The sequence below is a fragment of the Dromiciops gliroides genome, chromosome 1 (genome assembly GCF_019393635.1).
Source record: "Dromiciops gliroides isolate mDroGli1 chromosome 1, mDroGli1.pri, whole genome shotgun sequence".
Classification (NCBI taxonomy): Eukaryota; Metazoa; Chordata; class Mammalia; order Microbiotheria; family Microbiotheriidae; genus Dromiciops; species Dromiciops gliroides.
Window position 1 is genome coordinate 61,282,530 of NC_057861.1, and position 72,089 is coordinate 61,354,618.

Consider the following 72,089-nt stretch of genomic DNA (forward strand, 5'->3'; position numbering starts at 1 on the left):
ACCCCAAATGGGGTCACAAAGAGGTCAGAAACAACTCAAAGACTGTACAACAGCCTGATATCTATTACTTGTACCTTGAGTAACTTTCAGAAAGGACACTATTAATGCCTTTTAGAGAGACTTTCATCTTCTTACTCTTTCCCTCCCTCCTTCCCCTGTGGTTGTTGTTGTACTACTCTTGTGTGCAGTGACACTGGCCTCCCTGTTGCTCCCCAAACATTACTTTCTATCTCCAGACTCTTGCATGTTCGCTGACTGTCCTCATTTCTGGAAGGCTGTCCCTCCTTATCACTATCTCCTGCTCTCCCTGCCTTCCTTCCTCTCACTGATTGTCCCAGCCCAAGCCTCACTTGGTTATTGTTTGGATTTTGATGATGCAGAGTGAGTATAAATAGCTGTTCTAGCCAGAAACCCTTAGGGTCTTCCCCACCCACAATGATTTTTTTAACTAGGTAAAAAAGCCTTTTTTTGCCTCATTTCTTACCCACCATTAATTACTGGGTGTTGACAAACTGATACCTAGGAAAGATCTTAGCTTAATATTTTTTTTGCGGGCAATAAGGGTTAAGTGACTTGCCCAGGGTCACACAGCTAGTAAGTGTCAAGTATCTGAGACTGGATTTGAACTCAAGTCCTCCTGAATCCAGGGGCCAGTGCTTTATCCACTGCGGCCACCTAGCTGCCCCAAGATCTTAGCTTAAAAAAGACCAATGTCTCCCACCGCATCCTGGGCCATCTCTATTCAGTCTACTGCCTTTCCACTGGACTCAGATGGTCCTGGAGGAGAGAGTGTAGCTGGTGACTGCACAGCTCAGTCTCACTTAAATTCAATTCACTTCAAGTCATGATATCACCTTTGTGATATCATTGATCCTCTTGGAGAAGGAAGGATGAACAATAATATGGGCTTCCTTCAAGTCCAGCTAAAATCTCATTTTTCTACAGAAAGCCTTTTTCATTTGCCTTAATTCTGTTGCCTTCCCCTTTAGTGATTATTTGTCATTATCATGTGTATATCTTGTTTGTACATAATTGTATGTATGTTGTCTCTCCCTTACCCAAATTAGGCTGTGGGCTTCTTGAGCAAGGGGCTATCTTTTTACCTTCTTTGTATTCCCAGTAGTTAGCACAGTGCCAAGCCCATAGTAAGCTAAATAAATATTTATTAATGATTACTTTAAAGGCTTTCCCTGGCACTAAGGGCATAATGAGCCAGAGAGAGTGAGGGGGAGGGGGGGAAGCTTGACCCTCTCTTTTAGAGGTCAAGTTCTTTAAGATGTTATCCCAGAGCTCAGAGTACCACTGTCCTACCCATGAACTGAGTTGTGTCTTAGAGGGTACAATTAAGGCAAGATGGCAATGGGAACAGCCATGCCAGTGATGGCAGGGAAATACCTTCAGGGATGATTGATCAAAAGCGTTGTACAAATTGCTATGCAAGATTTAAGCAAAAAGCTTTCCACATTCATGAAAACCCCAGGAAAGTGATGAATCTCAATGTGATATGACTGCCATGGCCCAACAAACAAAGGACCATATGAATTAGGTAGAAAGACTCAAACTAATGAACCCATTGTGATTGAAAGCAAAAGCAGGGAGGGAACATGGAAGCTTAATACATGGGTGACCAGCCTAATTAAAATAGTGAGGCTAAAGGTCCCTATATTAAGGATTTACTATGAAGGTGGGGTTCCAGTGGATCCCAAACACTGACCAAACCTTTCATGGATCCTTATCATTATCGATATTCCCCTTATCTCTGTTGTGAAAATTTCTAAGTCCAACAAAGGAAAAGAAAAAGCGAAGTCTCCAAGCCATAGAAAATAGGATTATTGAGAGAGGGATCCATGTCTAACAATAGAGCCAGTCATCAGCCGTAGGACCTGAAAGACCCCAAGTAGTGTCACTCAGCTGCTCTTATACCCTTAGCAGGGCTGTAAAGTATTTACACCCTACTAATTTTAGACCAACTCCTCCCATTGTTCCCCATAGCATAATGCAAATGGTATAGAAATGAAATATTCTAACATGGTCACCATGACCAAGTCATGGACATGGGCTTTAATGATGGCAACAGGGTCAAACAAGTATGTGGCAGCCAGCCAATTTGGAATTCTTCTCAGAGCTTTTCGCAAAAGTCTACTGCCTGACATATTGAATGCTGACTGATTAATTCAGCTGAGGAGATACTATTTCTAGTACCCTGGTTCCACAATGGAAAGGTGATGGTCAAGGAACATCTTTTGTCTTTAATTAGTAACCTTATAAAGCATTTGTATGGTGAAAGGACTGACAGGCAATATAGAGGGGTTAAAGAAGAAAAAGTTAAACTGAATAAGAATGACAATCATCAACATAGTTCAAGACTCCACTTCTTTTGCCATGGAAGGGTACATATTTTACAGAAATGTAGAAGTAAGCAACAAGGTATTGATATGAGTATTGGGGATTTTAGATATCAGAATCAAAAGTGTTCTAAATTCACTCAGAGTAATAGTATCAGTTCAGAGGCAACATAGGAATTTCTATGCTATTATATATACATTTTGAAATTAGTGACATGGGTTTATTTTCATAGAGATTTTCATGCTTTTGAGATGTGTTTTATACTTAAGTTTTTAAAACAAGGATGAATAATTTAAAAAGCTTTTATAGTAATGTGATCAAGTTTATATCTTATAATACTCTTATTAATATTAAGTTCATATTCATTTAGATTTCCCTAGTTTGAATTTCATTGTCTTTCACTGTCCATGTGTATTTTCTTCTATTCATTCATCTATCTCTATTTGAAACAATGTCAAAATGGTTTTGATTTCATAATACAATGTTAATATCTGGGAGTATTATACTCCCATATTCTGAGTTGTTTGTTTTTGTTATTTTTTTTCTCTCAACTGATTATTTGATCAAGCTCTTATAAAGCAGTTTCCTGGCAAATTGGTTGCCATGGCAAGTGTAAATTGATTCTAGAAGTATTATTTGCTAAGCATATCCAAAAAAAAGAGAGAGAAGGGAAAATTGTAAAAGTGTTTTTTTGAGATTGTGTTGTGCTTTAACTAGTATTAAAATGTTCTGGTTTTTTCACAAAAGTAATTGTATACTAAGTAAAAAAAAAGGGGTATTATTTGAAATTGTTACATAATTATATATTATATTCAGAGTCAAGATGTATTCACATTTTTTTGCAATCATTTATTTCCTCAGTTTTTAAATCCATATGAGACTTGGATTATGGGAACTTATCATTTAAGACATTTTGGTAAACGAGTGGGAAATGATGCCACCTGCTGAGACTTACTGTAGAAAAGCTCTGCCATGAAAGGAAGGCCTTTGAGGGCAAGGCCATGCGGCTTTTCTTGGCATCAGGGAAGTGACGTTTGCTGGTGGGGAGGAGAAGAGGGAGCCAGGTGCTCTGTCTCGCTCTCTTTTCCTGAGGACTCCGTGGAGAAGGGAGCTACAAATGTGCTCTCCCTTTAAATAGATAGATGAATGTAGGCCTTTCTCTCTCTCTTTACCAAATTCTTATTCTCCTTAATAAATGCTTAAAAGCCTAACTCTCGCTAAAACTTATAATTTATTGGTGACCACTCATTAGATATTTTAGACAGACTAGCTAGTAATTTTAGGCCCTTAACAACATTAATTGCCTTATTCTGAGTTATCAGATGCCAGTTTGGCCAAGATGCCATCCAATCACAAGAGGAACACATGCAAGAGCAGACATTGAACTGTCACATGAGGGGAGACATGCATGAAGTCAAGGTATGGCCGAGGGAACGGCTTTTGAGAATGTTGAGGTTGGTTTCTCTTGTTTAATTTTTTTCCCACAGTAATATACAGATGGCTGGAAGTTTTCATCCCACCCAACCTCATTCTACACCTGGCTTCTATGCCCCCGCCTATATGCCTGAATGCCATGGCATCTCAATCCCATGCATCTGATTAAAGTCTGACTCAGTTTTCCTCCAATATGTTCGATGGCATGGGACATATATTCCCTCCACCTATTTAAGCCTGGCATACTGCATGGACAGTATATATTGTTCAAGTGTGGGAATGCTCATATCCCATCATTTTCTCTGTTCTTTTATGTTAACCCCCATAATTATCTCAGGTGTCATGAAAAATACAGTGTTGAATTGGCCTTGACATCTGTTACCAATTATATTAAATTTTTTAATTTACTCATAATGGCATGAGGATAATTAGGCAGATGATGCAAAAAGTGATGAAACAAAGATAAAAATTATTTTAAAATTATATTATCGCAGCAGTTGTCTTCGCAATTTACCCTCCATAAGGGGGACTAGAGTAATATTAATTTTAAAGAATGTTCAATTTTTGTTTTATTATATGTTTCATGTGTAACACTAAGATTCTGAATTCCCTTAGACATGTTTTTGAGAACTTTTCATTGTTTGATTTGGATATTGACAAAGTAATTTTAAAGTTTCCATTCCATGACTATACTAGAGGACATCTGAGAAAAGACTTTCAGAGACTTTAAATGAACAGTTTTGTTTTGTTGTTGTTGTTGTTGTTTTCTTTTACTCTGTTATATATATACCATCTGTTACATGTACTCTCTGCGAGAGGCCCTCCCATTTGCAAGACCAATGTCAAAGCGTCAGTGCATGAGGACAACAAAAAGAAACCCCCCCCTCTTGGACAAAACTTTCCTCTCTCCCTTTTCTATATTGTTGCTAACATATTGTTATTAGCATAGGTTATTATATTCTGTTATTTTTGACTGTTTCATCAAGGAAATGCCCCATTTCTTGAAGAAACAAAGCGGGGACTGTAACGATTAGAAATGACGCCACCTGCTGGAGATTACTGTAGAAAAACCCGCCATGAAGTGAAGGTCCTTTGAGGGCAAGACCAGGAGTCTTTTCTTTGGCTTCAGGAAGTGACATCTGCTTGTGGGAGAAGAAGGGGGGAGCCTGGTGCTCTGACTGGGGCTCTTTCCTGAGGATGCTGGTGGAGAAGGGAGTGAGAATGTGGCTCTCCCTTTACTAGATAGATGAATGTAGCTTTTCTCTCTCTCTCTTTACCAAATTCTTATTCTCCTTAATAAATTCTTAAAAGTCTAACTCTTGCTAAAGCTTATAATTTATTGGTGACTACTCATTAGATTTCAGACAGTCTAGCTAGAATTTTAGCTTTATCATACATGTAACTGGAAAATAATAAAAAACTTTTATTTAAATTTTTTAAAAATCCAATGGGGTCATGAAAAGTCAGACACAATTGAAAAACAACTGAACAACAACAAATATCAGATTAAAAAGTTATTAAAACAATCATAACAGGCCAGAGCTCCCAGTTAGGGAAATTCTTAACATTTAGACAGAGGTTTAACTGCTAGGTTTAAATTTTTCTGTATTCCTACCTCATTCTTGGCTTCTTTTTATTTGAGGTAAAATAAAAATACAGGAAATATTTAGATTTTTTAAAACATGACAGATTATATGACAATGTTTATAACTAGACAATCATGGGAAGGGGAACTTCCTTCAGCCCTGAAAGAGGTGACTCAAACTGGAAGCTTCAGTTCAGGACCTCTGTTTCAAGATGATGATAGGGGGTGCAGCTAGGTGGTACAGTGGATAAAGTACTGGCCCTGGATTTAGGAGGAGCTGAGTTCAAATCCAGCCTCAGACAATTGGCACACTTACTAGCTGTGTGACCCTAGGCATGTCATTTAACCCTCATTGCCCCACAAAAACAAAACAAAAACAAAAAACAAGATGATGATAGGGACTTGACAACCCACCTCAGTCCTCCCTTCTTTGTCACAGCTCAGCTCTCCTTTCAATTTCTCTTTTCTGGGTCATTATTTCTTTCCATTTCTTCTCTTTAATTCCCAGTGATGGGTGTGTGTGGGGGGGTCTATCTCCACCAAATGGTTATTGCTGGCTAATATAGTTCCCACCCCATCCTCTCAGTCTGCTCTCACCCAAGCAGGGGCAGCTAGGTGGCACAGTGGATAGAGCACTGGCCCTGGAGTCAGGAGTACCTGAGTTCAAATCCAGCCTCAGATATTTAACACTTACTAGCTGTGTGACCCTGGGCAAGTCATTTAACCCCAATCGCCTCACTAAAAAACAAACAACAAAAAAAACACCCAAGCATGATTCAAGTCTGTCTTCCAGCTCAGAGATAGCAATAGTCCAAATCATTCTCAGTGCTAAGAGGAAATACTTGTCCTTACAAACTGCAAAACCCAGGGTTCCAGAATGTTCTCAAACCTCTTTACAAAAAGCTAAAGTGAGTTAGTTGTCCCTTGAATGAGCTTTTTTTAAGTATGGTGTGGAATGAGGAAAAAAAAATCTTCTATAGCTCTTTTCTGAGAAAGTCTTCTGGAGTGGAAGAAACTGATCCAAGAAGGAGAATAGAGTAAGGGAAAATGAAGTCAAAGAAGTCTTATGAAGGAAAGGATAGAATAGATGGATAAGGGAAAAAGAAGTAATTATTCCTTCCTTTCACCTTTGGTTCTTAAAGAGACCAAATGGGGGAGAGGGAGAGGAAAAAGATAGAATACTAAGGAAAACAAAATTTTATTGATATAGATTTGAAAAGAAAATAATCTCAGCTTTCAAGTAAATTAAGACTTTAAAACTATGCTTTTTCTCTTTTTTATTTGAGTCTCTTTATGAAAAATGACTAATATAACAATGTTTTACATAACTGAACAGTATAACCTATACTGATTGCTTGCAACCTTGGGGAGGGGAGAGGGTAGGGAGGAAGGAATGAGAGAGGGATAGAAATTGGAACTCAAAACTTTAAACAAATAAATAATAGAAAAACTAGTGCTTATAGTTCAGGATTAAATTGTAGTGCATGTGTTCATGATATAACTATATGTGGGTCTTGCTATTTAAATATATGTGTATGTGTGTTTAAATATCATATTATAATATTATATACAGTATATAGATATTTTTATATATAACCTGTCTTGGAGAGGGCAGCTAGGTGACACAATTGACAGAACTCTAGGCTTGGAGTAGTCAGTAAGACTCATCTTCTTGAGTTCAAATCCCACCTCAGACACTAGCTATTGACCCTGGTCAAGTCACTTAACCCTGTTTGCCTCAGTTTCCTCATCTGTAAAAGGAACTGAAGAAGGAAATGGCAAACAACTCCAATATCTTTGCCAAAAAAAAAAAATTATGGGGTCACAAAAAGTCAGACATGACTGAAAAATTACTGAACAAAACAAAAAGCCATCTTGGAAAGACTTGATGGGGAGGGACTAATCTATGGATAGGCAATAAACTTGATTCTCAAAGTTCACACAACACACACACACACACAACACACAACACTTTGGAAAAGGGTCTTGTGGGTACAAGATATAGAAACCAAGCGAGAAAAAGTGAAGAAAGGGCATCAGAAGTCATTCCAATCAAGAGCTGAGAGTATAGAAGCATAGAGGGCAACTACTATAGTTAATCAAACAAACAACACTTTATAAACCTTAAAGCACCAGTCAAATGCTAGTTAATATTATTAAGTCCCATCAGAAAATAAAGGCTATTTTCTTTTCTTTTTTGGTGAGGCAATTGGGGTTAAGTGACTTGCCCAGGGTCACACAGCTAGTAAGTGTCCAGTGTCTGAGGCTAGATTTGAACTCAGGTCCTCCTGAATCCATTGCACCACCTAGCTGCCCCTTAAAGGCAATTTTCAATACTACTAAGCAGTCATTTCTATTTTTCCTGGTTCAAGACTCTCTAACCAAATGCCACTCTTAGATCAGTCTTCTTTTCTGTAGCTGCCCTCTAATGCAAAAGCTTCATTTTCTACTAGTCCAGTCTCACCACACTCATAAATGCAAATAAATGCTCCAGTGTGTCACAGATGGTTCTTGGATATTCTCATTTAAAGAATTAAACTTGCACACCAAATAATTTTGATAGAAGTAGGATTCGGCTTATTGCCATAGAGCAACTGGTCAGGAGGAGAGATCTTATATCTCAATCTCCCCTAAATGAAGAAACTGCTAACTCTTTATAGGACAGAATAAACAAAAGGGTCTTCCCTACTTTGGGGGCTCCCCCTCTTGTATAGCGAAATGTCACAGTGACTTAGAGGCTCTGTCCTTGGGCTGGGCCTTATCCTGGAGCAGATATCAAGATGCTCTGGGGGTTCTAACTGCATCCTTATCCCTCCAGAGGCTTATATAATTCAACTCTTCTTTATTAGGGAAGAGGGCCCTTTCATGCTACAGAACTGAAAACAAAAACATGCAGGTCAGCCAGGCCAGCACAGTTCTTTCTCAATGCCATTTTGTTATTTCTAATCCTGTCCCCCACTGCTGAATTTGTAGACCACTGAACCTTTCAAACTCACAAAGCCACCTACTCAAGGAAAAACTAAACAAAAGCAGCCCAATCCAAGGTTCAGGCTTGCTCAAGGCTGCACAAGGCCAGGTGTGAGATAGAGGCAATCACTCCTTCCTACAACTGACTCTTAGGAGGCAGCTCAAAACAGTCCACACTCTTTGTAGCCAGAGAGAAAGAGAGAGAGGCAGAGAGTCAAGGCAGTCCCTTTAGTACATTCACTGAGTTATCAGATTCTGTGGCTCAGCAGCCAATTAAGGAACTCTTCATTATATCTCTGAGTGATGATTCAGAAACAGTCACAAACACACACACACACACACACACACACACACACACACACACACACACACACACACTTCCTGGAACCAGGAATGGTGCCAAAGCATGTTTCAGGAGAGTGTGGAAGAAGATCCTCAACTACTTTTACTTAACGTAAAAACCTGTTGGCCAGCAGAAATGTTAAGCTGTGTATATTTTTTATCTACTGCTTACAAATAAAGGAAAGATAAGAGAGACTGTGTTTTTTTTTTATCCTAAGATGAAATGTGTAGTTCAGATAGAACATGTGGGCTTGGAGCTAACCTTGACAAAGTGTAGAGAATAGTCTGGGTCTGTATAAACCTGGCGATGCATTCAGAATTCATGTAGCTCTACAAATAAAATTGTAATCTGGCAAGAACTGCAGATTTTAATGGAGCAATGGAAGGCATTTTACTTTAGGAAATAAATTATCAAGCTTTTGGCTCTGCATATGTATGAGGTGGAAAGAAGCATGTTGGGTTAACAACTTCAGCAAAAGAAAATGTCTAGAAAGTTTGGATTGCCAAATTTCTTTGAATTTGTCACTAAAGTAGCAAGAAATTTTGATTGAGAATCATAATGCAATACATCTGGCTATCATGTGAGATACATCATAATATAAAGATTATCTCTTGGGGGGAAGCTAGGTGGCGCAGTGGATAAAGCACCAGCCCTGGGTTCAGGAGGACCTGAGTTCAAAATCCAGTCTCAGACACTTGACACTTACTAGCTGTTTGACCCTGGCCAAGTCACTTATCCCTCATTGCCCCACCCCACCCCCCAAAAGATTATGTGTCAAAATTTCCATAGATTTTTATGAAATTGGTCATTAGGATGGATGGATGTGTGTATGTGTGGGTGGAAAATGTGAAACCTTCTTCAGGTCAAAAGATAATTGGGCCAAAAAAAAAAGATAATTGGGCAAAAGTAATTACAGTTTTTAGACCATAGATCTAGAAGGAATCAGAGAAGCATCTAGAATAAGCACTTCATTTTCTAGATGAGGAAAAGTAATCTCAGAGAGGTTAAGTGACTTTGCCCAAGATTATACAGGAATTAAGTGGCAAAGATAGGATTCCCTGAGGCCAGAATTTGCGTTCTTGCCATTGAGCCATTCTGTAAGAATTCAGTTCTTACTTATAGATTTGGTACAAGTCAAATGGGAGAGAAATTAGCGTTTGATCTGACTCCAATTGAAGATATTTCATCAATGCTTGGAACTTAAATATGTGTGTGTGTATGTGTGTGTGTGTGTATCTATGTCATGTGGCATATACACAGAATTTCATACCTTTTTCTCTATGGTGGGCTTCTAGATTCATCCACATGTACTGTTATTGGGGTCTCAAACATCAAATAATTTTTGATTCTTGATCTGAGATTGCATTACAGATCTACCCCCCACCCCTCCCTTCCCAAGAACCTGGAATAGAGAAGTGGAATGGAGAGGATAGGCTAGTCTATCTCTTAGTTATTTCTTTTTTTCTTGGAAGGAATGATTTTGTTATTTATTTAGACTGTTTTGTTCTTTCTTTTTCTGGCTTGGGTACAACCTCTCTGTCTCTCTGTCTCTGTCTGTCCATCTCTCTCTCTCTCTCTCTCTCTCTCTCTCTCTCTCTCTCTCTCTCTCTCTCTCTCTGCCTCTGTCTCTCCCTCTCCTCTCTCTTCTCTTTTCTCCCTCTCTCCTCTCTTCTCCCCTCCCCTTCTCTCACCTCTCCTCACCTCCCTCCTTTCTTCTTTCTTCTTCCTCTCTTTTCCTCTTTATCTTCTCCTCTCCTCTTGTCTCCTCTCCTCTTCTTTTTGATACCTCAGTGACACCTGGTCAAGTTGCATCTTCTTTCAGGTTCTGTTTCCTCATCTGTAAAATGGTGATGATAATAGCACCCATCTTCTCAAATTGTCATGAGGCTAAAAACAGGGCACTTTGCAAATCTTAAAATGCCATGTAAGTGATGATGATGATGCTGAATCTCTTTTTTTTCTACCCATTTTTTCTACTCATTTTTTCCAACCAAGAACTTCAATACATTCTAGCAAGAACAGCCCAATAGCTATATTCTTCTCACCAATGTACAGAAGAGTTCCAGGGAACTCATGATAGAAGAGGATCTCCAAATCCAGGAAAAAAAAAGAACTGTGGTGTATAGATGCTAAATTAACCATACTGTTTCTTTTGTCTTTGGTGCTGTTGTTTTTCTATTTTGAGGTTTGTCGTCATTGCTCTGATTTTTCTTTTATAACATGACTAATGCAGAAATATGCTTAATGTTTTTATATATATATATATATATATATATATATATATAAAACCTATATCAGATTACCTGCTGTCTAGGGGAGGGGGAAGGGAGGGAGAAAAATCTGAAATTGGAAAGCTTGTATAAACAAAAGTTGAGAACTATCTTTACATGTAACAGGAAAAAAAATAAAATACTTTATTACAAATTAAAAATAAAAATAAAATAAAATAAGAACAGTCCAATAGGACCTTGGGGGAAGTATTTTAATGTTCAGAACCATTGTTACAAATTGCATCCTTTTCTTCTGTGTCCAACAGTGCATTGATGTATACATGTCTTTTCTCTTCCATAAACATTGTTCATGTTCATTGTCTTTATATATTTTTCTTATTGGTGGGGGGGGTGATTTACTTCTAGAAGCTATTGAAGTTGTTTCTCATGTAAAATGACCAACTGTTTATGATGGGCATGTGGTTAATTGATCAGACTGGTCCTGAGGCATCCCAAAGAATTACAAGACTCAGTGACTCAGTTTCCCAAGTTTTATTGCAATACTGTGAGTGACTACAGAGAGATCACCATGGAGATAAGTGTCTCGAATAGGAGGATGAAAATGGTTATATTTATAGTGAGAAATGGTAGATTATCTCTTCATTATCTTAATCTCCTCCTTGTGAGAGGTTCCTATGAGGCCTTATTTTAACTTGGACTTCCTGGGGTCCTAAGCCAACCCATGAGGCAGGTACCTCTTTCCTTGGAGGTGTGTTTTTGGGGTTTACACATCGTAAGGTGAACCTAAGGATACATTTGGTCCTTTCTGCACATGTTCCTAAAGAGGTACCTCAACTTGCCAAGGTCGGAGTGTCTCTGTGGTTTTTATCTCTCTTTATTTAGGCCTGGCTTCCAGGTGTCCTGTCATCTAATTTAAACATTTCAATTGTTAATGACTAGTTAGGGTCTCTGTGACCTGTCTCTGTTGATGGTGAGGGTTGATAGGGACAAACCCTCTTGGTTACTCTAAGATCACAAAACTTAGTTTCTCTGTTAACCCTTTTAGGTACTATTAATAAGGACTCAAGCCTCAGTTTATCTGTGAACCCCTTTTTGCCTCTCCATCATTTAGACTAATGTTCATTTTGAACCTACCTTCACAACATCTCTCACATCTCACCATTCTCTCTGCCCACACAGCCACCACCCTAGTTCAGACACCTATCAGCTTCTCCCTAAACAATTGTAACAGACTCCTAATTGACCTCCCTTGCCCTCAAGCCTCTCCTGACTCTAGTCCATCCTACACTGCTGGACAAGGTAATTTTCCTTAAACACAAATCCAACCATGTAATTCTTCTACTTAATCAACTCTAGTGGTTTCCTATTACCCCTAGAATAAAAATACAAACTCCTCCTTTTAGCTTTTAAAGATATAAGTAATCTGGTTCCAATCTATCCTTCCAACCTCGTTGGACAATACTTTCCCTCTAGTACTTTCTGATCCAGCCAAATTGGCCTTCATGCTGTTCCTCATTCCATCTCCCAACTCTATGCCTTTGCATTAGCCATTTCACATGCCTAGAATTTTCCCTCCTTATCTTTGCCTCACAAAATCCTTTTTGTTGTTGTTGTTGTTGTTGTTGCTGTTGTTGTTGTTGTTGTTGAGGCAATTGGGGTTAAGTGACTTGCCCAGGGTCACACAGCTAGTAAGTGTCTGAGGCTAGATTTGAACTCAGGTACTCCTGAATCCAGGGCCGGTGCTTAACAAAGTCCTTTTTTTCCTTTAAGATACATCTTCTGAGTGAAGCCTTTCTTGATTCCCCCCCCCCCATTAATGCACTCTCCCCTAAATTACCTTATCTTTAACCATTTTATACATTTGTACTTATTAACTTTATATTTATGCTTTATATATTTTTATGTATATTTATTGTCTCCCACATTTGAATGTAAGCTCTTGGTAAACAGAGATTATTTCATTCTTTGCATTTCTATCCCTGGCACCTAGCAGTGTCTACTACAAATTAAGTGCTTAACAAAGACTTGTTGATTGGTTTATTTGATAAACAGTTGTTTTCATATGTTTCAATTGAAATTAAAATTTCCCCGTATGATCAATGAATATGAAAATTCTATATATGTCACAGAAATCTACATTCCTAGTTTCAAAGAAAAAAATAGGTAGTGAAATGCTAGATAGCATACACCTAGACAAACTATTGTCAAAACTAAAAGATGTTAAGTGGTAATGTTTTGCATAAGGGAACATGTATAACCCATATCTGATTGTTTAGTGCCTCAGGGAAGGGAGAGGGTAGGGAGGAAAGGAGGAATAAAATTTGGAACTCAAAACTGTAAGTAAAAATGTTTTTGTGTTGTTGGATTTTTTTTTTAACAAAAAGGTCTTACTTTTTCAGGATGATGACAGTTTTACCTTTCAATTTCCCTCAATTATCTATTCTTCCTCTTATGAATAGATTAGTTGTCTTTAATATTATTCTTCCTGCATTGGAAGTGTCTCTATGACATCTGAGATACTGAATATAGTTAGGCAGCTTTTTCCCTCCTCTTTCCTATTCAACTTAATATTCTTTTGATTAAATTTGCAAGAATTTAAGCAAATCCATTATTCCCAGCTCTCTCATGAGGTACACTCTATGCCTGGCCAAGGACCCATAATGCCTCTAATTTTAAGCCTGACGTGGAAATCTAAAAATATCTTGCAGACACTGTCGTCTTATTACTACAATTATATGTTGATGGAAATTATTTCTAGTATGGGACAATTACCTCAATTTATCCAATAATTCTAGAAGACCACCAAGTCAAGCATAGACAGAATTTATTTCATTCTCATGAGAATGGGCAACCTCAAGCAAGGAATGAGGAACGTGCTAGATGAGCTCATGAGTTGGGTTTTTATGGAAGTTTGAGGGGGCAGTCCCCCTCGTGCACAGGGTGACTCACAGTCTAACATCCAATCCTGTCTCAATCAGTATGCATATTCAGTGCATGATCATGGATGGAGCATGCTCAGCTGGGTTTGAGAGCTGGGGGGAAGGGGAGGGGGAAAGGGTGAAACCACTCTACTTGCATAAGGAGAGGGCAAGGGGGAAGAAGGGAGAGATGGTACCAGGAGCTAGGGTTTAGGAATGCAAGAAGGGAGAGGGGGGGAAATGTGTGTTTTAGCAACAGGATGGAATATGGACAGAATGGTCTAACAATAACAGGGACTGAAGGCTGGGTACTTTCCAGACTCCAGCCTCACAGTCTGAACTGATCAAGTCCAACTATATCCTATCTCACACATTTCTCATGTAATTATTTGATTGAGCTAATGTCCATTTTAAGCATCATTTCTGCCTTTACATGTCCTATAGCTGACTGTCAATTCACACAGCTACCACCTGAGTAAAAGCCCCTCATCACCTCTAACCTAACCTGAAAGTTTTGAGGATGGGTTTAGGGACAGTCTATAGTTTTAATGACCAGTTTAATTAAGTAGAAAGAGATTCATCCCCAGCAGGACAACTAATAGGTGACAAATATTTTTAATCTCCTGCCCCTCATGAAGACCATGTAGTAAAACATGGAAAGGAGTAAAGATGGTAGAGGGATCCTCCCCAGTCACAAAAGCTAAGATCAATTTTCTCGTCGTGTCCTTCCTAAACAGATGTAATCAATCAATCAGCACAAAAGAATTAAGCACTTACTTGTGCCATGCCTGTGCTGAGCAGTGAGGATACCAAAGAAGGTAAAAAGAACCTCTGCCCTCAAGAATCTCATAATCTAATGGCAGAGACAATATATAAATAGCTAAGTCCATACAAATACATACAGGGAAGATAGGAAATAATCTCAGAAGGAAGGCATTATCAGCTAGAGGAACCAATAAAAGTCTTCTGCAAAAGATGGAGTTTTAGCTGATTCTATAAGCCATCTAGGGAAACTAAGAGGCAGAGGAAAAAAGAGGGGGCATTCCAGGCATAGAGACAGCTGGTGCAAAGTACAGAAACAGTAGATGATGGAGCATCATGTCCAAGAAATACCTCGGTCAGAGTAGCTGGGTTGTAGAATATGTACAGGGGAATAAACTTAAGAAGACTGAAAAGGTTGGAATGACCAAATTGTGAAAAACTTTACATGCCAAACAGAGAGAAGACTTTGTATTTTAATTGGGAGATCATATGGGGGCTACCAGAGTTTATTGAGCAGGAAGATTTCACAGGCAAATCTACACTTAGGAAACTCACTTTGGCGGATGAGTGGGGGATGAATTGGAGTGTGGAGAGGCCTGATTCTAGGAGACCTGTTGTCATTGTCCAGGTGAGAGATGATAAGGTTCTGAACTAGGGTTGTGGCTGTGTGAGTAAAAAGAAAGTATTACAAAGATAGAGATGACAAGTGTAAGTAAAGAGAAGATATTACAAAGATAGAGATGACAAGTGTAAGTGAAGAGAAGATATTACAAAGATAGAGATGACAAGTGTAAGTAAAGAGAAGATATTACAAAGATAGAAATTACAAGATTTAGCAATGAACTATCTATATGAGGTGAATGTAAGTGAGGGTAGAGATGTCTGTGATAGTAGTAGGGAAGTTCAGAAGAGGAGAATTTGGGGGGAAGATAATGGGTTCTGTTGAGTTTGAGATGCCTCTGGGATATCCAATTTGAGATGTCCAAAAGATAATTGACAATGTGGGACTGGAACTCAGTTGAGAGATCAGAGCTGGATATACGTCTGGGAGAAATCTTAATAGAGAAGATAACTGAATCCGTAGTTGCTGATGAGATCATCAAGTGAGAATGTTTAGAGGGAGAAACAAAGAGAACCCAGAAGAGAGCCTCGAGGAATACCTACACTTAGTGGGCATGATATGGATGAAGATCCAGCAAAGGCAATTGAGAAGGACAGCCAAGGGATAGTAGTGTCCCAAAAACTACAAGAGAAAGGACTATCCAGCAGGAGATGGTGAAGAACAGTGTCAAATCCTGCAGAAATGTCAAAAAGTATGAGGACTGAAAAAAGATAAATATATTTGTCAACTAAGAAATCACTGGTAACTTTGGAGGGAGAAATTTCAATTGAATTATGAGGTCAGAGCCACACTGAAGAAGCTTTAGAAACAAGTGAAAAGGAGGTACAATGGGAGGTACCCAGTGTAGATGACTTTAGCTAAAAGGGAGAGATATAGAAAGATAATTAGCAGGGATGGAAGTAGGATCATGTTTTTAAGGACTGAAGAAACATGAGTGAGTTTGCAGGCAGCAAGAAAGGATCCAGTAAATAAGAAGGTAACAAGCATTTATTTGTCACCTAATCTGTTCCATGCACTATAACTCAGTGCTTTACAAATATATCATCATTTCATCCTCATAACAATCCAATGAAGTAAGTACTATTATTCCCATTTCACTTTTTAGGAAACTGAGGAAGACAAAGTTTATGTAACTTGCCCAGGGTCAAACAGCTAGTTGAGTGTCTATGGCTGAATTTGAACTCAGATCTTCCTGACTCCAGGCCCAAGTACTTTAACCACTGAACCACCCAGCTACCTTTTAGTGGCTAGAAAGAGATTAAGGATTAGAAGGGAAAGAAAAGTGGAAATGACAGTGAAACAATCTGTTGGAGAAGAGGATGGGATCAAGGGTACATTTGGTGAAGTTGGCCTTGGCACTTTCTTCAAAATGGGTGAGAAAGAAGAGATAGTGAAAGAATATGTCTAATTGATAAGAGATAAGGAGAAGTCAAAAGGGACTTTAACCCAGTCTCACAACTGCAAAACCAGTTTTGTATCCATTATACATGCTGCCTCTTATAACATTTGAAATATAGAGGAAAGATACTATGAAGAAGATAGGAAAGATGTTACAACCTCATTTCACAAAGAAAGTAAAGTTCAAAAGCTCAACTGACATCTTTTTTTTTTTTGGTGGGGCAATGAGGGTTAAGTGACTTACCCAGGGTCACACAGCTAGTGTCAAGTGTCTAAGGCCGGATTTGAACTCAGGTCCTCCTGAAACCAGGGCCAGTGCTTTATCTACTGTGTCACCTAGCTTCCCCACTCAACCAATTTCTTAAGGCAGAGCACTAGAGCACTAGAAGTCTTATCTTAGGGACTCACACCCAAATCTCTTCTATAAGATAGCATCATTCTGATGAAGTAGATTTGGAGAACAAGAAGTCAGTGTCAAAAGTTTCTAGATTGAGGTCATGTATTGGATGAGAGAGAGAAAACATAGACAGATAGACAGAGACAGAGAAACAGAGACAGAGTCAGAGAGACAGAGACAGAGAGGAACACAGAGAGAGAGACAGAGACAGAGACAGAGAGAGCATAATCCTGGAGAGCCCTGGGCATCATGTTTGGAATCCAAGATTTCTGGCAGCCAGATATTTGGTCCCAACTAATAATAACCCATTCCCAGGTCCAGGGCTACTCCCCTTCACTGAGAGGAGGTTGGTCTGCTAAGGAGTCTCTTTAGGGCATCCTTTATGTCCTTGTTTCTCAAGCTATAGATGAAGGGGTTCAGCGTGGGAGTGATCACAGCATACATGACTGAGGTGATTGAATTCCTTCCAGGAAGAGTGGGCAGTGGAGGAACTCAAGTACACTCCAAAAACTGTGCCATAGAATAATGAAACAACACATAGGTGAGACCCACAGGTGGAAAAGGCTTTATATTTTCCCCAGGTGTTGGGACTCTCAGTATAGAAGAACAAATCTTGGTATAAGAGAAAAGTATCCCAGCAAGAGGGACAATACCTAGTAAACTGGTTGCAAAATACATCAAGATGTTATTGATGAAGGTGTCAGAACAGGACAGTTTCAGAACCTGAGAAAGATCACAGAAGAAGTGTGGGATGCCATGGTCTTTGCAGAAGGAGAGTTGCATTGCCATTATGCTGTGGAGGAGGGAGATTAGAAGACTTACAGTCCAAGACAACAGAATCAAGAAGCCACAGAGCTGTGGGCTCATGATGGACACATAGTGCAGAGGGTGACAGATGGCCACAAAGCGGTCATAGGCCATCATGGTGAGGAGCAAATTGTCCATACAAGTAAAAACCATGAAGAAGTACATCTGGGCAAGGCAGCCAGCATAGGGGATGTCCTTCCTGTGCATCAGGATGTTTTCCAGCATCTTAGGGACAGTAGTTGATACCAAACACAAATCCACAAAGGACAGGTTGGAAAGGAAGAAGTACATGGGGGTGTGGAGGTGGGAGTCAGTGCCAATGGCCAGCATGATGAGGACGTTTCCAATTATAGTGACCATGTAAATGCCCAAGAACAACCCAAAGAGGGGCATTTCTTGCTCTGGCTTCTCAGAAAATCCAAGAAGAAGGAATTCTGAGTCATGTGTTTGGTTTATTGGTTCCATGTGGATGATAGGTCTGCAGGAAAGAAATGAAAGAACAGGAAATGGAAATACAGACATACCTTGTTCGCATAATGAAGACAATCTGGAACAGGGACTTCAAGACTTAGATTACAAATCTACCACTCACTACCTTGGGATCTCAAGCAAGTTACTTCTCTTGGTCTCCATTTCTTCACCTAAAAATGAAGGTACTGGATTAGGTGATGCTAAGGTCCCTTCTACTTCTCACATCCAATGAATTGCACTAACCACATTTATAGCATGGTATTATATAATGTAAACAAAATATAAGTGAAATCACAAAACCTGCTTTTAGGATCAGCACCCTTTGAGCTGGGACCAGAGCTTAGTGTATTCAGTTTCAAGAGTCCTCCATGGGGAGAGCAGTAATATGACAGAACAATGGGATGAGTTCATCTTACAGTGGAAAAAACATCCAGGGCTGAGAGGCAAGAAACAAATAGAGCAGAGGTTCTTAACCTTGCTGAGTAATGGACCTACTTGGCAGTCTGGTGAAGCCTATGGACCTCTTCTTAGAATAATTTTTAAAACTGATAGAAAAAAAATGCTAGGTTCAATTAGAAATTGGGGAAATGAAGATGTAGTTTTTTCTCACCCAAATTCACATACCCAGTGAAATCTACCCAAAGACACCTTCCATTCCCCACAAGAAAAACAATGGATCCCAGGTTAATAACGCCTGAAATAGAGGGTCATTTAAAGTATAACTCTTTATCACAATGGAAGCATGATAATGATTCATTATCAAAATGGGCAAAGCAGGCAGAGACCAGAAGTTGGAAAAATGAACAAAATCATGACATCAAAATCAATTCTGCTTCAGATCTAGAGAGTAAAGCAAGACTACCAGAGGTCCAACAATGCAGGCATACAACAGTTTGGCTCAAATATGCACTCATTATGCAAGCATTTTCAGAGGGACAATTCGAGTCAATAAGAATTTATTAGGTACCTACCACATCTCAGGAGCAGAGCTAACCTCTGGGTAGAATATGAATCAAAGCATGAAAATTATAGAGGCAAATTTTGACTCCATGTCAGGAAAAAAAATCCTAACAAGTGTATCTGTCCATCACCTGAATAGGCTTCCTGAGGAAAGTCATGAGTTCTTCATCACTAGGGGTCTTCAAGCAGAGATTAAATGAACATCTATCTGGTCTGGTATCTGTCTGACAGGTTTGAAACACCAATGTTATCTTTGGCTCCTCCTTCCCCCTTCATACCACTACTAATAATAGCTGGAATTTATATGGTGATTTAAAATTTGCAAAATACTTTTAAATATTATCTCATTTGTTGATCCTCACAACAAACTCTGGAAGATAGATACTATTATTATCTCCACTTTACAGATGAGGAAATGGAGGCAGAGAGAGAAGTTAAGTGATTTGTCCAAGGTCACAAAGCTAGCAAGTATCTGAGGTCACATTGGAACTCAGCCCTTCCTGACTCCAAGCCCAACATTTTATCCACTGAACTACCTACCCATTGTGGGGAGATCTACATGAACTGATACACAGTAAAATGTAAAGAAGCAAGAGGCAATATTTATACAAGGCATAAAACAATGTATCTGAACAGATCCCTCAGGGAAGTTAAAAGCTGACTTATGGAAAAACTAGTGAGGCGGGGCAGCTAGGTGGTGCAGTGGATAAAGCACCAGCCCTGGATTCAGGAAGACCTGAGTTCAAATCCAGCCTCAGACACTTGCACGTACTAGCTGTGTGACCCTGAGCAAGTCACTTAACCCCCATTGCCCCGCCAAAAAACAAAAAACTAGTGAGGAAGAGATAATGAAGCATTCCTCTTCCCTCACAGCAGAGGTGGGGGGTCACAATATTGTCAAATAACAGCCTCAGTATTCAATATTTTTGTTTAATTGTTTTTCCTTTGTCAGATGGAAAGGTTCCTTCTGGATCTAGGGTGGGAAGAAACTTTTCCCAGTCCTTAATCTCTCTAAGTCCTTTCTCTCTAAGACGACTCCTCCTAAATTATACTGTGTGTGAAGTTGTTCACATACAGTTGTCCCTCTTCCCCCTACCCCACCTTACCCCGACCATTACTCTGTGATCTACTTGATAGCAGGGACTACTTTTTTCCCTTTCTTTGTCTTTCTTTGGCCACTTAGTACAGTGTCCAGCACATTTGTTATTGTCGTTCGGTCATTTTCAGATGTGTCCGACTCTTTGTGAAACTAATTGGGGTTTTCTTGGCAAAGATACTGGAGTGGCTCACCATTTCCTTCCCCAGCTCATTTTACAGATGAGGAAACTGAGGCAAACAGGGTTAAGTGATTTGCCCAGCGTCACACAACAAGTAGGTGTCTGGGGCCAGATTTGAACTCAGGAAGATGATTATTCCAAACTCCAGGCCCAGTACTCTATCCACTGAAGCACCTAGCCGTCCTACCCAGCATATGGTCGGCACTGAATAAATACCAATTGATTGACTAAAAAGATTGCCATGTAAAGATAAAATGTATTATTAAATGTCTAAGAGTTGAAAGGTATGTTAGAGTTAAATTCTCAGAACCAGAAGAGATCTTCCAGCAAAAAATGTCAGAGCTAGACAGAGCTTTAAAGATTGTCTTCTCTCCAATTCCCTCTTTTATGCCTATAGAAAATGATCCCAAAGAAGAGCAGCAGTTTGCCCATCATCTCCAATAATGAGTCAATGACAAAGCCAAGATCAGAACCCAGGTCTCAGGATCATACATTTAGAGCAGCAAGCAAGGATCTGTTGGAACCAGCTTAAACCAGCTTGCAATAACCAAATGTTCAATTTGCAGTGTGAGCATTTAGATCCTAGAAATCACCATATAGGCAGTTTGACTTATCATTTCTTGATTATCTAGACTATAAGAAGTGATGGAGAAAACAGTAATAATGCAGATGGAACTTAAAGTTTTTAGGTACATGCATTTTTTTTTATAAATCCAATTGTTAAACACTGACCAACACACCCCTAGGCTATAAGAGACCTTAGTGGTTATGTATGTATTCAAACTCCCTGACTTTGTACATCTTATACATGAAGAAATTGAGGCTCATAGAGGTTTGATGACTTCCCCCAAGTTCACAAAGGTAATAACTGTCATAGCTATCTTATTCTCAGTACTCTCTAAAGCACTGAGTCTGAAGTCAGAAAACTTGGATTTAAATCCCACCCCAAAACACCAATTATTTGACCTTGGATAAATTACTTAATATCCCTGAGCATGTTTCATGTTTAATAATAATGACCATAAATAACTAGTAATGAGATATCACTTTAATGTTTGCAAAGCACTGAATGTATCATGTCATTTAATCCTCACAATGACCTTAGGAAATAGGTGCTTTTACTATTCCCATTTTGCAGATGAGAAAACTGAGGCAGGAAGAGGTTAAGTAACATGCCCAGGGTCACACAGCTGGTGTCTGAGGGCAAGATTTGAACTCAGGCCTTCTTCACTGTAAATCTTGCATTCTTACCCACTTACCCACTGCACCACCTTCCAGCTCTGAATGTATGAACCTGTGATTTTAATACTATCTAATACTGTTCATTTCCCATAACCCCATTCTATGCCTAGAACTAAGATGGATAAGCTGAGGTAAACACACTGAAAGTCTAGCCACAATCTGTTGGCCCATAGTGTTCAGTTCATCAGGGTCTTCTCTTGAACCTCTCCAACTAATACTCTTGTTTTCTTCCATTAGAATTCCCAGTCTAGTATATCACACTGGGGCCTCCACACCCAAAAGAGACACTTGTAGAAAATGACAGCCACAAGTGCTGGTGGACACAGCAATCCTCTCCCTCCTTAAGGGTTTTGCCCTCCCTTCCCTAGAGCGCCTGGACATCCCCACCACACGATTCCTGCCCTTCCTCTCATTCTGAGGCATCCTCATTCCTGCTGTTTACCACAATGCCTAAGAAATCTATCTCCTAGCTTCTAGATTCCTATCTACTCACTCTTGCTTGACTCATAGGAAATGCTCTGCTTCCCAATCAGCCGCTCTTAGGGGAGAGAATCCTTCCTTCCACTTCCCGCACTCATCTCCCCAGATTGTGAAAGTCTGTACCTGTGGGCAGCTTGCCTGTATGGGTTCTCACAGTTGTCTCGTATAATCAGGGATTCTCAGGGGACACCCATGGTTGGTGTGGAAGGGCCCCAGAACTCTGCCTCTGGGGATAGAGCCAATGACCCCTCTGTCATAATTGGGCTCCACGGTGGGGCAGCTGAGATTTGATTGCCCTGACATCTGACCTGGGCACTGGGCTAGCCTTGGATGAAATGGACTATGGTCCATTGGGCTGTGATCTCCGTTGTTATGATGACAAGGACAACCTAAATTTCTTTAGTGATTTACAGTCGTAGAATATTTCCACAAACATTATCTCATCAGGTACTGACATAAAAGAAAAACTTTAAAACAGAAAAGGACCTGTGACTATCAGTATTATGTGGCACATCTGATCATCTGTGAAGCCCCTGGAAAGCCTACACAGACCTCAGTTATCAGGCAGGTATACACCCACTTTCAGTCGAAGATCCAGTGAGAACAAGTAGTTCATCTGAGGTCCCAGAGCTACTCAGTGGCAGGCCGAGACCTGAATCTCAGCCTCATGAATAAGAGTCTAGGGCTCTTTCTACTGTTATTCACCAGCCCCCAGGGCTGTCATCTAGGCTCAGGGTTAAGCTACATGCTGGGGTGGCCTGCATCATGATCTAGGTTGTGCTAAGCTTGGCACCACATTCCCAGGTTTCTGAGGAAGAACAGATTGGTATGCTTCCTTTGTATTCCCTCCTCTCATTTTCTGTCCCCTCCACCCAAACACTTACTGGGCATCAAAACAGGGCCAGGTTTGATTGACTCAGCTTCTGGCCTGGCTTGTTAGCAAGAAGGACAAGGAAAACAGCAACCCTAACCCCAGGGGAGCATAAGACAGGGGCCTCAGGCATGGTGACTGGTATCTCTGGGAGGCATAAGTGGGCTCTCTCTTCACCTGAGACAGATGATCTGTGAGCCTGAGCCGTGGGGGGCAACAGAAGGACTATTTACAGTTCCTGGGGCCTAAGAGGCTGAATACCCTTAGCTCCTCATTAGGACAAAAAAAAAAAGCCTTCTAAAATTGTCTTTCCTTTCCCCCAGTAACTCAATTCCCTGTGGGGCAGAAAACCCTGGCAGAAAACTTCCTAATGATGAGACCTGTCCAACAATGAAAGACTGTCTCATAGGGGACTAAGTTACCCATCCAGCAGAGGCTGGATGACTACTTCTCTGGCTTGGTGTAGATTGTATTTATAATCTCTAGAGGGATTGTTCTAGATCACCTCCAAAGTGTCCCTTAGCTAACATTCTCTAAATCTCTGAGTCCTCTATCTTGGAAAGCACTAAATTTCCCCATCACAGGGAGAATATGAATGACTATTTTTCTTTTATATTGAAGAGAGGATTCTTCCCTAAGGAGAAAGATTCAACTGGATGATCTCCTAAATCCATTCCAACTCAAACAATCTATGAACAATCTATGGTCTGCCTCACAACATATTGAGTTCCACATCACTCAAGTTTTTAAGCTAGGACTGGGTAAGCAAATTCTATAGTGGAAAGGGTAATGGATTTTGAGTCAAAAGAATCAAAACCCACTTTTGCTACTTAATTTCTCTAGTGCTTAGTTTCTTCACGTGTTAAATCAGAACATTGGTCCACTGTTCTATGGTCTAACATCTCATATTTTAAAGACCCTTTATAGTATTAACATTCTATACTCTAAAGCACATTCCAACTCTAAAATCTAATGTTCTATGTAGTAAGGTAACTCTCAGCTCTAATATTGTATTTATATATTATATTCTAAAATATTCCAGCTTGAACATTGTGTGCCTTAAGGTTCATTCCGTTGCCCCCCCCCAGTTTAAGATCAGGAAGTCTAAAGTGGAGAGGGAGAAATTTAAGAATTATACCCTCCCTTCTATCCCCATACTCCCTCTTTTTCCCCAGGCTCAATTAATACGCCTCTTTTGGGGAAGATCTGGAAAGGATTTCATTAACTAAAAAAATTGTAAAATATGGAAGTGGCCTCAGTTTCCTTCCTTCAGAGGCAGCTTGGTACAGTGGAAACAGTTCTGGATTTGGACTCAAAGGATCTAGGTTTAATTCGTAGCTCTGCAATATGTTTTGCTTTGAGCAAAACGTGCTACTTAAGCTTTTTGGGTCTCAGTTTTCTCATCTGTAAAGTGAGGGGTTTGGACTAGAAGTTACTTCTAAGGTCCACAAACATCCCAGCCCAGATCTCAGAGCCAACACCCCCAACAGCAGAGGAATTCACACTCAGTCTACTCCTCCAAGTCTCTAGCAGACAATGATATGTAGTGTAAGGAAAGGTCCTGTCTTCCCCAAAGTTCTCAGCTTGATTCTTCATTGCCCAACATAAAGGTCAGAAGGAGGGAGCTGCTGTGCTGAGACAGGAGTGGAGCCCAACCCCACAGTCACCCTGACACAGATCCAGTCCCAGGAAGACCTCACCAGAGAAAGAGACCCCCCCCCCCAGAGCCTCTGAATCAGCTGCAGTTCCAGTGTCATCGGGAACTAAGCTCACAGTCTGGTGAGAGGGCTAGGCCCTTGGCAGAATGGAGATTACAGGGGTCTATGCTGGTGCTGAGGCAGAACTTGGGTTTTTCACCCTTGATGGGAACCAGGAGGTAGGCTTGAGTAGCAGTGGCCCGGGTGGGGGAGGGGCACAGGCTCCTCAGAGCTGATAACCACAATACACAAAGCTGGTTGATTAGCAAGTTGGTCTGGGGTCATCTACAGACCAGTGAACAGGCCAGTGAGTGAAGAACCTCATCCTCCTTAAATCATACCACCTGGGACTTCTGAATCTTGGGATACTGCAGCCTAGAAACAATACCCCACTTTAAGGAGCTAAAAGTCAGGTAAAGAAAGGCAAGATGAGCAGACAGAGAAAGGTGAGAACCATAGAAAGTTTCTTTAGTGACAAGGAATATGGAGGTGCACCCTCAGAGGAAGATGTCAACATCAGGACCCCTATATCTAAAGCTTCCAAGAAAAATATGAATTGGTCTCAGGCCATAGAGGTGCTCAAAAAGGACTTTGAAGATAAAGTTAGAGAGGTAGAGGAAAAAATGGAAAGAGAAATGAGGGGGATACAGGAAAGACATGAGAAAAAGCTGCCCAAAAGCATTGCAGTCTCATTGGAGGAACTTCATGCATGAGCTGGACTGGTCCCACTCTAAATCAATCACCATCTCTCCTTCCTCTCTGTCCCTGAAAACAAAACAAAACAAACACCATAGTATCTGCCTCCTTGGCAGTCGTATCTGCTAGCTCTGCCCCGATTCACTCTCTGGGAATATGGGAGTATAGATTGAGTACTAGAATAGTAATGATTCTAGAGGTCATCTAACCCAGCCCTCCCATTTTACAGATGTGGAAACTTTACCTAAAGCGGTAAAGTAATTTGCCCAGGGTCATATTTGAATCTGGTTCTGCTCTATTCCCGTTGCTTTCCACTGTACCACATTGCCTCTTCAGTTCTTTTCACAGAGAATTGGATTCATGAGCACAACCACATTCAAAGGATTCATGAATCAAAGTCAACCCAAGGAAGGGAGCTTGACACCCTCTTCTCCTTCTTCAGCCACACAGTGACAACAGGAAGAGCCAGACTAAAGTCCAATAGGGAATTAGCAACAGAGCTGAGAGTAAAATGTCTATGTCTTGGCTCTCAGCCTTAGCCCTCTCCATTATACTCACTCTTACCTGGGTCTTCTTTTTTTTTTTTTTTTTTTTGCAGGGCAATGGGGGTTAAGTGACTTGCCCAGGGTCACACAGGTAGTGTCAAGTGTCTGAGGCCGGATTTGAACTCAGGTACTCCTGAATCCAGGGCCGGTGCTTTATCAACTGTGCCACCTAGCTGCCCCTTCCCTGGGTCTTCTTGAATCTTCTTCTAATAATATTGTAGAGGAAACATGAGTAAGAAGAGATAAGCAGATAGGTTCCCCTAAAGAAGATGAAGAACTTTGTGGGGACATAGGATGAGTTCATTCTTTTCTTTCTGGACCTTGATACCTTCCAGCAAAATATCCCCTATTTAAGTATTACTGAAATAGAAATGTTGTAAGGATCAAATGGGAAACTAGAAGGGGATGCTGCCAGTTCTTGGAAGGAGCTATTGCTCCTTCTTTCCCCAACTTCAGAGACAGGATCTTGCCTTTCTCTTACCTCCTCACTGATAGAAATCTGCTAGAGCCCCTTTTCAAACTTGGTGAGTCTCTCTCTCAATCTCTCCGTCTGTGTCTCTGTCTCTGTCTCTGTCTCTGTCTCTCTCTCTCTCTCTCTCTCACACACACACACACACACACACACACACATACACATACACAAACATAAAGACATACATATACACATATATACATGCATTCATTCATTCAGAAACACTCAAAAAAACACACAAATGCACACATACAGACACTCAGACATATATACAAACACACAAATCTACATGGAAACAGTCATAGTGTATGAATGAATTTCTCTCACTCACAAACACACACAAACATACACATACATACACAGGAGAATTTGACACAGTTCTTCCCTGCCTCCCCTCAGGGCAACAAGGAAAGACTGGGGCACATCTCCGGATGGGGCCATTCATTATCCTTCCTGAGATCCCCCAGCACCTCTTCCTCATACACTTAACCCACATCCACATTTCAGGATGCAGCTCCAACCCCAACATTTTTGACATTGGGAAAACAGAGGCAATAGGTAACTCTTATGTTATTCCAGGGGAACCCTTCCATTTTATGTGAAGCTCTTAGAATACCTATCCCAAATACAAAGTATTCTCTGGGTACACCTCTACCCAAAAACCATAGTTTGTGAGCTCAATATGTTTACTTTTTCTTCTGTCAGCTTGAACAAAGGCATTTAAAGAAATAACATAATAAGCAAAGTAGTCATAGAACAATCTCATTCAGCAACACAAAGATGAGTTAGGATGATTCATTGTCAAGTGTAGCATTGGAAGGTGTAAACAGGTACAGTCATGATTAAAAACCCATTTAGACTTTTTTGACCCCATTGTCCTATGGAGCAGCATGCTGTGGGTGGTGGTCCAAACCAACAATGGCCCTCTGGTTGAACGCCCAGAGCCAATTGAGGCTCAGGTTTACATATGGTCTTCAGACAAAGGGCCCGTTGTGGCAGCTGACATGTCACCAATGGGGAAATGGGATCAGGAAACATGAACCAATAGAAAAAGGAGGGTTTCTAGAAATTAAGCAGATTGGCATATTCAGGATAAGATAGATAGAATTATAACTCTACTTAACAGCAGTCTTCCTAGAGAGTTTCAGCAGCCACCTTTAACTAGAACTTTAGCAATTTAAACATTAAGCATACCAAAGCTGTGTAACAGGAGGTAGTTCTAAGAGAGTAGAGCCATAGACTCGTCTGATTATTCAGTGGCATATCAGAGCAGCTCATATCACCAATGCTGCAAGATCATCGATTTCAATGTACGACTCTCAAAGGGCCTGCTACCTTCTAAGTGTGGAGTTGTCTCTGAGAGCAGTTTCACTACTCCCCATTAATCTCATAGTAACTGCTGGTCATCTAGTCACTAAGAAGCACAACTACAGTGATTTTACATATTCTCCTGGTGTCTGTATACTGCTTTCTTCTACCAGGTTGTGGCCTTTATCTCTTCAGGGACACCCAACAACCATTTCATAGGGCAAAGGGGTCAGATACTCAGCCCACAGGCTACATTGCAGCCCAAATCAGATTAAAACGTACTTGGGAAATACTTAACAAATAAAAGTACAATATAATATAGATAACAGTAATATTTAGTTTTCTAACTCAATATGCAGCCCTTATACACAAATCCTCATATATAGTTTAGTGCCCCCTTTCTATTTGAATTTGATACTACCAATCTAAGGTATAATGGCTAGAAAACCACTTAATTGTGACTCTCCTAGCAGTCATGAGTAGAATTGAATGGGGGAACCATATTTTATTGTTTGGATTTTCTTTCTTACTCTGTAGGGGAGGGCAATGAAGCAAATGAGGCTAAATAATTGAACTCTGTCTTTCCCAAGGTATCTTGGTCCAGAACATAAACACAGATAGGCTGTCTATATTTTTCCTCTCCAATAAAGGCAGTTATATTGACAGCTTTATAGCTACAGTCACCCTATCCTGCTAAGGAAAGCAGATACAATTCCCCTAAGCTAATATTACACCTTTTTGTGACTCCTATGTCTGAGTCAGAGTTCATAGTCCTCTGTTCCAGACATCTATCTGACTAAGGATCAGAAATTTTCAAGCTTTAATCTGGTTTAGCATAGAAATGGATTTTATTCAGAACAAATATTAGCTAATGGGAGAAGGTGATTGTTCTCCATTTATCTACCCTGGATCCCCACTTTTATTAAATCTGTTAGCAAAAGTTATATATTTTAAACATCAGAAAAAAAACTATAAATTTAGGACACAGGAAATTGTCCTTCTCAGCCAAGAAAGGTAGAAGAAAAGTGCATCTGTTCCATTTGGTTCCAAAGGTTGTCATGCTGGGGAGGGAGTGGGGATAAGCTCCCACTTTCTATAAAATGCTCCAATGGCGTGCATCTCAAACAGCCTCTGACAACCGAAGCCCAACTCCTGGCCTTCTCGTGGCAGAACTGTCTCCACTAACAGGAGAAGGGGCGAAGGTGAGTCACTGGCACCTTAAAACCAGTTGTTTTGGGCAGGTGGGGCTCTCAGCCTTGGTAGGCAACTCACCTAGGGAAGGAAAACCCTGATTTTAAACCTCCACTGCCTTGCAGCTATACCCATATATGGGAAAAGCTTCAGGAGTTAACCCTGAGGAAAAATCAGGAGTTGAAGTCCCTTGGGCAGTTGGATGTTGGACATCACATCCCTCTGGCAACTCCTGCAGCAACACTGGCGCCAAACTGTACTGGCTCTACCTTTCCTTTGGATCCACCAATGTTGCAGAGAGGGAAAACCCGCTGCATGGGCAACAGCTTGTTTTCCATATTGATCTGCCCAGGCCAGCATCCTGGAGAAGACACTCCAGCTACTCCTCATGGGGTAGATACAACACACAGCCACACTGTGGTCTGTGGCTCTTCAAGGCGCTGATCCATGGTTGTCAGCGACTGGTGGAGGCCTATTACTACTACTACTACTACTACTACTACTACTACTACTACTACCTCTAACTATACTTAATTGAGTGATCCAGAGCAAGCCTAACTAGGCCTGTCCTGTCATGCCTGGATGAGTCAACTTGAATGAAACTAAGAAAGCCTGCTTGATCAGGACTATGTGTTCATGACTAAATGAGAAAGAACAAGTATGCCCAGGTGAGCTTCAGAAAGGCTAAGTGAGTCTGCCCAAGCAAGCCTGCCTAAGCATGTAAGAGTATCTATGTCCAGGCATATCTACCTACAGGGACACATAAAGAATGCTTTAGGCTCCAAAATGGTTGGCAGAGACTGTATCTTGAGCTGTTGAGTATGGGCCTACTTAGTGGGCTTCCATGTAGGAGTAAGAAGTCATGGAACTCAACTCTGCCCAAAAGGATTCATTAATTGAATATACCAAAACCCTTCTGTATCCCACCAAAATAAGAGCAAAAGGAGGAGGAAAAAAATAAACAGTAAAAGGAAAACAATTGAAAACATTACCAAGAAAAGTAGAAAAATTATAATTATAGTTGCTACATCCAAAGCAACACACTTAGCACCTGCTTTCTGGCCTTCCACCACCAATTTGACAACAAGTAATATGATCTCAAATTCATTATAGAAGCTGACCAAGATCTCAAACTTAGCAGTCACATATCACTGTAGCTACAACATATCACATTTGAAAGCCCTGATGTTTTTCCCATTCCTCTACACAAAAAATAGTAAAATTTAAGTTACAAATGAATAATTTCTGCAACATAAAAGACCCAAAAGATAAATTTCCATCATTCCATCAATGGATAGGATGGAAGAAATGCCAAAGAAAAGTTAAATTGGATAATAAATTTATCAAATAAATGTAAAATGTGTTCTAAAGTAGTTTTAGAAAATGCTCAGTAAGAGATATGCAAACATTGGAACAATAATGTGTTATTGGTGGAGGTGTGAACTGATCCAACCATTCTGGAGAGCAATTTGGAACTATGCCCAAAAGGCTATAAAACTGTGCATACCCTTTGACCCAGCAATACCACTATCAGGTCTATGTCCCAAGGAGATCACAAAAAAAAAGAGAAGAGGAAGGGGCAGCTAGGTGGCGCAGTAGATAAAGCACCGGCCATGGATTCAGGAGGACCTGAGTTCAAATCTGGCCTCAGACACTTGACACTTACTAGCTGTGTGACTCAGGGCAAGTCACTTAACCCCTATTGCCCTGCAAAAAAAAAAAAAAAAAAAGGAAAAGGACCCACATGTACAAAAATATTTATAGCTGCTTTTTTGTGGTGGCAAATAATTGGAAATTGAGGTTATGCCCACCAATTGGGGAATGGCTGAACAAGTTGTGGTATATGAATGTAATAGAATACTATTGTTCTGTAAGAAATGATGAGCAGGCAGATTTCAGAAAAAACTGGAAAGACTTAAGTGGACTCATGCTGAATGAAGTGAGCAGAACCAAGAGAACATTGTACATAGTAACAGAAACATTGTGTGATAATCAACCACGATAGACTTACCTCTTCTCAGAAATACAATGATCTAAGCAATTCCAAAAGACTCATAATGGAAAATGCTCTCCACATCCAGAAAAAGGACTATGGAGTCTGAATGAAGATTGAAGCATACTATTTTCACTTTTGTTATGGTGGGAGGTGGGGGTATTTCTTCTTTCTTGTGGCTTTACCCTTTTATTCTGGGTCTTCTCTCACAACATGACTAATGTGGAAATATGTTTAACATGATTGTAATGTATACCCTATATCAGATTGCTTGCTGGCTTTAGGAGGGGCAAGGGAAGGGAGAGAAGGAAAAAAATGGAACTCAAAATTTCACAAAAATGAATGTAAAAAAACCTATCTTTACATGTAAATGGGGAAAAAATAAAATAAAACACTATTTTTAAATAAAAAAAGAAATAAGAAAAAAGAAATAAGAAAAAAGAAAATTCTCAGTAAAAGATAAAGGGGTGATTAGAAAAACTGCAAAATTATATCCCAGGAAAAAGTACATGTATGAAACCAAAATAAACTAGAATAAATAAAGTCAAGCAAATAGCAACCACTAACAAAAATAAAACTGAAGAACAACCCCAGGAAATAACAGAACTGACAAACCACCTGATAGATATGCAGGACAAAGAAGATTTAGAAGACAACGCAAGAAGCACAAACATTATATTAACTGAGGTTCCAAAAATACAACAATTCTAAAAATCTAAATAATTTATTCGGATTTAATTGGGGAAATTTTTCCAGAATGTATGATATCAGGAAACATTCTGTAAAACAACAGAATAAAGAGGACACCAAAAAGAAGAAACCCTAACTATCATTCGCCAAATCATAAAATTATAAAACCAAAGAATTATGAAGACAAAGAAAAAATATCCAGGCATTAATAACATTTAAAGAAATACAAAATATAACAACATCAAAATTTTCAAAAAAAACAAATAGTGGGCATGGGTATCTGACTAGGTCATTGGATATTGCAGAAGAGCCCTTTGGACAAATGCTTAAGTCACACTATGTTTCAGGATTTATGTGACCACCATTTACCACAGCTACACTCAGTGATCACATAGGAGACACTTGGTAGCTGTGATAAATGACAAGATCTGGTGATTAATTGGATATATGGAGTGAGGGAGATTGAGGAGCTAAAAATGGCACCAAGGTTAGAAGCCTTAATGCCTGAAAGAGAAAGGGAAGTTCAGAAAAGAGTGGGTTTGGGGAGAGAAAGAATGTTTTGATTTAGATAAATTGAGTTTGAAATGCCTGTGTCTCAATTTGAATATTCAATCTGAGACAGTTGATAACGTGGGAGAGAGGGGAAGCTAGGTATCACAGCGTATAGAGTTCCAGGCTCATCTTTCTGAGTTCAAATCTGGCCTCAGACACTTACTAGCTGTGTGACCCTGGGCAAGTCACTTAACCCTGTTTGCTTCAGTTTCTTCATCTATAAAATTAGCTGGAGAAGGAAATGGCATACCACTCCGATATCTCTGCCAAGAACCAAATGGGGTCACAAAGATTCAGACATGAATAAGAATAACTGAACAACAACATCAAGAGAGAAACCAGGGCTATATATATATATATATATATATATATATATATATATATATATATATATATATATATATATATATATATATATGTATATGTATATGTATATATATGTATATATATATAGAGAGAGAGAGAGAGAGAGAGAGAGAGAGAGAGATTTAAGAATCATTTACATTGAGATGACCACTAAATCCATGTAAGTTGATAAATTCTTGGGATTCTGACCCAGGTATTACTGCTGTCTTCTCTGCTTCTGGACCTATGACTTAGGGACCAGTGTTATATGCACTGGGGAGCATCCCCAGTAAGGGAATCTCATGATTAGTTTTCTCTCCTTTCTTTCTAAAATGAAACTAATATCACTCACATCCCCTTCTCCAAAACTTGACTTTTCTCCAAAATTCCCTTTTTACCACCATTCTTCTAGTTACAGAAGTTCACATTCTCAGAATCATCCTCTACTCTTCCCAATCCTTCAACTCCCACATTCAATCAATTGCAGTTCTAATCTATTCTACCTCCCCAATATATCTCATACACTGCTGAGTAATATAATGGGTAGATTACAGAAAGAACTGAGCCCAAATCTTGCCTCAGACACTTGCTGGCTGTGTGACCCTGGGCAAGTCACTTCACTCCGTTGGTACCTCAGTTTCCTCATCTGCAAAATGAGGATAATAATAGCACTTACCTCCCAGGGTTGCTGTGAGGGTCAAATGAGCTAACATGTATAAAGCACTTTGCAACCCCTAAAATACTATGTAAACATTAGCTATTAGTATTATTACATCTATCCCCTTCTATCAAGTCATATAACTTCCATTCAGTCCTATATCCCCACTATCCTGTAGTATTATAAAATAAAAAACTCTTCACTTTGGTATTAAATCCCCCTCATAGTCTGCCTCCAACTTACCTTTCCACACATTTCACTTTACACCCCTTCAAAGACTCCATGTTCCAGGCAAACAGGTCTACTCACTGCTCCCTGAACTCAGCATTACATCTCCCATTTCTATGCCTGTCCCCCATCTTTAGAATGCATTCCTTCTCATCAGGAGCTTTTATCAAACTTTCCTTCCTTGAAGGCTCAGCTCTCACATTACCTCACAGTAAAAGTTTTTCTTTATCTCCCTGTTTCTTAGTGTTCTCCAACTCTCAAAATATTCATTTATCTTAGTAAATATTATATCCTGCCCCCATAGAATATAAACTCTTTGAGAAAAAAAGGACAATTTTTAATTGTTTTCTTTGTATCCCCAGAAATTAAGAGGGCCTTGAAAATAATTGCCTCTATTCCTACATGTAACCCTTCATAAAGCATTTTCATATGCACTATATCATTTTATGCATACATATGCAATATATAATGTTATGTATTTTATGAAGGAAAATAGAGGGCAGCTAGGTGTTGCAGTGGATAAAACACTGGCCCTGGATTCAGGAGGACCTGAGTTCAAATCTGACTCAGACACTTGACACTTACTAGCTGTGTGACCCTGGGCAAGTCACTTAACCCTCATTGCCCCACCAAAAATAAAACAAAACAAAAACAGGAAAATAAAAAAAGCTTTGATGGGGGTGCTATAATTCTCATTTCAATGAATAAAGAAACTGAGTCCCCCAAAAACTTGTGATTTGCCAAAGGAACAGGACTTAAATTGGTGAATCAATAACAAAAACCCAGATCATGAGACTTCACATCCAGAGCTCTTCTGTAAAAACAGACTAGGTTTTTTGTTTGTTTGTTTGTTTGTTTCATTTTATTTTATTTTATTATTTTCCAGTTACATATTACATATAAGGATAGTTTTCAACGTTTATTTTCACTGGATTTTTAGTTCCATATTTTTCTTTTCTCCCTCCCTCCCTTCCCTCCCTCCTCCCCAAGACAGAAAGCAGTCTGATATAGGTTGTATATGTACAATCACATCAAACATTTCTACAATAGTCATCTTGTGAAAGAAGAATCAGAGCACAAAGGAAAAACCTCAAATAAGAAGGAAAGGGGGCAGCTAGGTGGCACAGTAGATAAAGCACAGGCCCTGGATTCAGGAGGACCTGAGTTTAAATCCGGCCTCAGACACTTGACACTTACTAACTGTGTGACCCTGGGCAAGTAACTTAACCCTCATTGTCCTTGGGGGAAAAAACAAAAAGGAAAAAAAAACAGTCCAAAAGTAGAAACAGTATGACTCAATCTGCATTCATAATTCACAGTTCTTTTTTCTGGATGTGGAGAACATTTTCTATCAAGAGTTCTTTGAAATTGTTTTGGATTACTGCACTGCTGAGAAGAGCCAAGTCTATTCCCATTGTTGATCACACAGTGTTGCAAAACAGACTAGGTTCTGATGAAGCAAGTTGAATAAAGCCAAAAGTCAGTGTCATTGAAGTAACAGGAAACAGAGGCCAGAAAGGAAAAGATTAGTTATTTACAATAACAAAGATAAAAGCCAACCAGAAAACTACAACCTTAGGGAGTCCTGAATGTCACATTTGGAATCCAAGATTTTGCTTGAGTATTTGATCTCAGCTACCTAAGCCATATTGCTGGGCCCAGGACTATAGTCCATCATTGAGAAGAGGTTGATCTGTTAATGAATTTCCTCAAGGCATCCTTTATGTCCTTATTCCTCAGGCTATAGATGAAGGGGTTCAGCATGGGGGTTACCACAGCATACATCACTGAGGCAACTGTACTCTTCCAAGTGGAGTGGGTAGCTGAGGAGGTCATGTATACTCCAAAAACTGTGCCATAGAATAATGAAACAACACAGAGGTGAGACCCACAGGTAATAAAGGCTTTATACTTCCCCCCAGCAGATGGGACTTTCAAAATTGAAGAACAGATCTGTGTATAAGAAGTAAGAATCCCTGTGAGGGGGACAATACCCAGAAGGCCAGTTGTAAAATAAATCAAAATGTTGTTGATGAGGGTGTCAGTACAAGAGAGCTTCAGAACCTGAGTAAGATCACAGAAGAAGTATGGGATTTCATGGTCTTTACAGAAAGAGAGATGCATCACCATGAGACTGTGAAGGAGAGAGACTAAAAGACTAAGAACACAGGAGATCAGAACCAACAGGCCACAGAGCTGTGGGTTCATGATGGTTACATAGCGCAGAGGGTGACAAATGGCCACAAATCGATCATAAGCCATCACAGCAAGAAGGAAATTGTCCAGACAAGCAAAGACTGAGAAGAAATACATCTGAGTGAGGCAGCCCGCATAGGAGATGGCCTTACTGTGTGTCATGATGTTAGCCAACATCTTGGGTACTGTGGTGGATGCCAGACAAAGATCCACCAAGGACAGATTAGAAAGGAAGAAGTACATGGGGGTGTGGAGGTGAGAGTCAGAGCCAATAGCCAACATCATAAGCAGATTCCCAGACAAAGTGACCATGTACATGCCCAGGAACAGCCCAAAGAGGGGCAGCTGCTGCTCTGGCTTCTCAGAAAGGCCCAGGAGGAGAAATTCAGAGGCACATGTTTGGTTTCCTGGTCCCATGTAGGTAATGTGTCTGCCAAGAAACAGATGAGAAAAGGACATGAAATAGGAAATAGCAACATTGTTCATATAGGGGAAAGAATGTGTAACATTAATTAGGAAGCCTCTGAATTGGGGTTTCAACTCTGCCATTTACTGTGCAACCTTGGCCACATCATGTCCCCTCTCTGAGCTTCAGTTTGCTCATTTGCTAAAGGGGTAGGACTAGGTGGTCCCTTCTAATCAGATGTTACAGGCAGGTACAATAAACAGAGCACTGGGTTTGGAATCAAAAGAATACCAATTCTGTATTTACTGCCTTTGTGACCTAGGATAAGTCACTTGATCTATCTAGAATGCAGTTTCTTCATTTGAAAAATGAGGAGTTTGGATTAGATGGTGTCATAGGTCCTTTCCAGCTCTAAGACTATGAGCTACATATTCTATCTCTCTCCTTATATGGAACATTCTTTTTATTATTCTTAGTAACTGCTTATTAACCAGTTTACCTGCCTTTGGCTTTACATCTTAATTTTTTTAATGTGCTTCTGACACTAGCTCTGAGACCCTGGGAAAATCAATCAACTTTTAAGTGATCCAAGAAACTTTCTAAGATGATGAATTGCATCCCTATCCCTATTTTTAATGGACAAATAAATGGTAGATGGATGGATGGATGGAACTGCTTATATAACCTCAGTTCCAAAGCCCATTGTTATGGGACTGTCTTTTTATTGATAGAAATGAATGCCCTACCCTATGAGAAGCAGAGTGGTCTTGGCAATAGAACTTCAACCTTCTTTAAGTTCTCTTCAAGTTTTAAATCACTCTGGGCACTTCCGGCTTCCAGCTTCAAGAGGGAAGATGGTTCAGGCCAATCCCACTTCAGGTTGCTGAAGAAAAAGATTCTGGGAAGATGTGAGAAGATCTGTCAGTCTCCATCATATCTTCCTAGAGTTTTTTCCTTCAGTATCCTGAAGTGAAGTTGGTCTGAACCATCTTCTGTCTCAAAGCTGGAACCAAAAAATATCCAGAGTGACCCAGAGCCTGAAAAGAATTCAAAAACTAAGGCTATCTCACTCTCACCAACTTGACCCTGCCCCTCATGAAGGGCAGAGCATTCATCTCCACCAATTATGAAAAAGTCCCATACCAATGGGCTTATACTTGTAATCATATCCCATTTAGCTGCCAGAGGAAACCCTAAGGTTAACCAGTGTCTCTCTCTGTCATGGCTTGGTAGAACAATAAAAAGAGGCTCTGGAAGACAGAAAATAAAAATTCAGAAGAGTTTATTTCCTCCATGATTCTTAGTTTTCAGTACTAATATTTTAATGCCTAATTAAGGCCAGTACCATTCTTATCCAACCCCCTATCATCATCAAAAGATGAGAGATCTTTTAAAATATCTAACTTTATAGAGCTAAAAAATAATAACAAAATCCATCTGAAAAGAACAAAAGGTTAAGAATATTAAGAAAATCAACAAAAAAAAATAGGAAGGAAGGTGGCCTAGCAGTACCAGATATCAAATTGGTACAAAGATTACAATGCAGTCATCATCAAAACAATATTATACTGCCTAAGAAATAGAGTGATGGATCAGTAGAATAGATTAGGTACATGATACACATTAGAAAATGAACATAGTAATCTAGGGTTTAATAAATCCAAAGATCCAACCTTTTGGGAAAATAATTCACTATTTGATTAATATTTCTAGAAAAACTTAAAAGTAGTTTGGCAAAAACTAGGTATAGACCAATATCTCACACTGTATACCAAGAATAAGGACAATGGGCACATGATTTAGAAATAAAGGGTGATATTATAAGCAAATTAGGGGAGGCATGGAATACTTTACCTGTCAGATCTGTGGATAAGGAAATAATTCATGACCAAATAAGAAATAGAGAGCATTGTGGATATAAAATGGATAATTTTGACCACATTAAATTTAAAAGGTTTTGCACAAGCAAAACCAATGAAGCCAAGATTCAAAGGAAAGCAAGAAACTAGAGGAAAACATTTACAGCAAGTTTCTCTAATAAAAACTTTTTTTCACATATATAGAGAAAACTGAGTCAAATTTATAAAACTATGAGCCATTCCCTGAATGATAAGTAGCTAAAGAATATGAATAGGCAGTTGTCAGAAGAAGAAATCAAAGCTATTTATAGTCATATGATAAAAATACTCTAAGTCACTTTTTTGTGAGGCAATTGGGGTTAAGTGACTTGCCTAGGGTCACACAGCTAGCAAGTGTCAAGCGTCTGAGGCCGGATTTGAACTCAGGTATTCCTGACTCCAGGGCTGGTGTTCTATCCACTGTGCCACCTAGCTGCCCCTCTAAGTCACTATTGATTAGAGAAAGGCAAATTAAAACAAGCCTGAGGTACCACCCCATACCTATGATGTTGGTCAATATGACAGAAAAGGCAAATGACAAATGTTAGAGGGGATGTGGAAAAATTGGAAAACTAATGCACTCTTGGTGGAATTGTGAACTGATCCAACCACTTTAAAGAGCAATTCAGAATGATTTTCAAAGGGCTATAAAACAGTGCACACCCTTTGACCCAGTAATACCAGTCTGTATCTCAAAGAGATCAAAGAAAAAAGGGAAATGTCCTATAAATACAAAAATATTTATAGCAGCTCTTTTTGTAGTGGCAAGAAATTGGAAATTGGAAGAATGTCCATCAATTGGGGAATGGCTGAACAAGCTGTGGTACATGATTGTGATAGAATACTATTGTGCTTATCAGAAATGATAAGTAGGATGGCTTCAGAAAAACCTGGGAATATTTATATGAAATGATGAAAAATGAACTGAGCAAAGCCAGGAGATCATCATACAGAATGACAGCAATATTGTATGATGTGCAATTGTGAATAACAGCTATTCTCAGAAATACAGTGATCCAAGACAATTCCTAAGGGCTTGGAATAAAATATGCTATCTACCTCTGGAGAAAAAAACAAATGAATCTGAACACAGATCAAAGCATACTTTTTTTTACTTTCATTCTTTTTCTTGTTTTGTTTTGTTTTTTGTTCTGTGTCATCTTTTGCAAATTGACTAAAATGAAAATATATTTTGCATGACTGCACATGTATAATCAATATCAAAGTGTTTGCCTTCTGAAGGAGAGGGGAGAGAGGAAATTTGGAACTCAAAAATTATATCTAAGAAATAAATGATAAAATTTATTTTTACATGCAACCAAGAAAAAATAAAAACATTCTAAAAATAATCTCTAAGAGAGGTTTTTGGAATTAGGAAAGACTGCAGATCCAAAGTTGCTGGAAAGTTCCTAAGTTCTGCAGGCAATTTTTGGTCCAGCTGGTTGCATGAGTCAAGCATGAATTTTGAACTTTTTTTTTTTGCGGGGAAACAGGGGTTAAGTGACTTGCCCAGGGTCACACAGTTAGTAAGTGTCAAGTGTCTGAGGTCGGATTTGAACTCAGGTAATCCTGAATCCAGGGCCAGTGTTTTATCCACTGGCTGCCCCCTTGAACTGTCTTTCATTGTCTATACACTTTTGCCCACTCAATCCAGTAGTTATTAGAACTAAGCAAAATAAATGGTTCACATACTAGAATTCGTGGTTTTACAGTGCCTGGTCAGTCAATTAGTCAATAAACATTTATTAAATGCCTACGTGTGTCAGGCCAAGGATTTTATATTTAAATCTGGAGATGATAGAGGGGCCACAGGAATTTACTAAATGGAAGGGGTGGTACCATGGTAATGCCTGTGCCTTAGACAGACCACTTTGACACATGGTGTAATATCTGAGGAATTCTGGGGTCTGGAAGAAGCTGTGGAGATACAACTATGTGTTATACATTTTATTGTGCATTCTTTTATTATCATTTATTATTTATTTACTTTTACTGATTCTATTCCAAGAGTAAATTATTACATACAGATACACATGGCACATCTCTTTATCTGTTGAGTTAGATTCCAGATGCCAAGTACACATGACTAGGGCTCAGTGAGACATAAGGTCAAGGAAATGGAATTTCCAAGAGGTTGAGCTCAGTTCAAGAACTGAACCAACACCAACACCACCCCAGGAAGGCATCCAAGTGAACTTGATGAATGTTTTCCCTCCCCCTGAGCTTCTTCAGTATTTGGCTTGCAATTTTCCTCTCCAACCTCTCTGCCCTTAAACTTGGTAACTTTGATATGCATGTTGATGTTTCCCCAGTTTCCCTGGCCTCCCAGCTCATCAACCCACTTGGCTTCCACTTCCTATACTTTTCGTCTACCTCAACCACACAAAGGGATGGTCACCTGCTGGCTCTCACTAGTGCCCACAAGTGCTCCAAGTACAAGGTCAAGAATTCCAAAAATCCCCTCTCTCCTCATAGTTCCCTATCCTTCCATCTCTCCACATCCCTCATTCTTCTTAAACCCATTCTTCATCCCTGCTGTGACTATGCCCCTCCTGTGCTCTCTCCTAGGCTCCTGCTCTCTCTTCACTTTGCTCTTTGTCTAGTTTTGAAACTATAGTTAACCATTTTGAATAGGCCTAATCTTCCACTTTCAGATCCTTTTCTCCATTGTCCCATCATTATCAATGTCCTGTGAAACCTCGACCCTAGTCATCTCCATCACACAGACACCTTTGGGCTCATGTGTTGCAGAATGACTTTGGGGAAAGCCACACAATGACTCAGTCTCCCCAGTTGTGTTTTATCTGAATTGCTTTCCTGGCCAGGTCTCACACTGTGAGCTATTCCTGACTACCACCACCGCCCCCAAGGACTTCAGACTGGTCCTCAGCTTTTCCACCTTGGGAACAGATAATGCCGATGACTAATTGAAATCCTTCAGAGCCACTAGTTCACACACACACACACACACACACACACACACACACACACACACACACCATGTCTATACTATACACCAGCAAAGAACTTGGTACCAGTATTTAAAGGAACATGCACATTGTAGAGTTCTACAAATAGTCACTGATTTTTGATGTATTGATTCTTATGTGTCTCTTACAAAGTGTTCTGAACAATAAACACACAGAGGAATGGGAGAGCAAGAAAAGAAAGGTGGACTTAAAAGAAGTTAAATAGGAAGGATACTAAGAATAGAAAATCAAAGCTGGAAAACACTGAGGGACCTTTCTGTCCAACCCCACCTAAAGTAAATATCCCCTCTGTGACATTTCCAAAAATTGTGCACAAAGTTTTAACTTAAACATTTCCAATGACAGGGAAATCGCACCTAAAAAGGTAGTTCATTCAGAAGCTTGTAAATTACTCAAATTGAAAGGGACCTCAATAATCACTTAGTCTAACTTTTAACTAAAGCATAAAGGCAGAGAAAGGAGAAAAGAATGAAGGGGTAAAGGGGGAGGGGAGGAAGAAGAATGGAGGAGTGATTGGAGAGGTGTGGAAATCAGTGCAATGAACTGCCCTCATTGAATATAACAAAATGGGATAGTTCCACAGGGTATGCTAAAGACTCATAATTCATAAGCTGACTATATATGATCATTGAAAATGTGACATCTTGGGGGGCAGCTAGGTGGTGCAGTGGATAGAGCACTGGCCCTGGAGTCAGGAGGACCTGAGTTCAAATCCAGCCTCAGACACTTAACACTTACTAGCTGTGTGACCCTGGGCAAGTTACTTAACCCCAATTGCCTCACGAAAAAAACAAAACAAAACAAAAAAAAAGAAAAGAAAATGTGACATCTCTCCAGTACAATATAGGCTCCTTGAGGGCAGGAATTGGTTTTTGTTTTGCTTTGTATAGAGGTCCCTAGGAAGTAGACGTTTAATAAATGCTGCTGAATTGGTTTGGGGATAGCCCCTGAGGACAGTTGGAAGATCAGACTGAAGGAGCCATCACAGTTCTGTAGACAGAGATTTCTGGGGGAGATACCCATGGTCAGAATGGAAGGACCTATCCAGGGCCCTAGGACTCTGCCACTAAGAGAGGCATGAGTGACCTTTCCATTCTTATTGGGCTCCGGGTTTGGACAGCTGAGATTTGATTGGTCTGACCCTAACCTGGGCTCTGGACTGAAACTGGCCAAGATGATCTGAGCCATCCTGGACTCTGATTTCTATTATGATAATCCCAACAAGTGTTTCTATTCCTGTCACTCTATATGGTTAACAAATGCTTCCACAAACATGCTCTTCTTTGAAGCAGAAAAGACATTGCTTTTAGAATTGAGTGACTCAAAAAAAAAAAAAAACAAAGGGCAGCTAGATGGCGCAGTGGATAGAGCACCGGCCCTGTAGTCAGGAGGACCTGAGTTCAAATCCGGCCTCAGACACTTAATACTAGCTGTGTGACTCTGGGCAAGTCACTTAACCCCAATTGCCTCACAAAAAACAAAAACAAAAACAAAAACAAAAAAAAGAATTGAGTGACTCATCCGGTTCTTCTGTGAAGTCCCTTTAAATTCCAGCAATGTATGGCAAAAATAAAGCAGGCATCACTCTCATTTATGACTAAGGCCCAGAAAGGAGCAGCAATTTGTCTAAGGTCCTAGAGCTCATCAGTGTCTCTGAGTCCAAGTCTTTTCCCATTGTGCACTACCCTGGACAGGGCTGGGCTCTGTTTTAGAGTCGGAGCTTTCATCTGGACTCAGGGCTAGGGCAGATGAGGCTGGGTTCTGGGCTGGGATGGATCATGGTTTTGTCAGGACTGGACGTGGAATAATCTCCCTGAATGTCTGAGGAAGAACAGGCTCCATCCCCTTTCCTTGTTTCCCCTCTTCTCCTTTTCTACCTGCTCCCAAGAAGCACTTACATCACAGTCAGGAGTGGTTTGCCTGATTCTTTTGCTGACTTGGATCATTGGCAGGAAGGACAGGGAAGGCAGCAGCAGTAACCCCAAGGAAAGGTGGGACAGTGGCCTCAGACATGGTGATTAATGTCTCTGGGAGGCAAAAGTAGGCTCTCTCCTGATCTGGAACAGATGATTTGAGAGCCCTGGCAATGTGGGAAACAGGAGTAATACTTACAGTTTCTGGGCCTTAGAGGCCAAATGCCCTCAGCTCCTCATTAGAAAAATCATAAAATCATCTTTCCAGTCCCTGAGCAGCTCAGCTCCCTGTGGGACAGGAAATTCTTGGCAGAAAACTTCCTAACAATGAGAGCTGTTTAACAATGGAGTGGTACATTCAAATCCTTGAGACCTTCAAACAGAGGACAACTATCTGTCTGGATGATTGTAAATAGAACTCATGATTTGGAGGGCTTGGATGACCTCTGAGGTCCTTTCTGGCCTCTGAATATGTGACCACATTTCCTTTGAAGATAGTGAGTTCCCCCCATCACTGGTGACACTGGAGGTCACCAAGCAGAGACCAGATGTCCATTTGTTAGGTAGAGAAAGGTTCCTACCCAAGGAATGGAGTTGTAATAAATGATCTCCTAGATCCATTCCAGACTTAAATTTATGAATATACAAATGGGCTGCCCCATAGTTAGTGAGATGAAGTCTTCAAGTTAGGGCTAGATGAAGATTTTTCATGATAAAAACCAAAATTTTAATGAGAGAGCCTGAATTCTTATTTCTTCTATATAAATTCTCTGGGCCTCAGTTTCTTCATTTGGACCAGAAGATCTCTAAATTCTTTCATGGCACCAAATACCATAATACCAATGTGAAAAGTCCAACTCAGGTCTGAATTGGATCACATGACCTGTCTTTCCATGTCTAATTGTCTATGAACGTCAATTTCCTGTCTTGGGACACCAGTTTCAAAGTTGAAGGTCTTCCTTTACATCCTCTCTTCAGCCCCTTGCCAAGTGGAGATTTTTCTATCCTCCCTTCTCTGGTCCGAGATTTGGGTTGTAGATTTTCTCCTATGGGTAGGTGCCATCATTCTTTGAACCTCAGTTCCCTCCAAGGGATAAATGGAGACTAATCTCCATCCATAGGAACTTCATTTAGGGATGTGAAAATGTACCCTAACAATACACATGAAGAAGCATACCCAGAGAGTATTCTGCCCCTCTTTTCACAAAGGTTTCTATATCCCAGAAAAGTGGAGATCTGGTCTCATAATATATATGGGCCTCCATTTAGACCAAAATATTTATAGCAACTCTTTTCTAATAGCAAAACAGCCAGTTAGCTTATTAGCATTTAGTAAATGTCTACTTAATATTTAACAATTTAATAAAATCTATTATGTTTGAGGCACTGTGGTAATAATTAGGAACTCAAAAAAATGGTAAGAAACTATCCTTAATCTCAAGGAGCTCACAGTCTAATGGGGGAGATGACATGCAAACGACTATGTACAAATAAGATAAATATAGATTAAAGTGGAAAGTACTAAAAGGGGGACCGAGAAAGACTTCTTACACAAAGTAAAATTTTAGCTGAGACTTGAAGGAAACCACAGAAGCCAGGAGACAGAGATGAAAAGGGAGAAAACTCTAGGTAGGGGGGACATCCAGAAGAAATGCTCAATCAGAAGACAGAGTATCATCAAGAAAAGCATTGAAAATAAAGTGAGGGGCAGCTAGGTGGCACAGTGGATAGAGCACCAGCCCTGGAGTCAGGAGGACCTAAGTTCAAATCTGGCCTCAGACACTTAACACTTACCAGCTGTGTGACCCTAGGCAAGTCACCTAACCCCAATTTGCTTCACCCAAAAATAAAAAAAGAAAAGAAAGTGAATGTTCATCAATTTGGGGATAGATTAAAAAATTTTGGTAAAGAATATAATGGAACATTACTGTGCTATAAGGAACAATAAAACTTATGAATACAGAGAAACATAGAGAGACTGATGCAAATTGAAGGAAGCAGAGCCAAAAAAAGAATGTGCACAATGACTGCAACAACGTAAATAGAAAGCAGAACAATTGAAATTACCAAAAAAATAAGCACGGCCCCCAAAGAAGAGCTAAGAGAAGAGGAAGGGATAGGGAAGGGAATAAACATTTATATAGTGCCTACTATGTTCTAAGTGCTTTTTTTTTTTTTTTAGTGAGGCAATTGGGGTTAAGTGACTTGCCCAGGGTCACACAGCTAGTAAGTATTAAGTGTCTGAGGCCGGATTTGAACTCAGGTACTCCTGACTCCAGGGCCGGTGCTCTATCCACTGCGCCATCTAGCTGCCCCTCTAAGTGCTTTTTGGAGGGATGGGGGGGAGGGCAATGAGGGCTATGCGACTTGCCCAAGGTCACACAGCTAGTAAGTGTCAAGTGTCTGAAGCCAGATTTGAACTCAGGTCCTCCTGAATCCAGGGCCAGTGGTAAAAATTATTTGTGGTAAAGATTAATATTGCCGGGGCAGCTAGATGGCGCAGTGGATAGAGCACCGGCCCTGGAGTCAGGAGGACCTGGGTTCAAATCCGGCCTCAGACACTTAACACTTACTAGCTGTGTGACTCTGGGCAAGTCACTTAACCCCAATTGCCTCACAAAAATAAAAATAAGATAAAATAAATTTAAAGAACCTGAATAAAATAAAAAATTTGAAAAAAAAAAAGATTAATATTGCCATTTTTAGCTGACTCATTTGGAAGGGGCCACACCTGGCCCACCCCGAGGTTACATATGCTACTGAAGTCAAAAGGAGAACTCTCCATAGGCCAGTTTTGAAGGACCTCCCCTTTGGGGGGAGCAAAGATTGAACGCTCCCTGAAGGGAGGCGGAGGGTGCTTCCAGAATGCTAGGCTTCTTCCGGAACGCCAGTGCTCTCTCGGTCTTCTGCTCTTGCAGTGGTGGCACGTGTTCGCTCTGTCTCAGGCAGCTGTTTTCCTTGGTGGCACGAGCAACTGCAGACTGTTCAGGTGTTGGTGAGTTAATTACGGAAAACCCTAAATTTTTTTGAACTAGCTTAATTGGAAACAGTCTGAGGATTGAATAGGTTAAGTTTAGAGTTAAGAGTATTTATCTGTATTTCTATTTTCCTATTTCCTTATCTTTGATTTTTTTTTTGTTTCACCTTTGTTGTTTAAGTAATTCCTAATTAATAAAATCTGATCCTTTTGTGAACTAAAGCTTAAAGGCTCCTTTCTTAGTGGCCTGTGAGAAATATCTAAAAAGGGCAGTTCAGAAGGGAGGGTGAACCAAAAAGGTCCCTCATATTTCTGGGACCCCAATATTAAGGCAAGTCACCCAAATAATGCTCCATATATCAAATTTTGGCCCTCACACTGCCCCCTGTTCTAAGTGCTTTTTAAAAATATTACCTCATCTGATTTTCACAACAACCCTGTGGGGTAGGTGCTATTATTATCCCCATTTTACAGTTATGGAAACTGAGGTAAACAAAGGTGAAGTGACTTGCCCAGGGTCACAAAGCTAGTGTCTGAGACTGGATTTGAACTCACATTATCCTGACTCCATGCCTAACACTCTATCTACTGCACTGTCAGCTAACACTAAGAGGAGATCAATAATCAATCAACAAACATTTATAAAGCACCTACTATGCTGACACTAAGAGGAAATTCATAATTGATCAACAAACATTTATAAAGCACCTACTATGTGTCAGGCACTGTGCTGAGTAAGGATGGGGACATCACCTCATCTTCTTAGCAGAGGTAAGGTGGGGAGTTCACATGTGTGTAACATTGCAGGTATTTCCAGGTGTTTTTCCCATATATTGATAAACATTGCTGGGGGGGGGGGTTCTCTTTCTTCATTTTCTTCTTTTAAGATATTCTTTGTTAGAGGAAAAAGACCTTTTTATAAAAAAAATATTTATAGCAGCTCTTTTGGTGGTGTCTAAGAATTGGAAATCAAAGGAATGCCCATCAACTGGGGAATGGTTAAACAAGCTGTGGTATATGATAGTGATGGAATATTATTTTGCTTTAAGAAATGACAAGCAGGATTATTTCAGAAAGGCATGGAAAGACTTGTATGAACTGATGTATAGTGAAGTGAGCAGAACCAAGTGAACTGTAAATGACAACTATTCTCAACAATACAGTGATCCAAGACAATCCCAAAGGACTAGTGATGAAACATACTATTCACCTCCAAATAAAGAACTGATATTGATGGAACACAGACTGAAGCCTGCTATTTTTCACTTTCATTTTTTTCTTTTATTCAAGTTTTCATGCACAAAATGACTAATATAGTAATGTTTTACATAATCATACATGTATAACCCATATCTGATTGCTTGCTGCCTCAGGGAGGTGGGAAGGGAGAGAGGGAAGGAAGGACAAAAATTAGAACTCAAAATTATAAATAAAAATGTTTATTACTGTAAATAAATACATGAATAAATAACTAGATAGATGAATAAATTAATGAATGGATGAGTAAGTAAATAAATAAATAGGTGAATAAATGGATGAATAAGTTTTTAAAAAGATATTCTTTGTTATATGGGGTGATTCACTATGTGGAAGAGGGGAAGGGATACAGAGGGAAATGTTAGCATGTAAAACAAAAGATTTCAGTAAAATTATTTTTTAAAAGGAAATGTATTGGCTTGGTCTCCATAGCTCTATACATAAACAGGCATGGAGGCAAGGGAAGGTCTGGTGAGAATTATTAGGATAATTACTTAAAACCCATTGCAAGTGGTACTTCATGTTTCAAAAGATCTGTATGTCACCAATTTGAGTATTCCTTCCAATGGTGCAGCTCCTGACCCATTCTGTACCTTTCCAACCTGTGTGATTCTCATCCTTGACCTCCCAAAAATTCTCCAGAGTATTTATCCAAAGCTCCTCTAGGTCTTTTCTTTGTGTGATATATAATTAAATTTTACACATATATCAAACAGACATACATAATATATATTTTCTACATTATTACATCTAGATATACCTAGATATATTCTAGTACATATAACTTAGTATTTTAAATCCTTTCTCTTCCTTTTTTTTAAATAAACAGGCAGGTTTTTTTATACAGGTAAATAACTTTTATAAATAACATATACATATTAATTTATATAAATAATATATATGACAAATTTGTTTAAATATAATTGCTATATAAATAAGACCTAAATAACTCATTTATGCACAACTTATATATTTATGTGTGTATATATAAAGATGTATATACATCCTATACCCTTCCCAGCACACCCTTCCCCCACGTCTTTTTTTTCCAGGTTAAACATTTTTATTTATATTTTTCTGTTCCAATCTCTATCCCTCCTTCCCTCCCTCCCCTCCCCCTTTCCTGAGGTGGCAAACAATCTGATATAGGTTATACATATATGATCATGCAAAACAACACCATATTTATCACTTAATGAAAGAACGTGAAAAATAGCATGCTTCAGTCTGTTCCATCAATATCAGTTCCTTCTTTGGAGGTGGATAAAATGTTTCATCAATATTCTTTTGGAATTGTCTTGGACTATTGTATTGTTGAGAATAGTCAAGTCATTCACAGTTCTTCATCAAACAATATTGCTGTCTCTCTGTAGTGCTCTCTTAGTTCTATTCACTTCCCAATGCATCATTTCATACATGTCTTTCCAAGCTTTTTTGTTTTTGTTTTTGTTTTTGTTTTTGTTTTGCTCCAAGCTTTTTTGAAGTCATCCTGTTTGTCGTTTCTTTTTTTGTTTTGTTTTGGTTGGTTTTGGTTTTGGTTTTGGTTTTTGGTGAGGCAATTGGGGTTAAGTGACTTGCCCAGGGTCACACAGCTAGTAAGTGTTAAGTGTCTGAGGCTGGATTTGAACTCAGGTCCTCCTGAATCCAGGGCCAGTGCTCTATCCACTGTGCCACCTAGCTGCCCCTGTTTGTCATTTCTTACTGCACAATATTCCATCACCATGATATATCACAGTTTGTTTAGCCATTCCCCAATTGATGAGCATTCATTTGATTTCCAACTATTAGACACCACAAAAAGAACTGCTATAAATACTTTTGTACAAATAGGTCTTTTTTCTCTTTTGGGGGTTGACTTTGGGATATAAACCAAGTAGTGGTATTCCTGGATCAAAGGGTATGCACAATTCTTTTTTTTTTAATTTTGTTTTGTTTTGTTTTGTTTTTTGCGGGGCAATGGGGGTTAAGTGACTTGCCCAGGGTCACACAGCTAGTAAGTGTTAAGTGTCTGATGGGCATATTTCCAAATTGGTTGAATGGTTGAATCTTTTCACAACTCCACCAACAGTGGATTAGCATCCTAATTTTCCCACAATCCCTCCAACAACCAATATTTTCCATTCTTGTTATATTTGCCATTCTAATAGGTGATATCTCAGAGTTGTGTTAATTTGCATTTCTCTGATCAAAAATTATTTAGAACATTTTTTCATATGATTATTGATAATTTTGATTTCTTTGTCTGAAAACTGCCTGTTCAAACCCTTTGATCATTTATTAATTGGGGAATGGCTTGTATTTTTTAAAATTTGACACAGTTATTTATATATTTGAGAAATGAGGCTTTTATCAGAGATATTTGTTTCAAAAACTTTTTCCGAGTTTTCTACTTGTCTTATAACCTATTACATTAGTTTTGCTTTTTCAAAAGCTTTTTAATTTTATATAATCAAAATGATCTATTTTACATTTAATTTTATTCTCTATATCTTCTTTGGTCCTAAATTCTTCCTTGTCCATAAATCTGACAGACAATTCTATACTGCTTTAATTTTCTTATGGTATCATCCTTTATTTGTAAATCATGTACCTATTTTGCCCTTATTTTAGTATACTGTGTGATATGCTGGTTTATACCTAATTTCTGCCATACTGTTTTCCAGTTTTCCCAATAGTTTTTATTAAACAATGAATCTTTGGGTTTATCATATACTAGATTACTATAGTCATTTACTATAGTATTGTTTCTATATATTCTATTCCACTGATCTACCTCTCTATTTCTTAGCCAGTACCAGATTGTTTTGATAATTACTGCTTTATAGTACAGTTTGAGATCTGGTACTGCTAGACCACCCCCCTTTGTATTTTTTTTTCATTGATTCCCATGATATCCTTGAACTTTTGTTTTTCCAGATGAATTTTGTTATTATTTTTTCTAACTCTATAAAATATTTTTGACCGTTTGATTGGTATAGCACTAAATAAATGAATTAACTTAGGCATGATTGTCATTTTATTATATTGACTCTGCCTACCCATAAGCAATTAATATCTTTCCAGTTATTTAGATCTGACTTTATTTTTGTGGAAAGTGTTTTGTAGTTCTGGTCATATAGTTGCTGTGTTTGTCTTGGGAGGTCGATACCCAAGTGTTTTATATTGGCCATAGTTATTTTAAATGGAATTTCTCTTTCTATCTGCTGTTGCTGGACTTTATTAGGAATATATAGAAATGCTGATGATTTATGTGGATTGATTTTGCATCCTGCAACTGTGCTAAAGTTGTTCATTTTAATTAGCTTTTCAGTTGATTCTCTAGGATTTTCTAACTATAACATCATGTCATCTGCAAAATGATAGTTTTGTTTCCTCATTGCCTACTCTAATTCCTTTAATTTCTTTTTCTTTTCTTACTTCTATAGCTAACATTTCTAATGAAATATTAAATAATAGATGTTTTAATGGGCATCCTTGCTTCACCCTTGATTGTACTAGAAAGGCTTTTAGGCTATCCCCATTACAGATGCTTGCTGATCATCTTAGAAAAATAATACTTATCATTTTAAGATAAGCTCCTTTTATTCCTATGTTCTCTGGTGTTTTTAATAGGAATGTGTGCTGCATTTTGTCAAAGGCCTTTTCTGCATCTATTGAGATAATCATATGATTTCTCTTGCTTTTGTTATTGATATGGTCAATTATGCTGATAGTTTTCCTAATATTGAACTAGCCCTGCATTCCTGGTATAAATCCCACCTGGTCATAAGGTATGATCTTTGTGATATATTTCTGTAATCTAGTTGCTAGTATTTTATTTAAAATTTTTGCATCAATATTCATTAGCAAAATTGGTCTATAATTTTCTTTCTCTGTTTTGGCTTTTCCTAGTTTGGGTATCAGCACCATATTTGTCTCATAAAAGGAGCTTGGTAGGACTCCTTCACTTATTTTTTTCAAATAATTTATATAATATTGTGATTAATTGTTCTTTAAATGTTTGGTAAAATTCACTTATGAATCCATCTGTCTTGGAGATTTTTTTCTTAGGAAGTTCACTGATGACTTGATCAATTTCTTTTTCTAAAATTGAGTTATTTAAATATTTTATTTATTCTGCTACTCTGGGTAATTTCTATTTTTGTAGATATTCATCCATTTCATTTAGATTGTCAAATTTATTTGCATATAATTGGGCAAAATAATTCCTAATAATTGTCTTAATTTCCTCTTCATTGGGTGATTTCACCCTTTTCATTTTTTTTCTTTTCTTTTTTCTTTTTTTGGTGGGGCAAAGAGGGTTAAGTGACTTGCCCATGGTCACACAGCTAGTAAGTTTCAAGTGTCTGAGGCTGGATTTGAACTCAGGTCATCCTGAATACAGGGCCAGGGCTTTATCTACTGCACCACCTAGGTGCCCCCATCCCTTTCATTTTTGATACTAGTAATTTGGTTTTCTTCTTTTCTTTTTTTATCAAATTAATAAGTTTCTAGTTTTATTTATTAATTCAATGGTTTTCTTACTTTCAATTTTATTAATCTCTCCTTTGATTTTCAGGATTTCCAATTTGGTGTTTAGTTGAGGATTTTTAATTTGTTCATTTCCTAGTTTTTTTAGTTGTATGCCCAAATCATTGATCTGCTTCTTCTCTATTTTATTGATGTAAGTTATTAGGGATATAAATTTTCCCCTAAGAACTGCTTTCGTGGCATCCCATAAATTTTGATATGTTGTCTCATCATTGTCAATTTCTTTAATGAAATCAATTGTTTCTATGATTTGTTCTTTGACCCACTTGTTTTTGAGAATCATATTATTTAATTTCCAATTGGTTTTTATCTCATTTCAATTGTGCATTATTTAATAAAATTTTATTACATTATGATATGAAAAGGGTGTGTTTATTAGTTCTACTTTTCTGCATCTGGTTGTTAGATTTTTATTCCCTAATACATGGCCAATTTTTGTGTAAGGCCCATGTACTGAGAAGAAGGTATATTCCTTTCTATTTCCATTCAGTTTTCTCCAGAGATCTGTCATATCTAATTTTTCAAGAATTTTATTCTTTTCCCTAACTTCTTTCTTATTTATTTTTTCAGTTAGATTTATCCAGCTCTGAAAGGGGAATTTTAAGGTCTCCCCCTAGGATAATTTTATCATCTATTTCCTCCTGTAACTCATTCAACTTCCCCTTCAAAAATTTAGATGCTACACCATTTTGTGCATACATGTTAAGTATTGATATGACTTCATTTTCTATGGTACCTTTCAGCAAGATATAGTTTCCTGGGGGCAGCTAGGTGGCACAGTGGATAAAGCACAGGCCCTGGATTCAGGAGTACCTGAGTTCAAATATGGCCTCAGACACTTGACACTTACTAGCTGTGTGACCCTGGGCAAGTCACTTAACCCCCATTGCCCTGCAAAAAAAAAGTAAATTAAATTAAATTTATATATTTTTTTTTCCTTCTTTATCTCTTTTAACTAGATCTATTTTTGCTTTTGCTTTGTCTGAAAACATTATTTCTACCCCTGCATTCTTTGCTTCAGCTGAAGCATAATAGATTTTGTTCCAGCCCTTTACATTTACCTTGTGTGTATCACTCTGTTTTAAATATGTTTCTTGTAAACAACATATTGTAGGATTTGGGTTTTTAATCCATTCTGCTACCCACCTCCATTTAATGGGTGAGTTCATCCCATTCACATTTATAATCATGATAACTGTTTATTTCTCTCCACACTATTTTTCACCTATTTATCCTTCCCACTCTGACCCACCCACCCTCTCCCTTCCCACAATTGTTTTACTTATGATCACTGCCTTCCCCAATATCCTCTCCCTTGTATCTGTCCCCCCCTCCTCCTTCTATTATCACCATCCCCTTTTTGAACTTCCTTATAGGGTAAAATAGATTTCTATATCAAACTGAGTGTTTGTTATTCCCTCTTTGAGCCAACTTTTATGAGAGTAAGGTTTAATCTTTGCCCATATCCCCCATCTTCCCCTCCAATATGATAGGATTTTTTTTAATTTTTATTTTTTATGCCTCTTTGTGTGTGTGTGTTCACCGCATTCAGTTTCTCCCCTCCTACTTCTTCCCTGCAATTTCTTTTTAGCCCTTTATTTTGTTTTCTGTGGTGTCATATTATCAATGTCACCTTATAATCACATCCTCTGTCTACATATATTCTTTCTAATCATTCTTATATTACAGTTTTAAGACTTACAAATATTATCATAGCTTAAATATTACTTTTTTACTCCAACCTCTTTACATATACTCTTTTTCTTTTCTTTTCTTTTCTCTTCTTTTTTTTTCTTTTTTTTTTTTTTTTTTTTTTTTTTTTTGGTGAGACAACTGGGGCCAAGTGACTTGCTCAGGGTTACACAGCTAGTAAGTGTTAAGTGTCTGAGGTTGGATTTGAACTCAGGTCCTCCTGACTCCAGGGAAAGTGCTCTATCCACTGCGCCACCTAGCTGCTGCTACATATACTCTTAATTGCACTAATAATTGCTTTTACAATGAAGTTATTGAGACTTACAAACATCATACAGAACTAGAAATAGTGTAACCTTGTTAAATTTTTTACAATTTTTTTTCTTGTTTCTTTTTTACCTTTTTATATTTCACTTGAACTTTGTATTTGGAAGTCAAATTTCCCATTCAACTCTGGCCTTTTAATCAAAAATGCTTGAAATTCCTCTATTTCATTAAATATCCATTTCCCCCCTGAAAGATTATATTCAATTTTGCTAGGTATGTAATTCTTGGTTGTAAACCTTACTCCTTTGCCTTCCAGCATATTATATTCCAAGCCCTGTGATTTTTTTAGCATGGAAACTGCCAAATCCTGTGTAATTCTGACTATAGTTCCATGGTATTTGAATTGTTTCTTTTTGGTTAATGGCAATACTTTTTCTTTTATCTGTGAGTTTTGAAATTTGGCTATGATGTTCTGGGGAGTTTTCATTTTTGGGACCTCTTTCAGGGATGATCAGTGGATTCTTTCAATTTCTGTTTTGCCCTCTAGTTCTAATATTTCAGGGCAATTTTCCTTGATAATTTCTTGAAAGATATTGTCAAGGCTTTTTTTTTTGTTGTTAATGGCTTTCAGGTAGTCCAACAATTCTTATATTATCTCTCCTAGATCTATATTCTGGATCAGTTGTTTTCTCAATGATAAATTTTACAAATTTTTTCTTTTCTGATTTTGTTTTACTACATCTTGATGTTTTATAGAGTCACTAGTTTCCATTTGCCCAATTTTAATTTCTAAAGAATTATTTTCTTCATTGACACTTTGTAATTCCTTTTCCATTTGACTCATTTCCATTTCCATTTGACTAAATCTGTTTTTAGGGAGTTATTTTACTCAGTAATTTTTTGTATTTTAATATTATTATTTTGTATTTCTTTTTCATGGTTCTCCTGCATTACTTCCAATCTTTCCTCAAATTCTCTAATTTGATTTCAAAGTCCTTTTTAAACTCTTCTAGGAATTTATTTTGAACCTAAGACCAATTTGCACTTCTCTTTGAAGGTTCACCTGTATCTATTTTGTTACTGTCGTCCATGCTTGTGCCTTGATATTTCCTATCATTGAAGTAACTGTCAATAGTCAAACTTTTTTCATTGTTTTTTTACTTATTTTTGTGCCAGCCACTTACTGAGTTGCTAAAGTTAACAGTCTTTTTGGTAGTTGGCCCTGGAGGAGTGATCGTGTTGATTGTCTGGCCCAGGGATGGGATCTTGCTTCTAGATTGTTATGGTAACCAACTATTCTGGTAGCAGGCCCTGGAAGTGTAATTTTGTTGTGATCTGCTGAATCCCTGGGGCTGGTTTGCTCTGGAAATGGTCTCTCTGCTGGGAGGTCACAAGGGTGGGAATCTGTTGTTGACCTGCTTGAGTAGTGCTTCACTACTGTTCAGCAGGCTCAGAGCCTGCTCTGTTGCAAGCCCCTGCCGAGAGCCCAGAAGCTGTTGCTGTTGTTGCTGCTTCTGGACCTCACTTCCCTCCCACCTGGGTAAGACAGACTTTTCCTACTGGGCTGATAGGTTGTTTCCCTGCTCCTCGGGCACTTCAGGGGCAGCTTTATGTCAGTTTAGAGGGGAAATCTGGAAGAGCTGCAGTGGGTTGCTTCCTCACTCTGTTATCTTGGCTCCAGAACACTCTAGGTCTTTTTTTAAGCATTTTTTTATACCAAGGCCACACCAAGGAAGTCCATTTTTTTAACTGTTGATCTCACCACATGACCTGGCCACCTCCTTTTCTGGTCATACACATACAAGTTGATACCTTTTATGCCCCTCTTTGGATACCAACCGTTGTTGAAAACAAACCTCAAGGGACACACCCGCTGTAAAGCCTAGGCTAGGTACTCAGCCTCTTTGCGCTCTGAACCAGAGGTATCAAACCTGCGGTTTCATTGCCTCCCTGACACTCTGGAGAATGGCAGAGCAAGATTACAAAATTAAAATATAATTGGGAAATATTTGACAAAAGAAATAAAAAGACAACAGAACATAGATAATGTTCATTTGTGACTTCCCAAGTCATATGGGGCCCACAGGGATCCTTGTGTTCAATTAAGTAATCAGCTTCTATTTGAGTCTGTTGAGCTCTCTTGTTACAGCTTTCTAAAACTAGATAATGTTGCTGACTAATAGAGAAGGGTTCCTAATCTGGGAATTTCCTATTCTGATGAAACAACAGATCAATTCCCCATCCCTACCCTACAGTGATTAAGGCTGCCTTTCCACATAAGAAAGGTCCAGTCTTGGGAAGAACTTCCAAAAGGTGGTGTTCAGGCTTTGCTCCTCCTCTAAACCTCTTATCACTAGAATTTCTGCCCTGGGTTTCTACAATCTTGACTCATGGCTGCCTCCCTGGCACAGCCTATTATTTCAGAGAGGCAGTAGCCACACTTTCCTTCACTTTCTATTTTTAGTATATGACCTAACAGTCTGAGAGAGCAACCAAGAAAACAAATGAAATCTTTAGCTGCCTTGAGAAGCAATCAGGTCCTTACCAGGTGTACCAACCTCCTATGACTTACACCCTCTGTCCTATGGACAGAGGAACATTATAACTAGTATAACAGTGATCTATAATATTTATACAAATATAAATAGAGAATATTTATACTACCATGGAAAAATTTGACCATACATTAGTATAATTCAAACATTATAGAGCTAAAGAATAAAGCACCAGGTGCTAGAGGCAAATGGTTGTGTAACCAACCAGGTGCATAAGGGAAGTCTTCCCAAAGGAGCCAACATCTGAGTTAGGTTTTACAGGAGAAGGAAGAATGCAACAAAGAGAGAGAAGGGAGGACACTCTAGGCATGGGAAATAAATTGGGTGAAGACATGGAGGCAGGAAAGCATGAGGTGTAGAGTGGGGTTAAGGTCCAGGTTGACTGGAGCATAACGTTTGCTCTTTCTACCACAACACAAAGAATAAAGCCTCATCAGGTGGAAAAGTTGATCTAGAACAAGAGTTCTTAGCCTAGAGTCTACTCGGGTTGATGACGAGATTTTTGGGAGTCCATGAACTTGAATGGGGGGAAATGACATCTTTATTTTCACTAACCTCTCACTGAAATTTAGCATTTCCTTCAATTATGAATGTAGACAACAAACCATGATATTATTAAGCTTCAGCAGACTGCCAAAGGGGTCCATGATACCTATCTACCTACCTATACAAACAAACAAATGAAAAATAAATAAATAAGTAGATAAATAAATTAATGAATGGATAGATAGATAAGTGAATGAATGAACAAACAAGTAAATAAATAGATAAATAAGTAAATGAATGAATAAATAAATGCATTGATGAATGCATGAATGGATGAATAATAAATGAATGAATGAGTGTGTACATAAATAAATACATAAATGAATGAAGAAGTGAATGAATGGATAGGTGGGTAGATAAATAAATTAGCAAACAAATGTACAGATGAATGGATGGATTGATGGATGGATGGATGAATAAAAAGAATTAGAGCTCCTGGTTTAGAAAGTATATTCCTGGCCTCCTGGAGAGACCTCAAAGAAGAAAGTATTGGCAATGACCTCCTTCACTTTATCTGTGGATGATGAGCTCCTCATCAGTGGAGCTCTGCAAGCAGAGGCAGGATAACCCTCATGGGGATGTTATAAAGACATTTTTTTTATGTGGATAGACCCCTTCCACTACAAATCCTAATGTGGAGATAACACTCCCACTTCCAACCTGACAAGGATGTCATGAGAAAAAAAAATTTTTTTTAACTTTTAAGGCAAAAAAAAACTGAAGAAGGTGATGTTTACTAGCATAGCACCCCATTTGGGACTACTCCCCCCAACTCACACTAGGAAGGCAGAGTAGGGGAGTTATTGCCAGGACTTTGATTGTAAACCAATGTTTAATTTGGTTAGCAAATTGGTCATTATTATGTAAACAAACTCTACTTTTCAACTTAATATGCAAAACATGCTCATGTAAATGATACATTTTTGCAGTCCTAAACTAACAAAATAGCATGAGATCAGGAGATAGTGCAAAATGTCATAGTTATTTCCATTTTCCCCAGAATTTCTTTCCATCTTCACAAACCCAAGAAAATAGTCTTTGAAAAATACTTATTTTCTCATGATTCCAAAATTATAAGAAATTTTGCATTGATTCTCTTTTGTCACATTCTCTGACAAAAATAAATCTCCCCTTCTGACTCTGTGAAGGCAAAGAATTGTTTTTCCAACTTTTTTGCTTCTCCTTCACATTGCTAATGCAGAGACATTAACACCTCTCCACTCCCTCTTTTTAAAAAGTGTATGCCTTTAATATTTTCATTTTGTTTTTATTTTTTGTTTTTTCTTTCTTGTGGTTTTTCTCTTTTGTTCTGATTTTTCTTTCATGGCATGACTAATGCAGAAATATGTTTAATGTGATTGTACATACATACAATATATTCCAAAGGTTTGTCATGCCGGGGTGGGAGTGGAGATAAGCTCCCACTCTCTATAAAATGCTCCAATAGCGTGCATCTCAAATAACCTCTGACAACTGAAGCCCAACTCCTGGCCTTCTCGTGGCAGAACTGTTTCCACTAACAGGAGAAGGGGCGAAGGTGAGCCACTGGCGCCTTAAAAACCAGTCGCTTCGGGCAGGTGGGGCTCGTTAGCCTTGGCAGGCAACCCACCTAGGGAAAGGAACCCTGATTTTAAACTTCTGCTGCCTTGCAGCTATACCTATATATGGGAAAGGCTTCGAGAGTTAACCCTGAGGAAAAATCAGGAGTCGGAGTCCCTTAGGCAGTTGGATGTTGGACATCACATCCCCCTGGCAACTCCTGCGGCAGCACTGGTGACAAACTGCATTGGCTCTGCCTCTCCTTTGGATCCACCAGTGTCATGGAGAGGGAAAACCTGCTGCATGGGCAACAACTTGTTTTCCATATTGATCTGCCCAGGCCAGCACCCTGGAGAGGACACTCAAGCTACTCCTCATGGGGTAGATACAACCATGGGATGCGGCAGTTATCAGTTATAAGTCACTCAGGAGCTACAGCTCCCATATCGGACTGCACAACCACACCGTGGCCTATAGCTCTTCAAGGCACTGATCCATGGTCGTCCTCGACTAGTGGAGGCCTACTACTACATATATAACCTATATCAGATTTCTTGCTGTCTTAGGGAAGGGGGGTAAAGGGGAGGGGGGGAATTTGGAACTCAAAATATTACAAAAATGAATGTTGAAAACTATGGGGGTGGGGGGATTCATGCCTTTTATTTTTTATAACATCCATTTCCAAATATATCCATGCTTAGCAGTGGGATCACTGAGTCAAAGAGTACAGACTTTTTAGTGTAATTACAACTTGTATAGAATCATTGGATCAATTTCCAGCTCTGCCAACAGGGCATCAGTGTGCCTGTCTTTCAAACACCATTTCAACCCTTTGTTGGCTTCATCAATTTGCTGGGTGTGAGACAAAGCATCGGAATTGTTTGATTTGTATTTCTCTCATTAGTGATTGGAGGAAGCTTTCACATGTTGTTCATAGTTTGTAGTACTTTGGTGAAATGTTTGCTCATATCCTTCAAGCATTTACCTGTCCGCTGAGGACCAAAATCTTCCTGGCTTTCTTCCAGATTTATTTTTTCTATCTTGTCTTGAAATTCCTCATATTTGTTATTATTATTTTATTAATAATAACAAATGTGTCTTATATAAGGAAATTATGAGAATTGTGCAATATCACTGCAGGCTTCAAAACCTTCACACCTACTGAATATTTAGTAAGAATGTCCTGCTAGCTAGAATTACATACCAGAACAGATGAAAAGGTCCCTTACTGCAAATAAAGATTTCAAAATCTCCTTGAGAATTTAACACAAGAAAAAAAACAACATACTATATTAGGATGACCACTGTCTCAGGCTCAACTGCTACCCATAATTGCCCTGACATGATATGGATCCGTAAAAGCCTAACTACAAAGCTGCTAGGTGGTGCCATCGTGCATAGAGCACGATGTCTGAAGTCAGGAAAACCAGAGTTTGAATCCAGCCTCAGACACTGACTGTGTTCCCCTGGGTAAATCACTTCAACTGTCTTGCCTTAGTTTCCTCATCTGTAAAATGAAGATAAAGATACTTGCTGGGGCAGCTAGGTGGCACAGTGGATAAAGCACCAGCCCTGGATTCAGGAGGACCTGAGTTCAAATCCAGCCTCAGATACTTGACACTTACTAGCTGTGTGACCCAGGGCAAGTCACTTAACCCTCATTGCCCCGCCCAAAAAAAAACACCAAACAAACAAACAAGATACTTGCCTCCCAGGGTTGTTATGAGGATCAAATGAGATAATATTTGTAAACTTTAAAGTGTTATATAAATGCTATTATTACCAATGACATATGTCATCACACCTAATACTCATCTTGATACCACATGCAATGAAAAAATTTCAAAATATAGAAGAAATCAAAATATCTTGGAATAGAATGAGATGTATCCACTGTTATCATCATGTCTACTACTAGATTATCCTAAGGATGCTTTCAGTGAGTGCATGTAGCATTTTAAAGCTTAAAAAGTGCTTTACAAATATTATCTCACTTGATCCTCACAACCACCCCGGGAGTACCTAGGTACTGTACTATTATCCCTATTTTACAGATGAAGAAGCTGGGGTGCAACTCTGTAAGAAACAGATAAACTGTGGCAGGACACCCAGTCTGGTGCAAAGCAGGAAGGCCTTTATTTTCAATCTTGCAAGAAGGGGCACACACTCAATAGCAGTTGTGTGCATGCCTATGCTTGTTACACACCCAGTTTATATAGGTCCCTAACAAAACAAAACAAAAAATCTCTGCCCCCTTTCACCTAAACTGGTTACTTCAGGGTTCACATTCTTCACGATACTTCTAAAAATGTATACCCTGTCCCCCAAATGTTTATTTATTCCATTAAGCATTTCCCAATTAAATGTTTTTTAATTTAACAATCATTTTAAAAAATTTTAAGTTCCAAATTCTTTCTCTCCCTCACCCCTTGAGAAAGAAAGTAATATGATACTGATTATACACATGAAATCATGCAAAACATATTTCCATATTAGCCATGTAAAGCTATATTCTTTCAGGCTTCTTCCAGGAAATTACCTGTGTAAAAAAAAAAAATGACCACAAAAATAACATCTTTAAGCGTCTCTTCCATAAATCCGCTTTTACCCATTCTCTACCCAATTAATCCTCAGGTTGGTATCAGGTTGGGGAGTGCCTAGAATCACTCTGGAGCTGACTTCTTGGATCCCAGGGAGTAATTTGAGCAGAGGAAGAGCCCAATGAACCTATGCTTTTGGGGAATGAATATATTGGTACTTGTCTGCCTTGATTGGATAGGAGAGAGCCTGAAATGAGGTAAAATGAGGAAACTTCCATCGAATTGAATTATATTTAACTCTGCCTTTTCTTGCTATGTATAGGTACAAAGAAAAGCAGAAGGTGTACAGGTGGATTTTCCAGTGCACTAAACTAAATAACAACTGCCTAAGGCCTTAAGGGCAGTTAGGTAGCACAGTGGATAGGAATGCTGGGCCTGGAGTGAGGAGTTCAAATCTGGTCTCAGACACTTTCCAGCTGTGTGACCTTGGGCAAGTCACTTCACCCTGTCTGCTTTAGTTTCCTCATCTGTAAAATGAGCTAGAGAAGGAAATGGTGGGGCAGTTAGGTGGCGCAGTAGATAAATCACTGGCCCTGGATTCAGGAGTACCTGAGTTCAAATCTGACCTCAGACACTTGATACTTACTAGCCATGTGACTCTGGGCAAGTCACTTAACCCCCATTGCCCTGCAAAAAAAAAAAAAAAAAAAGGAAATGGCAAACCACTCCAGGATCCCTGCCAAGAAAACCCCAAATGGGGTCCCAAAGAATTGGATCCTACTAAAAATGACGGAATAACAACAGGAAGGCCTTCTTATTGGTGATATTATGAAGGAAAGTTTTAAAAGCAAAGAAAATAACCAGACTTTAGAGGAAAGACGCCCAATATAGAAGAGGTCACAAACTCCAGCAAGTTTTCAGCCACAGCAAAAATCTAGAAGGTGATATCTTCTTCAGTGTGATTGAAGATTCTCCCCTCCAAGTCCCCTAAATGTATATGGCAGAGCCAAAACTCACCTGGTGATGGCCCTACAGTATGTATGTATGTATGTTTGTCTTTCTTTCTCGAAGAGGACTATGACGTAGGGAGGTGATGTCATGGCTTGCACTTAACTGGATTTAAATGAGGCAAGACTATGCAACATCACCAACCTCACTCTCTCCTCCAGAGCCATCTGGGTCCAGTGGCAAGATATACATCAAGACAACCAGAAATAGCCCTGGATGTTTTAAGGCGAATGGGGATAAATGACTTGTCCAAGATCACACAGCTAGTAAGTGTCTAAGGTGAGATTTGAACTCAGGCCTCCTGACTCCAGGGCCTGTGCTTTATCCACTATGACACCTAGCTGCCCCTAGCCCTACAGAATCATCCACTGGAGAACCATTACCTAGGTCACCTGTCAGCCCGGGGCAGGATCAGAGTCCAATGATTTCCTTCTTTCTTCCTGAAACTTTGAAAATGGGAGGCCAAGGAGCAACTCCATAAAAAAGACATTCAGATTGTGATGGAAGCAAGATAGCAGACAAGGAGAAGAAGAAGAAGAAGGAGAGCATCTTAGACCTGTCCAAGTACATCGACAAGACCATCTGCGTGAAGTTCCAGGGAGGCCGAGAGGCCAGTGGAATCTTAAAAGGATTTGACCCTCTGCTGAATCTGGTACTTGAAGGCACCACTGAATATATGAGAGATCCCGATGACCAGTACAAGCTCACTGAAGACACTCATCAGCTGGGCCTGGTGGTCTGCAGAGGGATGGCATGGAGGCCATTCCAAACCCTTTCATCCAGCAGCCCCTGGCTTCCTCCATACAGACCTGATGGCTTCTCGGCAGCTCTGTTGAAGAGAGCTTGGAGGTTTCAGTTTGGCAGGGAAATACCTTCCTTTTCTGAAAGGACTCAGTGACCTTCCCTCATTACAACTCACCGGCTGGGAGAGAAGAGACTTTTTTTTTTGGATGTATTTTTTTCCTAATAAAATTACAAAGCAGAAAAGAAAAAAAAAAAGACATTCAGGTACAGGCTGGGAAACAGCATGAACTGGGTAGAGGAAGCAGAGACTGCAGACCTTCCTTACCAGGAGTGGCAGGGTACCATCAATAAGGAATCTCAAAACCACTATGTTCATTTCAGTTTCATTGCCACAAACCACCCAAAATTGAGATTTCACACTGTGCCCAAGAACAGCCTTGTTATTCTAGACTTCTAATCCTGTACTTAATTAATTCCAGCTCCACTTTACAGGAATTAACATCAGTATGAATAATCAGGGGTCAGGGGAATTTAAAAAGGAGATTAGAATATCTATGGGTTGTGTCAAAGAATTAATTAATTAATACTAACTTCTGCATTTTAGGCAAAAATGTACCAGAAACAAGTATGTTTGGGTTTTTTAATTAATTTAACATTATTCTAACTCCAAGCATTTTTAGCTTAGAGGGAGAAATGTCCAAACTGGCATAGTCCCCACCATAACCTGGGATGTGTCTCTACCCCAAGATAATTTGAGGTAACGTTTATAAGAATCTTGAATAAGGAAAAGGCCACAATGTATTAAAATACAGTTTGGGGGTAAATATTCTAGAACAATAGCCATTTATTCTTCTATTAAAACTATTGGAGGAACTCATGACACGATTGCTTCAAAAAACATCCAAATAAGGTCATAGGAAAATGCCCAGAGCAGCAAAACTCACAGAAGAATGTGCTGAAGTTATCTTCTAACCAAGAACAGCTTGGAAGGTCAGAAGGAGAGAGCTGCTGTGCAGATACAAGAGTCGGGCCCAACCCCACAGTCACCCTGACACAGATCCAGTCCCAGGAAGGCCTCACCAGAGAAGCAGATCCCCAGAGCCTCTGAATCAGCTGCAGCACCAGTGTCATCTGGAACTAAGCTCACAGTCTGGTGAGTGGGCTGAGCCCTAAGCAGGGGAGAGACTACAGGGGTCTATGCTGGTGCTAAGGCATAACTTGGATTTTACACCCCTGCTGAAAACCAGGTGGTAGGCTCAAGTAGAAGTGGCCCAGGTGGGGGAGGGGCACAGACTCATCGGAGCTAACAACCACAACACACAAAGCTGGTTGATTAGCAAGTTGGTCTGGGGTCATCTAGGACCAGGAAAAAGGCCGGGCGAGGGAAGAACCTGATTCTCCTTAAATCATACCACCTGAGATTTCTGAAGCTTGGGATATTGCAGCCTGGAAACAGTGCCCCACGTTAAGGAGCTAAAAGTCTAGTAAAAGAAAGGCAAGATGAGCAGACAGAGAAAGGTGAGGATCATAGAAAGTTTCTTCAGTAACAAGGAAGACCAAGGGGCACCCTCAGAGGAAGATGTCAACATCAGGGCCCCTATATCTAAAGCTTCCAAGAAAAATACGAATTGGTCTCAGGCCATAGAGGTGCTCAAAAGGGACTTTTGAAGATAAAATTAGAGAGGTAGAGGAAAAAATGGAAAGAGAAATGAGGGTGATGCAGGAAAGACTTGAGAAAAAAGTTAATATCTTGAAAAGTCAAATGGAAAAGGAGGTACAAAAGCTCTCTGATGAAAATAATTGCCTAAGAATTAGGATTGAACAAATGGAAGCCAGTGACTTTATGAGAAACCAAGACACAATAAAGCAAATCCAAATGAATAAAAAAATAGAGGGCAATGTGAAATATCTTCTGGGAAAAACTTCCAACCTGGAAAATAGGTCCAGGAGAGATCATTTGAAAATTATTGGTCTACCTGAAAACCATGATCAAGGAAAGAGCTTAGACATCATCTTCCAAGATATTCTCAGGGAAAATTGCCCTGAAATTCTAGAAGAAGAAGCTAAAATAGAAATTGAAAGAATCAACTGATCACCTCCAGAAAGAGATCCCACAAAGAAAATTCCTAGGAATATTATAGCCAAATTCCAGAGCTCTCAGGTCAAGGAGAAAATATTGCAAGCTGCCAAAAAGAAAGAATTCAAGTACTGTGGAGCCCCAGTCAGGATAGCACAAGATCTAGCAGCTTCTACATTAAAGGCCTGGAGGGCATATTCCAAAGGGCAAAGGAAATGGGATTACAACCAAGAATCACCTACCCAGCAAAACTCAGCATTATCTTTCAGCGTAAAAAATGGGACTTTAATGAAAAAGAAGACCTTCATATATTTGTGATGTAAAGGCCTGAACTGAATGGCAAATTTGACTTTCAGATACAAGACCCTAGAGAACCATAAAAAAAAAAAAATTGGAGTTGGGGGACATACCTGGGGTCCTACAGTGGGCAACTGTCTTGTGTCTGAGGCCAGGTTTTGGCGGGGATCCCCCTGGGTCCAGGGGTGATGATTTGTCCACTATGTCACTTACCTAGATGATAACATCTTTAGGGTTAAATTGAGGGGTGAAGGGAATTCACTGGGGGAGGGGGAAGGGCAGAAGCGAAATCCTACAGGAAAATAACAGGAAAAGGCTTATGGAGTGGGGGAAGAAATGGGAGAGGAGCAGGGCAGTAAATGAACTTTACACTCATCAGAAAAGGCTCAAAGATCTTAAACTCATCAGAGCTGCCTCAAGGAGGGACTAACAGACATACCCAACTGGGTGGAGTAATCTATTTAATCTGGGCAGTAAATGAGCCTAACACTCACCAAAATTGGCTCAAAGACCTCAATCTCACTAGAATTGGCTCAAGGAGGGAATAATGGACACACTCAATTGGGTGGAGTAATCTCTATAACGCTGCAGGAAAATAGGAGGAGAAAGGGATAAAGAGAGAGGGGCAAAAGAAGGAAGGGCAGAGTGGGGGAGGGGACAGACAGAAGCAAATCCCTTTGGAAGAGTGATAGGATGAAAAAAGATGGATAATAGAATAAATGTCATGGGGAAGGGAATACGATGGAAGGGAAACAGTTAACAATAGTAATCATGAAAAAGAGAAAAGGGGTAAAAATTGTACAAAAAATATTTATAGCAACTCTTGGTGGAGGCTAAGAATTGAGAATCAGGGGAATATCCATCAATTGAGGAATGATGGAAAAAACTGTGTTATATGACTGTAGTGGAATGGACTTGTGCTACAGCAAATGACAAACAGGATGATCCCCAAAAAACCTTGAAAGACTAACGAACATCGATGTATAGTGAAGTGAGCAGAGCTAAGAGGACATTGTGCGTAGTGACAGCAGTATTGTTCAATGAGTAATTGTTAATGACTTAACTACTCTCAGCAGTACAATGATCCAAGACAATCCCAAGGAACTAATGAAGAAGCATACTATGCACCCCTATAGAAAGAACTGATAAAAAGAACACTTGTGGATTGTACATATGTAACCTGATTGCGATCTTGTGGAGGGGGGAGGAAAGGGAGGGAGGGAGGGAGAAAAATTTGGAACTCTAAATCTTATGAAAATGAATGTTGAAAACTACCCTTACATGTAAATGGAAAATAAAATAAATGTTCGTTGAAAAAAAAACTATTGGAATTATTGAATTCCCTCCTTGGCAACTCTTCTCCAGAACTGAAAAGCCTTCATCCTCTTGATCTTTAATTCCTCTTGGATCTCTCCTCCTGACTCTCTGAACTTTCTCCTGTTCACCCTAGAAGTTCACTCTGCCCCTCTGGCCCCCTCCTCTGATTGCTCAGTTCCTCCCAGAACCTCCATTTTAAGGAAGGTAGTCAGGCCAGCCTTGTTCATTTTTTTTTCATTCCTCTATGAGCCCCACTCCTGAATCTCTGAATTCTCTCCACAAGTGTGCATTCTCTATCCCCAGCCTTCTCATCCCACCATTCATTTCCTTTTGAGGTGTTGTTTTCTTGAAGTGGCCAGCACTTCAGGTCTGGGGAACGCAAAAGGGGGCAGAAGGAGAAACAAACAACAGGAGGTCATTCTTTCTAAAATGCAGTAAGCTCTACTCTACTACTACTGCTTTATTTCCCAGCTTAACAATTCTCTTATATAGTAAAACAAAGCATGAGTTCATGATAACATTTTTTGAATCACAAAACCATTCATCAAATTATAATTGAGAGTTACAGCATATTCCCAGGAACGGTTACAAGATAGTGAGACCACCTGGATTCTTGTTTAATCTTACGGCCCCAAGAACTTTTCCTCTTAGCATTTTGTTATTCTGTATTCCTCACTCCCTGTCCTTGATTCTCAGAACACTTTAACAGATCCTTGACATGCCTAAAGGTTTGGGCTTTTAACCATTCCTCCTCAAGCCTAAAGGTTTGGGCATAACACCAGGGAGGGGAACTTAAGAGAAGGCCTCTGGCCCTCTGAGTTCTTTACATCTCCCCCTTTTGTTTCTTCAAGGGATGTGGAGTGTTTCCTTGATGAAACAGTAAAAAATGACAGAATATAATACCCTATGCTATGTTAATAACAATATAGGAAAGGGAAAAAGGGGAAATTTTATCCAGAGGGGTGGTCCCTCATGAACCCAAGCTATGACAATGTCTACAGAGGGAGGGCCTCTGCAGAGAATACATACTACAGATGGTGTATATAAAACAGAAGGAAAAAACAAAACTGTTCATTTAAAGTCTGAAATCATGTCTTCTTTGAGTATTGAGATGTCATCAGGAAAACTGGACTCTGGTCTGGACTCTAATTGTCTCTGGACTCTCTTACTTCTTTAGCTGATGAACTGCTGGATTTTCCTTAGTATAGCATTGTCAATGATCACATTAAACAGTGAGAGTTCTTCAAATTATAACTCATATTTGGGGGAAGCTAGATGGTGTAGTGGATAGAGCACTGGCCCTGGATTCAGGAGGACCTGAGTTCAAATCCAGCCTCAGATACTTAACACTTACTAGCTGTGTGACCCTGGGCAAGTCACTTAATCCTCATTGACCTGCAAAACAAAAAAAAAATATATATATATATATATATATATATATATATATATATATATATATATATATAAAACTCATATTTAAACTTGATATACACAGCATATTACATTTCCCCCCTTTTGGAGAATACTTATACCCATATACAATACAGAGTTGAGGCAGTTTTGCAATCTATAACACTTCTTACCACCATGTGCCTGGATCAAGGCCAAATTTAGTAATGTGTCCATGATGACACCTGAAAACATTATGGAAAGGTTACCATACCACATCTCACAGTTCTAAGACATCCAGTAATTGTGCTAGGCCCCAGGTGAATGGATTCTAACCCTGCCATCAGACTGAGTAAAGGAAAAAGAAAACAAGTTAAGTTAAACCAGGTGCATGTGTTGGAGCTTCCATGACACCAGGCCATTTTTGGATGGAGAGAAGAAGAAACTGGACTATGTCCAGCAATTGTGGTCTATATAGTTGCCATCATAAGCAAACTATGGACTTCCTGAATGCATTTGGCTGTTCTCTCAGTCTCCATCAGGGCACCTTACATGTATCTGTCTCTCCTCCTATTGTATATATATTCTCTCTAGGGCCTGCATTGTGGAGTTGAACCATCTCCATCAAGCTCATTGTAAGAGTAATTAGTCTCTGAAATGATAAGTTTCCATAATTCATAAATCTCATATTAATTTCACCAAAGACAATGTGATGGTTAAAATGAGTGTTATGCTGCATAACTCAGGACATATTTGTGATATATACAATAATTCCAAACCATACTCAGAGTATACATACTCACAATGGTATATAAATGATAAATGAATGTAAATGGCTGATAATATTAAACATTATTACATAATCTTCTTTGAGCAAGTAAACCACATCACCTTGTACATGAATTCTCTATCTAGTATGACAATAACAGATACTTGAAGTGATAATCAATTTATCACCAAGAAATAAAACCTCAATCAGCAAGACTCAATATGTTCATTGGTTGCTTTACAGACTAAGCAGTAGGGTTCAATAACCCTTAAAACAAGCAATAGGTTTCAATAACCCTCTTTAAAAAAAAAAAACATACTCCTATAAACAAACTCATTAAACCCATGGTTCTTTCCAAAAAAATTGTGATAGCTTCAGCTTCTGAGGCCCAATGGCCCCACCTATATCCTTAGCCCAGTCAAAATAATAGATTTTTGAAGTCATCAGAGTTGAATGGTATATAATGGAAATGTCTTTGAAATTCATTCAGTTTACAAAATTGAGTTAAAAAGAAAGCAAAAGAAACAAAAGTCAAACAGAAAACAAAAACAAAAAAAGCAAAAAGTTTGCTAAGTACTCTTGAGTATGTGGTGAATTCCAGGCCTTTCCAAGGCCTTTCAAAAAAAAAAAAAAAGAATGGCTTTAAGGAACAAGGGTTAAGTAAGGGAAAAGGGAAGGGGTGGGGGAGGTTGAGGTAGGCCAGAAAGCAGAGCCATGTGCTCTTAGTGGTATGAGTGAGTGCTCTTTCATTTTTATCCAATAGGGTCTTCAAATCTCTGGAAGATTTTAAAATGGCCATTAAAGGGTCAAGGGATATATACATTGAGGGTAAAAGCAAAGGTTTGGGTACCCAAGAAAAAGTAACATCATCCACATGGTCAGGGGAAAAGTAAAAATCATCACCCTGCCAGTAGAGAAAAGAAACCTTGTCTAGACATCCCGCAAACAGTGCCTTCTGTTCAACAGAATCAAGATCAGTTTGATTATTAGACACAATACAAATATGTTGGGCAACTACTTCATATAACATAGAAAAATTAGCTTGGGAGAAAAGTGTAAGAGAACACAAGTTAGAGGAATGGCTCAACAAGCAGGGTTCCATCTGCTGAGTCACCATCCCACATACTAGACCTTGATAGCATTTAGTACAGTCATTAAGAACATGAGTTACATTATTCAGATCAATATACTCCCCTTCAATCTGGGGTAAAGAAAATAGTTGTGTAATACGAATGGGATTACATGAAAATTACACATGATAGTAGTAGAGGTGATCTTATATTGACAATTGCAATAGGCATTAAAGTACAGCTTTTGATATCCAATGGTCATTAGTTAAATAGGCTTTAAACATTACATTCCACATTATTGAATCACCTAACATTAACAATCTTTGAGCATTTTCCTTTTGATAGTTCAAAGTATGTTGGTGAGGCAAGATCATTGTGGGCTAATTCTATAACTGACTCCAAGTGAGTTTGTGTAGGATCACTGCCAAAGAAGTTATAATAGACATTTAGTTTCTCAGGACATACTCCTGAGGGGGAGCCAACCCCCCCAGGACTACTCCTGGAATTGTTTATAGTCCCCAGGAATGGCTAGTTCCTGGGAACCTTAAGCAGTAAATCAGTGAGATATGCCCATAAGGGACCTGGCCATGATCCCAGCAGAGTATCCTCCTTCATGTTCTCACTCTTGGTCAAAGCAGGGGCAATTTCCCAGGTTAAACTATAGCTAGAGTTCACAGAAAAACATCTGGAAATTTACAGAAGGGGAAAACCCAGGTTTGTGAGCTATGCCTATACCTGGATAATCTTCTAATATTCAAAGAACTTATAAATTCCAATAGATTAAGAACACAAGGAGACATAGCTCCATATTTGGAGCAGGCTTCCTTAACATCCTTCACGGTTTTTATTTCTAATTTTTTATAAACTCTATAGCCCACATTATCCTCCGGGACAGGGAAAGCAGAAAAGGCAAGCTGCCCAAACTCTATAGGATTTTCTAAAGCTAAGCATTGAAACTGAGAGGGGTTGTGGATCAGCACTTTTATTAAATAAACTAGGTGTGGGACCCTCCACAGATTTATATGAGGGTCAGGGAGGAGCTGAAGGAAGAGGAGCTTCTTTCATAGATATAGATTTTTGAGACAATACTTCTAACTCCTCTTCACTATCTGAGCTCTGTGCTCAAGTTACTACCTCTAATTCCATAATGAACTTGGCATCAGTCAAACAAACCTCAATAACATGATACAAAGAGACAAATTGTTCTGGAATCTCTGAATTTTTCTGAGGTGCCGTCCCCACCACTTCCCAGATTTCTTTAGTGATAGTGGAGCTCTTGGGAAACCAGGGGGCCTTATCATAAATATAGTTAAGAAATCTTTTGAGAGTTTTACCTTTCACCATAATTCCCCAACTAACAGCAATGAGTTGTAACTTTTTAAAATCCGCCTCTGGGTCCCTCAGTCCTTTCACTGAGCCCTGTCCCATTTTTTCTTTTTTGCTTTTGTAATCCTAGGCTCACGGCAACCCTTTCAGCTGAGAGTGAAAACCAAACACCACAAACCAAAAACAGAAAATAGCCATGCCAGCCGTAGTGGTTCTTCTAGGCTTTTCCCCCTTTCCACTTACCATTGGGTGCTCACCCCAGGGCTAGTCTTTTATTCCGGGGGGTCTCAATCCTTCTGTGACACAGGAATCTTCCTGGGCAGGGTTGCACTCTGCCCCACGTTGGGCGCCAGATGAAGCAGCAAACGCTTCAGGTCTGGGGAACGCAAAAGGGGGCAGAAGGAGAGACGAACAACAGGAGGCCATTCTTTCTAAAATGCAGCAATCTCTACTCTACTTCTACTGCTTTATTTCCCAGCATAACATGAGTTCATGATAACATTTTTTGAATCACAAAACCATTCATCAAATTATAATTGAGAGTTACAGCATATTCCCAGGAAGGGTTACAAGATAGTGAGACCACCTGGATTCTTGTTTAATCTTACGGCCCCCAGAACTTTTCCTCCTAGCATTTTGTTATTCTGTCTTCCTCACTCCCTGTCCTTGATTCTCAGAACACTTTAACAGATCCTTGACATGCCTAAAGGTTTGGGCTTTTAACCATTCCTCCTCAAGCCTCAAGGTTTGGGCATAACACCGGGAAGGGGAACTTCAGAAAAGGCCTCTGGTCCTCTGACTTCGCTACATTTTCTCCCATTAGAACATAGGATCTTTGAGGGCAAGCACCATCTTTCTTTTTGTTTGTGTTTGTATTCCGGCACTTAGAATAGTGGCTGGCACACAGTAAATAATTAATGAATGCTTACTGACTTGTATGGAGGCTACTGGATGGTTCAGTGGTAAGAGCACTGGGCTAGATTCAAGAAGACCGGCCTCAGACACTTCCTAGCTATGTGACCCTGAGCAAGTCACTTGACCTTTCTTTGCTTTAATCCACTGGAAAAGGCCATCCTCTCCAGGATCTTTGCCAAGAAAATGCTGTGGACAATATTGGAATGCCATGGTCCAAAGAGTCATGAAGAGCTGGACATGACTGAGGAACAGCAACATAACCTTGTAGACTTAATCTTTTCTGAAAGGAGAAAAGGCTATTTCCCTTACCTGGGTCATAGCCAAGGGTCATTGTTGTCCTTAACTTCTTGTTGTTGTTTAGTCATTTCCAACTCTTCACGACCTC

The 72,089-nt window shown here is 39.3% G+C and overlaps 1 protein-coding gene and 2 pseudogenes across 1 annotated transcript; 1 reads left to right on the top strand and 2 right to left on the bottom strand.

The window, feature by feature from the left end:
* Positions 1–17,336: 17,336 nt before the first annotated feature.
* LOC122745287 lies at positions 17,337–33,542 on the bottom strand (annotated as a pseudogene).
* A 1,618-nt stretch (positions 33,543–35,160) lies between these two features.
* On the bottom strand, positions 35,161–36,099 carry LOC122734517 (olfactory receptor 7G3-like). Its single transcript, XM_043975397.1, has one exon. It carries the CDS (start codon positions 36,097–36,099, stop codon positions 35,161–35,163), a length of 939 nt encoding a protein of 312 aa, XP_043831332.1.
* Positions 36,100–45,754: 9,655 nt separating this feature from the next.
* LOC122745293 lies at positions 45,755–62,613 on the top strand (annotated as a pseudogene).
* The last annotated feature ends 9,476 nt before the right edge of the window (positions 62,614–72,089 follow it).

Bases quoted from the DNA above. Each gene is read 5' to 3' on its own strand.
- LOC122734517 (XM_043975397.1), bottom strand. From the start codon at position 36,099: ATGGGACCAGGAAACCAAACATGTGCCTCTGAATTTCTCCTCCTGGGC.